Source organism: Plectropomus leopardus, chromosome 22 (assembly GCF_026936395.1).
Source record: "Plectropomus leopardus strain MGB_pleo_1.0 chromosome 22, ASM2693639v1, whole genome shotgun sequence".
NCBI lineage: Eukaryota > Metazoa > Chordata > Actinopteri > Perciformes > Serranidae > Plectropomus > Plectropomus leopardus.
The window spans coordinates 10,280,236-10,352,324 of record NC_142197.1 but is presented as its reverse complement, the minus strand read 5'-3'; the positions used below and the strand labels follow the sequence as shown (position 1 = coordinate 10,352,324).

The window sequence follows — 72,089 nt, the reverse complement described above, 5'->3', positions numbered from 1 at the left end:
AACCATAAATACTCATCAAAGGATTCCAAAATCCTTTAATAATTCTCTAAGGATCCCTAAATCCTAAATAATTCTATTTTTGTTTGGTGCATATTTTGTATTATTTATATGTAAAAATTTAAAAAACTACATTACAAACATTCCTTTAGTGAGGTGGAGAGCGGGATAAAGAAATGTCTGAAACAGAAGCAGTTTTTGACTTAAGTAAACTCAAATACTGATTCCAGTGAGACCATGGAAGAATTACTGAGAGGGACTACTGGGCACATGCCCAGGGGCCCATGGTGTAAGGGGCAGTATGTCACTCAAATGAACATGTACTGACTAGGAAGCGATTCGGAATAACCACAAAGACATTCACTGCAAAGAGACAGAAAAATGAGCACAAAAGAGGCTAAACAACTATAAAGAGTCACAAAACAGCCAAAAATGGCACATATTTTTAGCTTAAACAGAAAATCAAAAAAGATGCATTCCAATCTCAAAAAAGTGCAAAGCCACAATATCAACCAAAAAAGTCTGAGCAATTAAAAAGAGACACAAAACATTAAAAAAAGGGAACACTGTGACCGCAATCGAATGCAAAACAACAGAAAAAGATGTGAAACCACTACACAAAGACACAAAATTACACAAAAATACCCCAATGACAAAATGACCAAACCCCTTACAAAAAGATACACTACAACCCTAAAGAGATGCAAAACAAAGACACAAAAAGAACAACTATAAGTACACATAAAATGGCCAAAAAAGACTGAGAGAGTGATCTCAAAGAAAAATGGAATCACAAAAAGATGCATTATGAACTCAAAGAGATGCAAAACAACAACACAAAAAGTGGCTGAACAACTCTAAAGAGACACAAAAATACCTCAAAGTGACATGCATTACGACTGCAAAGTGATACAAAACAACAGCACAAAAAGAGGCTAATCAACTATAAAGAGACACAAAATGACCAAAAACGATGTGTTGTGACCAAAAAGAGATGCAAAACAACACAAACAAAGAAAATAAAAAGAAACAAAAAAAAAAACCTGCAAAGTGTGTGTGTCCAACTCCTTTGCAGGAGAAGTGGTGGGGCCCTCTTGCATATCTGTGCCCAGGGGCCCCATTCTCTGATAATCCGACCCTGAATAAGACCTAAAACAATCCAAATCTAATTATGTACTCATTAAAAACATTTGTTTTTCTCTCTGGCATCAGATTCAGTTTGCTGTTTTGTCACAGTGTGAATGTAGGACAAAACTTTTAATGAGCATGTGCCTCTGTGGGTCCAACAAAGAGACTAGGACATGGCGATCCAGTATTGTCTGCCTCGCCTGTTGTTCCTCGCTGATAAGATTCAGCCTTGTGTCCGCTCATCCATCTAATTATCTGTCTACCTGCCTGCCTCTGTCCATCGCCACCCTCCTCTATTGTTATTCACTCCAGGCAGGACAAACATGACTCGCTGACCTCTGGCCATTAGGGATCTTTCAAGCAAAAAGGAAACTGTGACCCTTTTTACCTGTAGCGCTCAGGGTCATTGAACGCCACTGTTTCAATGCAGCATGCCATTATATCATTTGTAAAGAGGATAACGGCTGCCAAGTTTCATACCCTCAACCTTAACAACAGCTTCCAAGAGGACAAAAGCAAGATAACCCCAACTGAAACCAATTGAAAACTTACCCTCATAACGACAGAGCTTCTCCTGCACTTGGGGGTTAATATATAATCACATGCTTAAGAGTTTCTTCCGAGATCTTAAAGACACAGAGGGGGCTTGACCTGGATTTCTGTAAAGCTTGAACGGCGGGCGACAGTTTTCAGGGATATCAAGTCTTATCATCTTTTTTTTTTTCTAAGTAGGATCACTTACTTTCGTGAAAGCTCCAGCTTGTAACAATGGGCCTTATTCTCTTGATGATTGAGGTGCGGCTTTATGCTATAGCCCTCGATGCATAGGAAGGTAATTTCATGGCTCCTTCCTGCAGACACAAATCAGACACAGCGCGTTATTATCAAGCCCTGGATATTAGGCTCGCAGGTAGGGGATGGAGGCAGAGGGGATATTAAGCCTCAGAGTGTGTGCATGTATGTGTGTGCATGAGAGACGAAGCCAGAGAGAACATGAGTATACGTGGTCTTCATGCGGGGGGTTTGAGCGGTCCTGTGCATGATGTATCACGTTGCCGACTGTGTGGCTGCTGCCATCACATCAAAGAACAAAGGGGTGTTTATGTCAAGCCTGACTGATTTGGTTTTTTATTAATGTCTTACCTCCCTTTTCTCCCCCACTACCGACCACACATCACTCCCCTTCCCCCATTATATTCACTCAAAACGGTGCTTTAGAAACCACACTGATTTCTTTAGCATTTGTCTCACACCCTTCAACCCACACACACACACACACACACACACAGTGCGAGTGTCTTGCCCGACTAAGCTGGGGCCTCCCTGAAACGTGCCATGTATTCCCCCAGAGTGGATGAAGCGCACAGGCAGACATTCATTCCCACTCGAGTTCCTCTTTCTCCCCCCCGAGCCATTTACACGGTGGAAAAGGTTAATTGCTTGAAACACCAGCGGTGTTATTTCAGCTGATTCCAGAAGCATTTGATATTAAACAGACAAGAGATTACTGTGATGATAACAAACTGTGTGCCAACACAGTATTTGCACATGCAAATGGGATATGCTCTAATTCTTTGTTCTGGAGATAAGTTTAAAAGAAAAGAAAAAATAAAGCTAATCCTCATGGATTTACTTTTTTAAATATGGCAGCCGTGGTACAGTAAATAGAAGAATTCAAAGCAGCTCTGAAGTTGTTAAATCATTTTCAGTCGAATCTGTCGTTACTCTCAGCTGTCCTCACCCGTGAGTGATGGGTCCATGTGTGGAGAGCTGGGCTAATCCCTTATGACCACAATGCGAACAGTATCGTCACCCCATGAAGACCATTAGCATCATAGCTGTGGGTGATCGGTTTCCGCAGCTCGGGGTCAGCGCTCCGTTTACTTTGAGGTGGCCCTGAGGAAAGAAAGATGTGGATCAAAGTGAGGATTTTAGGAAAGACAGACAGAACGGGGCAGAGGGGGATTAAATGAAAGATACATTTGACTTGACGAAGCGGAAAAATCTTGTGAAACAAAGACCCAACCTACTAATTAGTTTCTCCTCTTCCGATGGAAGGTGTGTCACTTAAATTTCCTGTGCTGCACTAATCCCTGGTGTGTGACTTAAACTTTGCAGGATTGGTGGTGAAAGCAAATAAATCTATCCACATACTATGAAATTCTCATTATTTCTTCAAAATTACCTTTTGACTAAGTTGGATCAACACTAGCCACAGCTAATCTAGACGTATGCCATGGAGGTATGTCTCACATTTTAGTTGACGTAATTTTAATACCTTCTTTTTAATTCTGTGTATGGGCGACAAACTTTTACAATTGGTGGATGTAATAATCACTTTAGTTCTACTGCAATGATGATTAAAAATTAATTTGTTAAAAAGATCATTTTTGTCAAAGCCACAGGGAGTCACTGGAGTGTGTGTAAATAATCAAAGAAAGTTAATCATCTAAGAAATTACCAAAAATTTGCAAGTTCTAACAAATATCTGTTGATATATCAAAAACAAACAAATAACATGAATGGAACTTCCTTTGGATTGTGGGATTTTGTGATGTACATTGTTTTTTACTAGTTTTGACATTTTATAGAAAGAATATTTTGCGAGAGAAAATGTGATTTTCTCAGATGTGTCTCCAGTCACAGGAATATGCTGACATGCTCCTCACACTGAAAGCTACGTGTTGTTGTTTTAGTTAAATGAACCGTACATCCTGCTGCATCACAAGCTGTTTCTGGCATACTCAAGTGTGATGAGACAAGACAAACAGATGTTGCTTTATTTGTAACATACAGAGAATTTTCTTCACTAAAAAATTCTTCTAATCTTTTACAAAAAAAACCCCTCAAATGTATCCACAATGAAAAAAAAAGCAGGCATATGTTATAGTGCAGTTTGTTGGATTTAATGGGATATATTGGCAGAAAAGGTATACAATATATATTTTCTTTTTTTCTTCTTTTTTTAATCACTTGTGCCAACAGTTATGCTAACCACTTTAACACTTTTTTGCTGACTTTTTTTGCTTTCACATTGACATTTAATGTTGTCGAGCTGCGTGAAAAATTTGGCACATTAGTGTTCATGTTAAATGCTAACACTAAACATGCTTACAAACAAAATGCTAACATGATAATGTTTACTAAATTCACCATCTGGTCACTTCTCATGTTTGCTAAGTAGCAGTAGAGTGCAGCTGAGGAGGATGGCAGAGTCACATTTTGATCTCATGGTGGCGCTAGAGGGAAAATCTGGGGATCACCAAAGTTAGTGATTTACCTGTTCTTGGAACCATGAATGTCTATATGAAATTTACCAAAAAAAAAAGTTTTGTATATCAGTGTTGTTAATGGGGGAGCACCCACAGACCAAAACTGCCATCCATACAGCCCTTCTGCTACCATGCCTAACAGTATAAATTAATCAAAAATCCATTATAGTCAACCTCAAAGACACAGAATCCGCAAAATGGGAGAATAATGTTTATTTATTTTCAATGCATTTTGTTCAGGCCTTTGAGTTTTTATCATAATGTTTAATTAAACCCCCGACTGCTGCTTCGCCTCATGAATTAGAGTTATTTTCTCTGCATTCGACTTGATCAGTTGTATGCTGAGGGTGAAAATGTCGTCTGTGTATATATATGTGTGTGTATGTACGTGAGGCTGAATGTGATTCTGTGAACGCTCAAACACATTAGGTGTAAGTGGCGTCGGAAAGGCTAGCATCGTCAAACAAATTACACAAAGAGAGAGCTAGCCTGCGCTCTCAAACACGTTACAGTGATTGAGCTTGAGAGGTAGAGTGTGGCATTCTTTAAACACACTGTGTTTGGGGAGAAGTGGCGTATTCAAACACACGGATAACAGAGATGGGGGTCGTGTAGCAAAATGCATTACGGAGTCGGGGAGGTTGAGGGAGTGCAACATTTCTAAACACATTATGCCGGAGCGGCGATGGCATGCTTAAACAGAGTGTTGATGGAGAGTGAGGGGGGGGGGTCAAGAGAGTTTCTGTTTTATTTCGGCGAGGTGTGTGTGCTTTGTCTGCCCATTGAGTGCTGACTGAGTTTTGACATCAACTCACCCTGGGTACACAAACTCTACCCGAGTGATTCGTCTCACCTCAAGCACACTTGAGGGTTTATTGGCACACATGTACTGACAAACATATATGCACATAGACATGCACATGTATGTGAATAAAGTCACAAACTGACACGCACACCCAGTCTGTCTTGTTTTTATAAACTTGAGGCATCCAATAAAATCAGCATGTAGAATCACTCCCAGAACACCACTCCTGACCCCGCCGATAAAGCCCGTCATGAAAGATTAAGCTCAGATCCAGCAAAACACTTCAAGACATGTTCCCCCATACTTTATCTTGGCACCGTGTCCAGCCCAATTAACCTTACAAGTAGGCCCTTTTTCACGTTGCCAACTCTGAATCAACGGGGGTGCCTCATCCCTGGCATTTTTCTGCGCCTGGCAACAGAACACCTTGCACAATGCAGAAAAAACGTAAAAAATGCTCTCCTCTGCTCCTGTGGCGGAACTCAGGTTGAATCTTTTCAATTAGCCAGGTTGACTTTGCAAGGCTAATTAAGTCCTCATCCTTGATGAGCTGTCTGACTTCTCCTCCAAGCCTCTTACAGGGGGGCTTACAGCCCCGCAGGGGCCACCGGCCAGACAGATTGTTGTCCAGCTGGAATGGGATTAGCAGCCCGCCAGGGGCCTGAGGCCCACAGTCCCCGTGCCTTTGTTTGAATCTGAAGTGTCGAGTTGGAAGGGGTGAAGCAGGCAGAGAGGATTGAGGTAATCCCCTCCTCTTCAGGACAGCTCCCCAGAGAAGCCAATCCCTAGTAAACCACTGAACACTGTAGACCACCAACCTCCATCGGAGTCACTGTTTACCCATCACACCCCAGCAGGTAGCGGGCCAAAGAGGAAGACTCCACCGCCCTGATTGGAATTAATGTATGTCCTGAAGGGTGATGTCCAATGACTGTAATCAAAACATGTTTTTCTGTGGCCAAGCGTAAAATATAGGAGTTGTCTGGCAGGATTAGAAGCTTCACACTGTGTAGCAGCAGGTTGTGAAACCCACCTCGTCCACTGGGATTTTGTTTGCTAGTACAACAAGATTATTTATGTAATCAACCAGCTGCCAATCTCAATGCTTTTAACAGAAAAAAATGGATGTTGGCATTAATTAGCACATACAAACAAGAAACAATAACAGTCCCTGGACACTGATGAATAAAAAAAGATTATGGCAGGGCTATACACTCGTTTTGCTTTTTAGACTTTATTTGAACAAGCATGTCAGACTGTGGCCAAAATTGAATGTTACATATGTATCAAATAATTCTTAGTAATAAATGACTAAATGTAAGAACTGATGCTGACTCAGTCACTCAAACACACCTGTGGTATGCAGGTGTTAACAGACATGTTCTTGCTGTAGAGTGTGTATAGTTTGATCATACAGCGTTGATGTATATAATAATAGATGATTCAAAAGGTAGGTACTTTTTGAAAAGACTTGTCTTGTTTTGTGATTTTGAGCCCACATTTTTGCCCTGACAACTGTTGTTTTAAGGTAATCCCGTGTATAGAAGATGAAGACATGTTAATCACAAATAGCTTAGCTGCGCAGGCTAAACTTGTCAGGTTTGCAAAATCCTGCAACAAAGAACACAGTGAGTGGTTTGTTCAAAAAAACTCCACCCTTTTTAAAGGATTAGGGGAGAGAAATTCTGTAAATTGTCACGTTAGTCACTTCACAAAATCAGATTTTACAAGTTCAAACTAGCATGTGTTTACTGCTGGAGGGTGAATGAGGTGTTTGCCAGTCGAAATCCCTGTGAATGTTCCTTGGATGAGCACCATTTGGATTTGTATTGTTTGCGTTTCTTGTGAATATTATTGGAGATGAAAATGCACCGTAAGGCTCAGTGTGACCTCTCTCATGGTGCACCTGTGCCAGTGAGTCAGCATCAGTGCCGAGCCAATACCAACAGGCTGTCTTTCATCGCAGCATGACAGAAGCACACGAGATTAGAACAAAATCCACCCAAAACAACCACACTGAGCTGAGCGATAATCCAGAGCCCAAACATCAGAGGGAAACAGGAGGACACTGCTTCATCTATCATCCAACAAGAATCCGCCCCCAAGACAAACACAGGGATGAGATGCGCCGCTATTGTCCGACCTCGCTGGCACAGGCATAACAGGATGCGTTGAGTTTCTGTGCCTGAGGTGACTGTTGAACCACTGTGCCACCAGCCTTGAATCATGTGACGTTATCAGAGAAAACAGTGGCTGCATTTATGTAAAAGCATGAAACAAGATTTTTGTTTTATGCTTCATTTGAAACAACTTATCTTCATACAGTTCATATAACGCCCCATGAACGATGCCACATACTTAATGTAAAGTCACATTCTTAATACAAAGTTACATCAGTTAGATTTCTGGAAAAAAAATATGGTTGAACATCTTAAGGTTCAGGTGGATTAAGTTTAGGCAAGTAAAGTTATGTGGATTAGGTCTGGGCCAAGAGGCAAACCCCAAGGCTAAAAAATGAAGCCAATGAGGAAAAAAAAACTGTTTACATTTTCTGAGGCCCAAAGTCACACATATTTAAGGGCGGGGTCACTTGAGTGACAGGCCGTCTGCGAGTCATCACGACCGGTTAAGGGCAGATCCACCTCTCACTCCTCTGCATCACCAACCTCTTGTTCATATATGGTCACTTCTGGATCAAAAAAAAAGAAAAAAGAAAACAGGTGGCAATGGCCAAAATGCCAAACTCACAAGCAGTCCACAAACCAATTGGTGACGCCATGGTAGCTATGTCCATTATTTATACAATCTATGGTTTGGGCAAGTAAATGTACCTGGGTTAGGTTTGGGCAAGTAAAATTGACGAGACAAGTAAAAACAAACTCTTTTTAGTAGAGTTGGCATTCTATACACAGTGCTATGTCCTCACCGCCGCGACCGCGGGTTCAACTCCAACCTGCGGCCCTTTGCTTCATGTCATCTCCTCTCTCTCCCTTTTTCATGCTTAGACTGTCCTATCCAAATAAAAGCAAAAGCCAAAAAGACAATCTTTTAAAATAAAACTTGACCCAGCGCTGTAGTGCAGGGTTCACGGTTTTCATGGGAGCACATAGATGCTTTCATGAAAAATAGGTTACAAAATGAAAGACAACACTAAAACATTTTGATGTTGCGAACGGTTAAGGTTTGCTTTCATCTCTCTTAGTGCTCTGCTGCTCTGTCTGTGCCCAGAGTATGCTCTGCCACGAGAGAAAGAGAAAAGCAGCTCCAGCAAAATCTAAATGTGCCGGCAGATGAAATAAATTGAGTGGGGAAACCCTGAAAGTATATTGGTCATGTAATTGCAACCTTCCAAAATACATCCATTTTACATGAATTACTGGCTTGTGATTAAGTAGGATGTATACAAATTTTGGTGCATACATATAAACAGTGCATGAGAACAACCTGTTTGAAAGCTGACACGTGTGTAAAAAAATTGGCCCAAAGGCAACTTTATCAAAGAGATGAGCATTCATATAAAGCTCTGCCTACACTTAAGGCTTCAGGGCCTTTTTTTTTAAAGTTCACCGTGGCTGTAGAAAAAGCTGTGCTAATTTCAACAGTGCACCATTATGCTCCATTCACTGCTCAGGTGACTGATGTGGTAGTACTCTACATCTTATTTTACAGTCATCACAAAGGCTTTAGTTCAGAGGCGTGAGACAATGCCAAAACATATGCAATACAGCTGTTTGAGACACTAAATACGTCGGGATCATCTTTTCTTTTTATCATCAACCACCACACACACACCACACAAACACACGCACACACACACACACACACACACACACAGCACCCCCCTCACTAATGTACAGTATCGCCTTGGCTCTCCCTATTGAAATGCAAGATGGCTGGAGTACAGTGAGCCTGTATGTCATTGCATGTTTGCCCGGTTCTCACCAGCAGGACCAGAGGCTTTTTTTGTAGCTGCATATCTTGCATCAGTTCTCTGAGATGTCAGGACTGACGGGTCAGAGAAAAGGAGCCTCCGACTGAAGAGGAATGAGACTGATCCTTTGCCAGACAGCCTCAGCTGGAGGCCACCATCCAGTTGACTTTTCCAGCAAGTCCCCGCCTCTCCACAAACCCTCCACTAGCGTCCACCCACTGTCCACCCTCCCTTCATTGCTTTCTGGACGTGCACTGATAACAGAATTTCCGGGGAACTGTCCAAACAGACTGCCCCGTGTTGCAATGAGCGCTGCGTGATACGTTTTGGACACAAATTGGGATTACTTCATTAGATGGGTATCGGTTGCTGCTGCTTTGTCAGCATGTTAACAGGGAAAAGAAAGTCCCCATTGGTGCCGTTGAGTCGTGGAACAAACCACAGCTCGATATTTGTCCTGTAAATTGATTGTGTTTCTATCTTGTCTCTTGAATTGCCAGATGCACGGCTCTTGAATCTTTATGCTTGAGCTCCAGATATTTTCTCTCAGGCCCCAGATGGAGTGTGTTGTCCCGGTCGAGCAGAGCATACAAATGACACACTGACTTATTTATTTTAACAAGGCTTGTTGTACAGACACAACATGCTGACATTTATATTCATTTCCTCCTCTTTCTCTCATTCCCGCTCATTTTCCCTGGTCAAAAGAAGAGTCCCCAAAAGTCTCTGGACAATCTTTTTTTTTTTCTCATGGCATTCTTTACAGACATTTATTATAAGACAGTAAAGAGTAATGGGGTGTTTCATTTGCCATAATGAAACCTAATCACCCTGTGGACAGTGCTTTGAATCCATCTGTCCAGTGGTTTAATAGTCTAAGTTGAGCCATGGAACAGAGCGATTCTCTGTCTGCAGGCCGTCACAAAAAGCAGTTGAAGGAAGAGATTCCTTTACATGTTAAAGCACTGAAGTGTCTGGATGATGATGAGATGAGTAGTTTAAAGTTCAGCTTTTTTTTCCCCCTTGGGAAAAGATGAATTCTGACAGATGCTGCTGGATCCCTCAAGAGAATTACAGTGGGATTTGTTTGGAGGAAATGAAACTGCAGCAGTTGTACTTCAGTGCACAACTGCAGTCCTGTGTATAGTTTTTAAGCCTGGTCACACCAGCGTTTAAAAAGGCAAAATCCTGTGGTGAAATCAATTCATTCCAATGGAAATACCAAGGAGTTCAACTTGTGTGAACCTTGACCTGTTGACCAATAGCAGGCTGTCTTGACAGGGCTGACGTTTGAAGGAACAGAGAGCGGGAAATAAATATATCACATCTAATGTAGCTTATTATATGTGTTTCACCTTTCACTTTTATTTTAGCCTCCTCTGTTGAGCGTAAACGTAAGAGGAATGGTCATGAGACAGGAGATGTTACAAATTCATCTTTGAACAAACTATTTGAACTAGCAAGCTTGCTAATACTTAGCAAGCCCATTAGCTCGGAAAGCTTCTTTTCTACCTTTGTAATCTTTATTGAGTAAACTCAGTTCAGAGAAAGAAGCTTGAGAGCTTTAATGACGATAAGCATTTGCATGTTCCCAGCTGGCTAATGTGTTAGCTGTTAACTTGCGAGCTACATTAGCTCATAAAGCTGTTCAACACTAAGCTTCTAGAGCCACAAATTTCACATGCAGATGAATTTTACTTATTCATCTGGAGTTTCTGAGCCTTTGGACTTAAGTCAAGCACAAACCAAAGACTCACAATGAGGTAAAACTGTTTTAAAACATGAGAGGAAAACATTGCAGTGGTATAAACTGGCCTGTCTCAAGCTGCCTGATGGGAGCCTGTCACCCGCAACTCAGCTTGTCAAGTCACTATTGGCTCGTTTGAGAACATGAAGCACGTCATCTTTTTAAACGGCCAGTCAGTTTGTAGCAAGGTCAGCTGGTCAACGAACTGACTGGATAATCCGCACTGTTTTTTAAATTATTGTAGAGTATTATGAATACAGTCCAGCTGAAGCAAAGATCTTTTTTTTAATGTTTTCAGCATTTCATCACTACCAGAAATGTATTTGTAGCAAGAATGCCATTATCTATGTCCTCATTCATGTTTGAAGATGTTCTAAATCATATCCAGCTACAAAAATAGACTGTAAAGCTGAAAGTTGAGCTGGAAGTACACAAGGATCCCATAGTCATGGGATTAGTAAAATCCTTGAAAGTCCGAACATTTTGTTGTGTGTAATGGAATTATATGTTACAGTTATCTTCCGGAGACAACCCTCCTTGTAATGTAACACAGTGGTGGATTTATTTGCTGTAGCTGTTGATATAATGTAGCTTATTGTGACAGTCTAATTTAACATGTTGTGCAGCAAATCATGAAGTTTTCATACCTGTGTTATGCCCTACTACTACTTTTATATTCTGCTGCTTTTTTGAGACAGACCAATGTTCATGCTATACTTTGTGAATAGTCATGGAATTTTTTTTAGATTTGCACCACATGATCAAGCAAAAAATCAGTTTCAAATGTTAGCTGCATTATCATTTCTTCTTTTCCAAACAGCACTTACTGTATATCTACAGTACATATAAGTAAAGGCAAAAGTTAGTAACTGCCTGGCAGTGCTATTTTCCAAGCAAGTGTGAAAGATAATTGGCCACCTAGGAGGTTTTAATGGAGCTGCTTTGATGGAGTCATTTAGTTGCACCGCTTTGCATTTCATCACTTCTGTCTGTCAATTATACTTGATTTACAAGGTGTCGAAGGGACAGCGAATGTGAAGCATCAATTTGTGAGTGGGTGATTGCACTAGAGTGAGAGGAGATGGCAGGATATATCATTCATTAACATGGCAGGATGTCCTTCAATTATCCCTTGTCGAATTGGAGTGAGTCATTTCAGTCATTACTCTTATGAGGAACGACCTCTCCCAGGTATACAGTGAAAGTGTGACTTGTATTAAAAAAATGGTATGTAACCACTTCAAAAGGAGACTTTTTCGGCGGTATTGTGTACAGGTGGGACTCATCGCTCACCATACCGGCCTGTCAGAAGTCTGTGTTTACACAGATGGTTTGTATTCACCCAGGGCCCTATATGAATGCTGTAAAGCTAGCAGCATACGAGGACTTTGTCTGCGTAGAGTAATGAATAGAGTACATGACAGTTTTGTTCTCAGGGTTACATGACAAGGGCGCTCATAAAAAGTAAAAGGCGACAGACATGAACCACTTCCCAGAGACAGACGGGGGCACAAAGGTTGTCTAAAGTTCCCCAAGGTTGCGTTATGAGCCCTGATACATTTGAACTGATAATATTGTGCTAATGGCTCCCAAAGAGGGCTGGGACAATAAATAAAAGAAGATAATTACGTTGTTAAAAATGAGGCCATAACTGTTAAGGAGTATGGTCTTTTATCTGGAGGAAAAACAGGGTTAAGTAATTCGAGGTGATGAAGTTTGGTGCCAGTCGAGCCTCGTATCTGCGATGAGTTTTCTCCTCCTGATAAAACACAGAAATGTTTTCCCTTGGCGGGGAAGTGTTAGCCTGTCCACACAGCTGGGGCAAATCACCGTGGAGAAATATGTGGCGGCTGAGTCACCCACATGCCACAACACATCGACTATATTAAAAGGAGACATTCACCAAGCAAGCTAAAATACATAATTTCACTCTCAGATAGCTTTCGCTGGGATCATATGGTAGTGATCAGTGTTGGGCTCTTGTCTCAAAATATATATTGTTCTCATTCATCATTTCGGAGAGAATATTATCACTTTACTTATTACTCCCTGGAAGCGGTGATTTATTGTACTTTTACATAACTTTTTTTGTTATACGCCATAAATTGGCAAGTGCTTCTTCTCCTACTCCTTAAAATGAGGACAGATCAGCTACCTCCCCTCCCTTTCCCTGTGAACGATCAGAAATAAAAATGAAATGTAATAGTGTAGAAATCCAATATCCCATTCATCCTAGAAATAGTCCCACAGTGAGAAGTATCTCTGCTCTCACTCATCTATGCACCATATGCAAGAGGAGCTAATGATAATCTGGAGGATGTGGTATCATGTTTTTTTCGTATTTCATATTCATTCATATATCTTAAGTGATAGTTAACAGGACTAACTTAACTAAATGAGACTTTGTAACTGTAGTGTAATTGCTGAAAATGAAATAACCATTTGTCATTCTGCTCAACACTGTGAGGGGTAATTAGATTATTAAGTAATTTGTCACTACCACCCCTAAAGGCCCAGACACACCAAACCCACATCAAAGAACTAGGGGAATTGAATGCTGACTGTTGTGTTGAATTACATCTGTCTAAGCCAAAAAGTTGCACTTGAACACATCGCAAAGACTACAGCCTACGGTTAACAAGCATGTACGTTCTGCACCTATGTAAAACGAGATTATTCTCCATACCAGCAGGTGGCAGTCTGTTTTCCTCTTTCGAAAGGGGAAACTGGAAGACCAACAGGATATATTTAAAGACACTATTTTGCGAGTTAGCACATTAACAGCACAACCTGATGTTGAAAGACCATAGAATTGTTTGCTAGCGAATAATAACACAAACAATTATGAACTGTTTCTGCCAAAGAGCTCAATGGCTAAAACAAATAAGAGTACCTTATATAGGAAGTCGGTTTCAATTTCACCCCCCACATATGCAGTGCATATATGCATAATTATACCCACATAGTATAGCTGATGGACTCCTTTTCTACTGTCAGTAGACCAAAGCTGTGAACACGGCTCTGTAGTCAATGACTATACCTTTCTGTGTTTGTTTTTTTCTTTTTTTATCTAGTGTGTTACATTCAACATCCGGAACATGTCAGAAAACAAGGTTATTAAACAGTAGAAAGCAGCATGGAGACCAGTGAAAATGTTGCGGTGTTTACTTATTTTTGTTTAATCTTTTACCTAATCAGTCTCTCTTTAAAACTCAATGCCGACAAACTTTTGGGGCACTTGCCGGAAGGTGATGGATGGAATTTGTGGCAGCGCACCATTGCATTGCTCTGGAAAAGGGGTGAACATTAGTGCATTCACCCTGGTGTCGTGTTTCCATCATTGCCAATCAGCTGCTTTGGTACAGACCCCAGCAAAAATCACATCATCATTATTATCATATGTTTTAAGTGAAAATGAAAGGCAAAAAATTACATTTAAACTAAAATTGTGACTCATTGCGATTGCAATATCTGTTTCTATATTGTGCATCCCCTATGGCAGAGTCATTTGTCGCTGGAATGAATTTTGATTATAACTTTTTCTATCAAGGACAAAAGCCAGATGTTGGTGGGTGTTAGTGGGTTTTTGTCCAGTGGGAATAGGAATTATAGTCATTGCATTTTGAATTATGTTTCAGTGCAAGAATAAAAAAAGCAGTACTCATGATGGTAGCAGAAATACTGTGGCAGCCAGAGTCCCTTGGCTAACTTTTCAGCTCATAATCTAATAAACCAGTCAGATATGTATTCAGTAAAATGGGTTGAGATGTTTTACAGGGAAAGATTACTACAGTTAATTTTCTCATGTTGGATTTTAGGCAGATGTTTGACTCAAATAACAAAACAAAACAAAAGATCTCAATTGAGCATGGGACAGTCGCTCAGCAGAATGAATGCAGTTGGACTCCATTTGTCTTTCTGTCTGTCTGTCTTTCTACCTCTCCTTATTTAACACACATATTCTTGGAAGCGAATGTGAGCCATATTAAATCTGACTCCTCTGCCGGAGCGGTAATGCGAGCGCCGGCGGTTAGTTTTATATGTTTCACAAGCGTGTAAATATTTAATAGAAGAGCGGGGCGGAGTGCTGTGTCACTGTTCCTGCCCCGTCAGCCATACAGACGCAGAGAGAGAGAGAGAAATACTGAGAGGATTTCCTCCTGACAGGAGAAATTTATGAAGCAGCCAGAAGATTCATATACAAGTCTTATTCTTATTTCAGCACAGTCGGATTCTCGGATCGTGTGACACAGACATGGATATACAAGCTGTTTATGGTCGCAGAAGATGTTAGTTGGTGTAGATGTTGATACCTAACTTGATATGTACGTTGGAACAGCATTCCAAACTTGGGCTGTGTGTTTGGTCTGTTTGGTATTTTGTTACTGTAAGCTTACAAAGGCTGGTGGGACTTCAGATGCATTTTTTTGTCCCATTGTATTTTCCATTCATATTTTTGCAACCCACAGGTCTTGCACACATTTCTTATTTTAGATGTTCAGCTTGAAATCATAATCAGCCAACAAGCAGAGTGAAAGAAGACTGTAAGAAACCTTTTTTGGTGGACAAAATTGTCAAAAACCCAGTGGTTCAAGCCTCTAAAGTTCTAAAGTTTTAAATTTGGGACAGGAGAAAAAAAGCAATACATTCAAACAGCACATTATATACATAAAAAAAGAAAAAGAAAAACCCTAGCAAACTTTAGGCCCTTACAAATATCACTAAGAAAGATTTCATAATTTACTATATTTGTTCATTCGTTGAGTAAAATACAGGTTTTGTTTTGCAGCAATGGTAGGGAAATCTGTCTTCTTTAGTTTATTAGTTTTGTCAGTCATGCAAATGGTATGTTATATGATGTTGATTATTTTGAGTTGCTGTTGTCACGAGACTGCAGGAATATAAAAAGTGAATTGCTTTATGGTTGTAAATTACCGTTGTTAACCAGGATTTCCAGGATTTCCCACTTGCTCCAGCTATTGGTTCAAGCTATGAAAGTTTCAATCCCTGCATTCTGAAATACAAAACAACATACTGTATATTGAGAGTTAAAGGCTGTAAAAGGCTGTAAGTGCTTGTTGTTGCCACTGACAGACTCAGATTGTTATCGTAAGTGCCTGACACCTTAAGGAAAGGATCCCGACAGCGACGGACCTCTTTGTTAAAGAGTAGTATCCTTTTTGTTTAATCAGAAACAGCCTTGAAATTACTTAGTTGAAGATATCATAGATAAATAGATATAGATATAAACTTCCCATTCAACAAAAACAGAACAATTCCTTATTTCGGGTGATTTTACACAAATGAAAACATAGCTTTGAATATTAAATATTATTTCTGACAATATATCTCCATAATCCTACACACTGGTACTTTAAAAGGGAGTCTGATGTGTTTGGCGAGTCTGATTTCGGGTCTGTTTATGTTTAAACAAAATGATCGTACTTTTGAACAAGAGGGTCGACCTCTGTTGGGATTCTTTCCATAAGCTGTCTTGCTCAACACTGGACCAGTTTCAAAGATTATTGTTCCGATAAGTCACCTAGACAAAAAAACATGGGAAAATAGAGTCCAGGTTTGAAAACACCAAAGTTATCTTTTAACCGTGACAGGATTGTAGTAATAATACAATGCCATTCAGGCTACAAAGCAGAGAAAGAAGAGCAGTGCTGTTTTATTGTGTGTGACTTTTAAAAAACATTTCCGAGAAATGAAAACTTAATTGGCATTTTCCAACTTCATCACAGCATAAAAAAAGGTCCCAACCTAAAGCTTTTAGTCCTGTTATTACTCCCCCATCTTAACAAATCCTCACCATGCAATTAGGTTACACTTAAATTTCAGCAACCAAGAAGCTAATGCTCTTAAAGAGCTCTCTCAGAGGCTCTATTCACATTGACTGTCTGGGAGGCAGGGGCGAGCTGGTTTCTCCGGGGCCTATAAGCTCCCTGATTTTGGCCATATAGAGGGAATAATGAGCTTGTGCACTGTTGTCTGAGCTTATACCAGGACTCAAGTCCTCCCCCAACAAGTTGCCAATAGTGTGTTTTTCATTTACATATACATACGACTTAAAGGAAGCCTTCAGGTCTTGGATTAGTCCACGCCCCCTTTACTTGAAGATTTCTATTGGTCCTTTCTGCATCAGCGGCTCCTCATGATGAGCTTCCTTTGGACTGAAACGACTCAGAAGTCTTTTATATCGGAGTTGGAAGTTGCTCAATCATTCATTTGTAACGTTGCACTTGTTAGTCAGCAGATTTAAATGTAATGCACGTTATCAAAATTGACTTTAGAGGAAGAGATTACACTTCTGCTCCGGACATGTTGTTGCACAACAAGTGCTAAGCAGCTGATGTCAGATAAAACAACTCCAACGTCCTCCTCCCCCACGCCAACGTCAGCAGGAAAAGCTCAGATTTTATGAATCAGTGTTACGTTTCAGTCAGATTTCCTTGCTTCCTGTAAACGGTTCCTGATCTGCCTTGTACCACCGTCATCGCATGAGTGGAGCGGACACATCTGTGCGAGGCAAAGCTCCACAGGAGACTTCCGTCACCAGATGATGGATGGAAATGTATCAGCAATGAATAAATACGCCCAACAACTTCCCCCTCATCCCTCCCTCATTGCAACAGATGTTACAGCTCGGTCGTGTTTTCTCTCCCATGGTGCAATGTGGTTCCACTTTTGTTTATTTATCCTCTCATTCCCGTACTTGTCTTGAGTGGATGCGGAAACTGAGTGAGCGTGCATTGGAACTGTATGTGTAGGTGGATGGCCCCGCTTTAAAGAGATTACCCAACTTCGTCATGCACACGATGGGGTTGCGTGACCCCATTGTAAACCTTGAGGCCAACCTTTGACCTTTTGAGAACCGATGAAATGGAGGGAAACCTCCCATTTCCCTCCGCCGGGGTCTGGAGGCTCTGCTGGTGTAGAGGGAGCTTTGTTAATGAGCTCTAGAATGGATTTTTAATGAAACCACCACTTTATTTGAAGCAGGTGAAAAAAGCATGCGAGAGCAGAAACAGGTGTCGGCACTTGACTGGACAGATGATGAAATAGAGGCGAGTTTAGATTTTTAGATTTAAAAATTTTTAGATTAGACTTTATTTAGAATGAGGTTAAAGTCGTCAACCACATAACATCCAGACCTTCTTTCTGTCACACTCCAGATGTCTTTTCTGTTAAAATTATCTCTGTCTGGATTTTCAGGAATATTAGACACCCTGAGTTGACACTTTCACATGCTAACGGAGACGTACTTTCAGGCTTCATATAGTGTGATATATGGCTCATTGTACAGCTCTCACAGACAAAGACAGGTTTACAGAGTTACAATAATGATGGCCTGCACAGATGTCTTTTTTCTTTTTTGTTCCCTTTCCATTTTTACAAAGGTGCAATGCACTCACTTGAGAAAAAAAATGTTTCTTATTTAGTATTTTTTTTTAATTAAAAAAAAAAATAAATAAAAACCCTTTGAAATCTGGACATCACTTTTATCGAGCTGCGTGTAGACACGTTTCGAAGCGTATTGAAACCTGAGCAGGTTTGATTTCTTCTTTGAAAACTCACACAGAGAGAGAGAGAGAGAAGAAAAGGCAATAAGTAACTTGGCAAGAAATTTCCTGCAAAGTTCAAGTTTTAGTGGATTTAGCAAGTTATCTTTAAAAATGTTAGGGAAATCTGGCCAAAAAAAATGTATTTATAATTATCAGTAATTACATATGTATATTATGTATTTCCTTGTTTTGTTTTTGCTTTCACTGAGAAAAAAAGCACATTTTTAGATACATTTTGTTAAGTTTTATATTATTTCTTGCTAAATATCAGGTTGTTTCTTTTTGAGTTGCTCATTGCCTTCTCACCATGTTCTTGAAAGAAATTAAGCCAATTTGCTCCAGTTTCAAAGGGTTAAAGGACCATAGAAACAGAATGAGATTACAAAGGACAAAGGGAAAAGGAGGATGAAACGTCTGCTCATAACGGGGTTATAAATTTGATCATTAATTCCACATTTGATTGAATTTATACTTTTGGATTATCAAAGAGTAAATCAACTTTTCTGAGAAAAGTTTTCATGGGAGAAAAATTCTTCTCTTATTTTTCTCATTTAAAGATATAAACTCTATTTTTTGTTCTTCTGAACATAATTTTCTATGCATGAAAACTGAATGAATTCTGAGATCATCTTGTTAATTCAGAAAAACAGAGCAGATTTTATGTGCCTTCACATTCAGGTAAATGTTAAATTGTGACATACTGCATGTGCATCTCCTGATATATTAGGTGATCTTCCTTTTTATAGCTAAACATGTGTAATGGAAAAGTACAGAGTTGCACAGTTGCCTCCTTAACTCATGTGCCCTCACTTTGCAATAAATGGCATGAATATAACTGGTGCTTGTGCTGACGTTTTACAGTTTCACTTTCCTCACATGTCATGTGTTACTGCATCTTTTATGGTGTCATATGATCGTGGATACCGCCCCCACCCCACACATGCGTACCTATTATTCACACAAATGCACACTCATGTCGTCTCTTTGCCTTAGCCTGTAAAATAAGCAGCTTTAAGGCCTTGGCTACGGAAACGGAAACGTTGCTCTGTCATAACACCCACTAGTTGCTACTGTTCTTCCGCTGTCCCTCCACCCATCTTTCCTGACTATCTCCAACCTTTTCCTCCATGTTTCGTGTTTCCTGGATGTGTGTTTCGCTGAGTAAGGGGTTGCTGTGTGACCTCCCGTAACACGGAGTAGGAGGTGGTGTTGAACAGGACGTGAATAGGAAGAGGAACTCCTGGAATAAAGGAAGTGATGACAGTTTGTACCTTGAACTTTGTGTATCATTTATCGAAACAGAGATTCTGTGCTCGCAGTGGCGATGGCCTCAGGGACGATGGGTTGGTTAGGATGTGCAGGGCGGCTAAAGGAGAAGAGAGGTTGAAGGGCAGTGTTTGTACAGGGTGGGACTTTTCCGATGTTCTCTGTAAAACTGACTTCTAGGGTCACGTTACCGTAATCATTTTCTCAAACACACACACATGCATACACAGAACATTAACAGCCCTTTCCAAACCACCGGATGAAGATACACCATCATATCAGTAACAGCACATTGACACTCGCCCCACACACACAGACCTGTTTGACGCCTCTCCCCTATCCGCTGTGTCCTCATAAGCAGGGTGTCTCGTGTCCTTTTCTATTTTTACCGGCAGGCGCTGAAAGCCTCTGGAAGCTCCTTGTCAATGGGCATCTCATTCCACCGCCAACGGCGTGTCACCATTTATTAAGTCGTCATTACTCAGGGCCACTCCGGCTGCTGCTAGTTTGCCGGGTGGGTGTTGCAAATAGGTCGGCAAGGATAGGTCGGGACTGTTGCTGCACTCCCTAAAGGGCAAGCCATAAAGGCGTGTTCCAGCACATCTCACTCCAACGATGTAGATCGATGCAGGTAGTCGAGCTGCCATTAGTTTGGCTAATGCGGATAAATGGGAGGGAGGTGGCTGATCGGGGCGGAGGAGAGAGGCAGAGGTCGATGGAGTCGGGCAGAGTGCGAGAAGAGGGTACTTTTCATGTGTCTGTCCTCACATCTTTTTGTTTGGGGTAAACAGCTAAAAAGGTTGTTTAGACTAAAGGGGTGGTGAAAGACGAGGACGTTGGGCGCCATGGTGGTGGAAGTGAGTGCACAATAGAAGACATGGATGCACGTAGGCACTCAAGATTCATTCACAACAACTTAAACAGACACAGGGTCAGCAAAACTTAATATTCCTGTGTATAACACATCAGGTGTTTTTTCATGTTTTTTATTCAGCAGTGCATAAAGTCAGTAACTGAGATCTGGGAACATACAGACACACGGAATGGTAGCACACAGTAAAGAACAGGGGAATTAGTTTATAAAGTGTGATGGATAATTTGGCGAAAACTTTTTTTCAGCAAGCACACCAGTAAAGTTGCTGCTTTTCAGCAATTAATTGCCATTTTAGTCACAACCAGGTCATTCTTGTGAATTAGAAAGAATGACTCCTTTTGTGAACGTATCCATCAAAACTTGATGCAAGTTTTTCTCTTTAACTTTACTTTCTTTATTTACGTTCTTGTGAGTTGCAGTACTTTTCCTTAATTTTGTTCCTCTTAATATGTTTCTTGTAAGTTTAATCTATGCATCAATAACCAAAGCAAATTCCTTGTAAGTGAAAACCTACTTGGTAACAAATCTTATTCTGATTCGGATATATGCAATAAATACGTCAAGAATTACAAAATAATAACAGTAATTAAAAAAAAAAAAACATTTACCAGCTGCAAGATTAAAGGAATGGAAACAAAACAAGAAGTTTTTTTGTTGTATTTTGATCTCAAAATGCTCTAAAAGACTTCTTTTGCATATTAAAAAAAGACCTAAGTTTCCTTCCGTTGAAACCCCCAAGCTCATTTTAGTTTTTTTTAGTTTTATATTTTTTCACTACTCTAGAGTTTACATGTCTGAGCAATTGCACTGTGTTTCCAGGTCTCAGAGAGTACTTTAATATTTTTATTAATAAGAATGATGGCCAGAACTACAAAAATCAAAGAAAACAATCCAAGTTGTAAAAACCTGGAACTAGTCTTTAAGGAGGCTGACATCTTGCATGCTTTGACATGCTAGCATTCTTTTAACTTTTACCAAAATTGATTTAGGCTATCAATAGCCCAGTCTAAATAAAGTTACACTGCAAACACAAACACACATACAATGCAGCAACAATAGTTTCAACACACAAAGCATATATGGAAGTGCTGGAATATGAGGGTGCCCTTATATCACAAGCACACACTCAATACACTCACTATACCAGCCCAGTTCTCAGGTTGTTTTCTTTTAGTGTCTTGAGGTGTGTGAGTTGACACATCAGCACCCCTGTTTATCAAAGCTTTTATCACCTCACCACGGCTATGTCACCTTCTGAGAGGAAGCAGGACGTGCCCACTCACACACACAAACACCTGCAGGGGCGAGCGGGGGTTGAGAGAGGAGGGGAGTGTTGTTGACCTGCCCTGCTGATGTGAATGACTTAACCAGATACAGGATCTGTCTCAGACTACACGGGTTAACTACCAGCATGTGTTCCTCTCGACTGGCAGATTTCATCTGGATAAGTCGAAAACACGCTCAAAGGCTAAATTCTCTGTGGGAAAATCGTGACTGGTAATTGATGTAGAATTTTCCTCATAACTCTCTGAATGTATGAAAATAAATATTCTGAGCTCAAAAGGAAACAAATGTGAGAAATTAATATGGAAGCTATTCTAACCGGAGAGACAGACCCTCCTTATGATCTGTTAAATAGAGGGCTTGGAGTGGACATGATATGGCCATTATAGAAACAGACACTCTTGATCAGTCTTGCCTGGTCCTGATTTTTGTCTCTTAACTTTTCCTGGGACTGAGACCATTTTCCTTCTATCCATGTCACGCAGTGCGATTCTTATTAACTCCCAAACCCACTTCAATCCCAAGTTTCAGACCAAAGATCCTGAAAAGAGTCTTAAATATGATGTGCTGTGGTTTTAAATCTATAGAGATCATGTAGAGGGTCATTTATTGGCCTCTGGCATTGGCATTGAACTCTTGTATGTGAAAACAGTAGATTTTCTGTATATTAAGTCAATGTCAGATGATGAAAAAGCTGTAACATATAAATTCCTCCAATATTCTCTTCTTGCTCTTGTATACACTCTGTAAAAAACACTCCTGTTTTTCCATATATTGTCAATTTCTACTGACCTTTTTCCAGCAAGGTACCCGTTATGGACCTTTATTTTTTTGAAAATAAAGGTCCATAACAGTCAGGTGAAGAGCACATTAGGACTTGTTTGGGACACAGAACTTAAAGTTTAGGGTTGGGGCTTGACTTGCAACTTGAGTGCAATGACTTGAGACTTACTGGTGACTTAGAAAACAATGACTTGGCACCATATCAGCTTTTGTCTAAAGTTTAGGACTTGGGACTTATCTGTCTTGACAGGTGACTTGAGTGAGTGCAAAATTTTGGTGCTTACTTGTGACAAAAAGCAATTACTATCTCTGCTTTATTCCCAATGTTTAAGACTTGGGAGTCAGTCTTAAATTGGGATTTTACTCGGGACTTGAGTGAAAATACTTGAAACTTATACTTGTGACTTACATAACAAAGACTTGATCCCACCTTTAGTTTTGTCTGAAAGTTTTGCACTTTCCTGACATAGGACTTGTCAGTCCTGATTTAGAACTTGACTCAAGACTTACCTATCTTGACTTGGGTCTTGACTCAAGACTTGAGTGCAAAGATTTTAAATTTACTTGTGACTTGCAAAATAATTACACCACTGCTTTTGTCTCAAAGTTTAGGACTTGGGTCTTGACTTGGGACTTGACTTGGGAGTTGTCAGTCTTGACTTGGAACTTGACTTGGGACCTGATTGCAAAAACTTAATTATGAATTGCAAAACAATTATTTGGTCCCACCTCTGCTTTTGTCTCAAAGTTTAGCACTTGGGACTTGACTTGTAACTTGTCCTGGTACTTCCTTGACTTGGGACAGGTCAGTCTTGACTCAGGACATGACTTGTGACTTGATTGCAAAGGCTTTAGATCTGTGACTTGCAAAACAATGATTTTGTCGTACCTTTGCTTTTGTCTGAAAGTTGACTTGAGAATTTGTCAAGACTTAATTGACTTGGGACTTGACTGCAAAGACTTGGGGCTTACAAAACTTGGACTTGCAAAACTTGGTCCCAACTCTGCTTTTGTCTGACTTCAGCCTCAGGACAAACAGGTGACCTGCATATCGACTGGCAGGGATAAAAAAAACCCAGCAAACGCCTTGTTTGAGGCTTTTCAAAGTAAGAGTTTTGGTGTAAGAGGCATTAGCATACAGGAAACTGAGAATTGATGACTAACACAAAATGAAATAAGTGCGGAAGAGGCACCACTATAAAAACCCAACCATCTACTACACTTCCTATCCAGTATACTGATTTAATCGTTGCTCTGGAGTCATCCCGCCCCCCGCTCTCTCTCTCTCTCTCTCACCAGCACTCCTCCTCTCTCAGCTGCTCTCCCTCCCCTCCCTTCTCTTCTGTGGATGGTGTAGCTCTCTCTCTCCTCCTCTCTCACTCTGGCAGTCTGGTGGAGCCGCACACAAGGATTAGAGGGTTGCTGTGAGTGTCTGCTCAAAGAGAAGAAGCCAGAAGACAGAAAGAGATAAAAAAAAAATCTCCAGGAAAGGATAGCCTTACTATTGTGGATAAGTGATCTGATTTACCTTCACACAGGCTCTACCTCTCATCTCAAGCCTTGCTGAGCCTTCACCTGAGAGGGAGAACAGATAGGGGGACTATAAAGCCTGGACCTCCACACGGGGAGCCATGTGAGCGGCACCCCCTCCACCCACTTCACACTACACAAGTCCCCCCACAGTCTGCTCTCTGAGCTGGGGAACCAGGATTTTTTGTACCCCCCTCCTCTCTCCCTGGAACCTCCACTTTCAGGGCTTGCGTGGAGGGACTCTCCAGGCTCGGCGGACCCCCAGCAGGAGACACTCATCTCTGGGCACTGGTCGGGGGTGTGAGTGGCCCCCTGGTCTGGAGGCCAGCCAGCAGCACTCCAGCACCATGGATTACCTGTTTGGGATTGTAGTGCTGCTGTGCGGGGCGGTGCAGCCGGGAAGAGGTGTAGAGCCCAAGCACAACGTACCCAGGCTAAAGCTGTCATACAAGGGTAAGCACCATTCTCCATTCTCCCCCCTGACTCCGGGGTATATGGTGCTTTTAGCTTGTCTCTTTTCTTGCCCTTGGGGTGCTCTTTTGTGCTCTTTCTTTCATGCATTCTTTCTTATGTTGAGTATCCCTTTTTTCTCTTCTATTTCTGTAAATCTATTTCTGTGTCTCTCTCATTCACTCTTTCTCCCTCTTGGTCAGCACATCTAACTCCCTCTCTCCCATTAACTCACTCCTTCCTTTTTGCTCGCTCTGTCTCTCAGAATTCACTATTCTTCTTGCAAATAGTCAGATTGGTTCCATATGCTGAGGAAGGGCTCTTGCCTGGAGTTAAATGTATATATTGGCCCCTGTACCAATTTTCCCCTTGTGCTGTCCCCTTCTGGTAGTACTGTACAGCCCTGTTAAGTGCTCCGAACAGGCAGTGGAGCCTCTGTTTTAATGGCTTCTGTCCCAAAAACTCGGTCATGACACAGAGCCTTTCTTTAAGGGGCTGTGCAGGTTCCCGACTTCTTGTTCCTAAATGGATCCAACAGTTGTAGAGTTTTGTTTAAATGGAAAACTATACATGCACATTGGTTTAATGTGCATGTATCAAATAATGCATTTGCAGGAGAACATATCAAGAGAGAATGAGAGGGAGTTTCGCATGTCTTTTTATATCGTGCACGTGTAAGTTTTTGACGTATACAAGCAAACATGTTATTCTCTCTTCTTCTGTGTTATTTTGAGGGGAGACTGCGGAGCGCCGGCTCTTCCTCTCCTCCTGCTCCTCCCTCCCTCTCTCTCTCTCTTTCTGTGTCTCGTCTCCTCTCTCACACCCTACACTAAATCAGGCTCTTTGTAATAGCAGACTTTTCATCTCAGCTCGAAATAACTGGCAACATTTTTGGCATATTTTAGGACGTTTTTTTTTGCTTTTTAATGTCAGTGAGGGAGGCTATTGTGGTTCTTTGTCCTAAAACATGACCGAAAGTATATGGCTGGGAGTGTGGTCTCCCGATTCCTTATTTTAGTCCCGTTTCTCTCATAAAACATGCCCTCTGAGAAGTTTATGAACGTGCTGATTTGCCGTCATTTAGCAGCATCCCCCTTGTGTGTCACCCAAGGCTTTGGTTCCCCGGATAATTTCGCTCTGTGTCGAGAGAAAATTTCAGTCTTGAAGGGGGCAAATGTGATGTTTGTCACTCTAATTCATTTTCTATCTTTAGCTGAGACGTTTGGTATAACTTATGTTTAGAGGCCTGCTATATGACATGCTTTATTCTTTAGATGCAATGCAAGTTGTAATTTTGGTATGGTATATTTTCCTTCATCACCCTTTCAGCTTCCAAGTGTATATGGCGATTGTTCGAATAAACAAGCATTTGACTTGAATGCATTTTAACAATTGTATTTTAGCACTTTGCATAGGTGATTTCGAGGGGGATGCCTCCTTCAGCATTTAGAATATGTGCATTTCTGCCTCCTAATAAAAACATGAAAGTAGCAGAGGACGTTTGATTTGAAAAAATTCAAGACATTCACATAAATTGATGCAGAAAAGGCACAGATTAGTGCTTAAAAAATTCACCAGAATTTAAGAAATTAAGTGCAAACCTTCCTTATTTTCCCCTTTTCTATCAGTGTCCCCTCTCTAAATTCTGAGGTTTTTGCATGTCTGTGAACACAACATAGACAGAATTCACTCTGTGTTTGTTTGTTTTTTTTCTCAAACTTTTGGACCCAGTGATATGAACCATTAGGTTTCACGTTCAATGCACCTGGCATTTCACTGCTCCACCTGTGCCAAGAGTACACTCTGCAGTCCAAGAATGTGGTGCAATGAATCACCTAAATAGTATATATATTATAACAGCACTTCTAATAAACAGTTCAGCTCAAAAATATAAAATCTACCTGTGGCAGCAGATGTTTTAATCGTGGCCAGCAGCCACAAATAAAAGTTTGTGGGAAACCATAAAATATTCTGGTGGCGGACCCCCAAATCCCTTGATCACATGAGTCCCCCCAATGTTGAAACAAAACATGAACCCCTGGTGGTTGTAGTCATTGGCATGTCACAATCTAAGATTTTAAAAGGGTGATGACATGCACTTACCACATGAACAAAATGAATCTGGAAAGAATCAGAGTTGAACTTACCTGCTGCAAGTCATACATCCCCAGGGCTCCATCATGTCAGTTCACACGAAGCCAAGCCTCTAGGCACGATGGGAAAATGTCATCCCTTCTTTACACAGCCATCTGTTTCAAGAATGCGAATATAGTTCCCTCCTGCCCCCTTTTGTGATCCTCTTCACTGTTCAGTCTGACAAGCGAACATGTTGCTGACAACAATACTAGACAAGAGATATGTCATCAAGCATCAAAGTGTGCACTGACTCACTGTACGAGTGATGGATGTGATGTCAGAGCGAGAGAGCAGGTCTGTGGGGAGAAAGAGTAGCCTGTCATGACAGATGTACTTTCATGGGTATTATTTTTGCTAAAAGTACATCAAAGCCTTGTTGTTTATGTGTATGTGTGTGTGAATGTTCTTGCCATGCTTGGTGAGAGGACTCAACACCCTCTCCTGCGATTTCCTCCATTTAGATTGCAAGTGGAGTCTCTGTGTGTTAGTTTGTGCGTGTTTTAGCAATGCAAAAAAAAATGTGTCAGGTCTGGCAGGCGCCCTTATAATTAGACACCTGGTTTTGTGCGTGTGCCCGCGCACGTATGCATGAGCTCACAAATCGGTATCTTTTATTGTGCCGTTGAATCTTCTGTAATTATGTGTGATTGCAAACTGCTGTTGTGTAAGTCATTGTGTGAAGGCATCAGAGTGTATCGTGTGCCGCCGTCTTTGTGTGTCACTGCTCGGGCCCACAGGTGTTTGATGGCCGCATTGATGCCTGTCAGGGGACGATTCTCAGTTGACACCCACACTGTGGTGTGTGGTGGGAGGATGAGGGGGATGGCGGGGGTGATGGTTGAGGGGAGGAGACTTGCTTTTAATGAAGGAAAAGCTGGCAGACATACAGTAGACGACACAGACGGAAGGGAGGCCTGGTCGTTAAGCGAAGTGTCACTCATCCCCTCTCCCTCCACAAAGCCAGCATAGTAATTAAGTCAAATAAACGACAAGGAGGAATCCTCCTGGGAAGGACAGTCAAACAAGCGCCGAGCAAAAGAGTACGCCAGGCCCTTGAGTGGGACGATCACGTGAGCAGAGAGTGAAAGAGAGACGCATGAAACAAGGAAGGGCCTGTGATTTGGGACGGTCAAATCAGCAGTGAGGCATGCGAGCAGGACCCCATGAAATCATTCTCAAATGAGCGCTGATGACACGCCTCCGGGGACCGATCATCTTCTGCTGGAAAGGACAGGCGAGCGACTGCAGAGTGAGCAGTTTGAGAGGTAGAAGGACTGAGAAATGGAGGCAGGTAGATAAAATTACCTCTCATGGGACGGCTGGCGCAGCAAGTGCAGAGTAAATGATTTCCCAATGGGGTCAGTTAGACATCTCTCTCAGCTGAAAGGATCCGGCTTCATGGGGACAGAACCATGATCACAGGAGTTAATGATTTTCTCTTCTCCTTGAGACTAGAATATCTTGCACTGTCCTTACCTTGACCAGGAATATAAAGAGACAGAATAAGGTGAAACTCAAGTCCAAGTTAACACTTAAAAACCTGGTTCGGCGTCATTTTGCATGTGTTGCGTTCACACGCTTCACAAAAGCTTTGAAAGCTGAACAAATTGGTTTGATTTCTTACAAAAATTTGGGGAAAAAGGCAATGACCAACTTAGCAAGAAATGTCTCACAGATTGCAAGAAATAAGTGAAAAGTGCTGAAGAAAATGACTGAAAAAATTAGTTTTACATTTTTAGAATTACTGGAAAATTATCAAAAAGTAGGGAGAAATGACCAGAAAAATATATTCATAATCATTATAATTATATGTTTAAAATTGTGTTACAGAAAAAATAAACATGATTTTTAAATAAATCAAACCAAAACCTGATTGCAAATAATTAAAATAAGTATGCTTAGCAAAGGTAATACACATACTGATATCATTTCATCAAAGGTTGACTGATAGAAACCAGTGTTGTTTTGTAATATTTAAAGAGAACAAATGGCAATCAATTTTCTACTAAAAGTGAGTCATCATAGTTGAGTTTCCCAGCAAAGCAGAAACTATCAACACAATGAAATCATCCTCTGAAACCACTTCTTTAGTTCCTCCAGGGTTTTGCAGGCTTTTTTGTGATTGTTGCAGCCGGAAAGCCTGATGTCATGGCAGTTTTTCTAAAAACACAAAATTTAGCAGGAAGTAACTTAGAACAAGTAAAAAATGCCCAAAAATGAAAAAAAAAGAGAAGAAAAAAGTAAAGAAGGAAACACTAAACTAGAAATTTACAACAAAACAACTAATTTTTTTTTTTTTCGCTTTTTAAAAAAAACAAATTTTCAGCCAATTTTCTTGTTACCTATTACTAATTTCTTGCAATTTACAGGACATTTCTTGTCAAGTTGCTCTTTGAAATCAAACAAATTTTCTCAGGTTTCTAGGTTTCAACGGCTTTTGAAACACATCTGAACACAGCACAGGAAAACTGATATCAATTCAGGTTTCAAGGGGTTAAATAGTAAAATTTGTGGTAAAGTTGTGATAATTGGACAAAATTGCAAGGTTGCGCAGATTTCATGGGGATTGGTTGAATTCTTGTTATTCGTTGCCTCCTGGAGTCACTGCTTTTCTTTTACTGCCAATTTAAAGCAACAGTGTGTAAAATTTAGTGGCATTAAATGGTGAGTTTGCAGAACTGAAACTTCTCATGTGCTAACATGGTTGTAGAAATACAGTGACAGAGGGGAATATGTGAATGTCCCCATACATATATACTGGTTGATTTTGTCAGTTCTGGGCTACTGTAGAACAACATGGTGGACTCTGTGGAAGCGGACCCACTCTGTATGTAGATATAAACAGCTCATTCTAAGGTAATAAAAACACAAGTCTTATTAGGTGATTATACACTCAAGAAAATACAGTTATTAATATTACATTCAGTTTCTGCCAATAGATGCCACTAAATCCTACACACTGGACCTTTAGTGTTGCACAACCAAGATTATTCAGTGCTGCTGCTCCTCTTCTGCAATACAGCAACCATACAAATTGCAAGAATAGAACAATGACACACGCCCACGAATCAATGCATACCTGCACACAATCACATTCCTGAACACAATTCATTTACAGCACCCTCCTGTACTGTAAGTAGCCATCAGGCGGAATACTGACCCCTAAAGGTCAATCAATGCTGTTACAGCACCCAGTGAATACAAACACATTACAACTGCAAAACTTGACCCTATTGTGATCCCTAAAAAAAGAGCCAGCAAGCGGCACTTTAATACTTAAAAGACCTCGTCAAGCAACCTGATAATTACACTCAGCGTGGGTAATTACGGAGCCTACTGCATGACCTCTTAATGCCATCGCTGCCGCCCCACGCTGGCTGGATGGGCGGAACTGAAGAGGCAAGACGGAGCGAGACTGAGAAAGAGACAGGGAATCTGGAATTGGCTTACAACCCCTTCAAAATAGACACTCGGTGTGGAACCGCACTCAACGCAGTCTGGACTCAGCCCCATAATAAGCCTGTCTGTGTGAGTGAGCGCGTCCGTGTGTGTTTGTGTGTGGGCGTGCCTGCCTATAAAAATATGGACTGTTTGTGGGTGTTTGCATGTGTGCTGGTTTATCAGTGGATCTTTATTCATTCTTTTATATGTGAATGAGAATCTATTTCTCTCTTGTATCTGTCCATTCTGCGGGCTCGGGCTGACAGAGCGGATGTAGATAATTATAAGGTGTTCTCCCAACGCGCCAACTTTGGAGATGCCTGCCTCCATCTCTCTTTCTCTCTCTTTCTCATCGCTCTTTTCTTCCTACCCCGTCCTCCCTCTCCTGCGGCTCGGTCGCCTCTCAAGGAACCACAACACCGCAGACCCTAAGTACAATCTTGAAGTAGGCTGTGTGTGTGTGTGTCTGTGTGTGTTTTTTTCTGGTCTCCTTTTCCTGTCTCTTTGATTGCAGCTTGCTTGATGCATATCTTTTGGCTATCCTTCCTTTCAACTCTATTTGCACACGCTGAACTACCCTCATCTTTGCTCCCACACGGCCACATTCCAACACTAGAAACCAATGTTTTGCAGTGGCTTGCTTTTCAAGTATGCCCCCATGTCACATCCGAATACATTTCCTCAAACTAACTCACACACCTGACCACAAGTCCACAAGTTGAAAGACAGTGTAATTAAGCGTGTGTGTGTGTGTGTGTATTTTTGTTGACACTCATTGCCCCACAGATAATTGTGCAATGACACACTTGCAAAACAAAAGAGCCATTCATCAAGTCGGTCGCTTGTTTTTGTCAGTGGTGGAGGAGGTATTTAGATTGTTTACTTAAGTAAAAGTATTAATACCACGCTGTAAAAATACTCTGTCACTAGTAAAAGTCTTGCATTGAAAACTTTACAATAGTAAAATATATATATATATATATATATATATATATATATATATATATATATATATATATATATATATATATATAGGTACAAGCAGGAAAATGTATTTAAGTATTAAAAGTAAAGATACTGTAGAGTTTTTAAATAAATTTAATTACAATTACAGGGTTCCAACAGTTACAGAAAAACTACAAAAGTCTTGGAATTTTCACATTTCCCTGACCTAAAAAGTCATGGAATTAGTAAAAATCATTTAAAGTTTTTGTCATTTAATTTTGCTGTGTAATGAAATCATTACAGTAAATGTAACATAATAGTAAATTTCTGCAACTGTCCAACATAACATAGCTCTGCTATGCAGTGATGTGTTTGTGTGAACTTTTTTAGTCACCATCATTTTGTTTTGCATTTTGGATCCTTGAAAAGTCATGAAAGAGTTTTGAAATTTTGTCCAGGAAAATATGTGGGACCCTTTAAATAATTTAAATAATTAAGAGTAAAAGCAGCAAATCAGCAAATGTGAAAACCATGAAATGCTTTTGCATGAAAAATAATTTAAACAATTGTCAAAATAATTAAATGAATTAATAAATTGAACTAATTAATTAAATTAAAGTTCTAATCGATCAGCTGGGCATTTCAGCAGTACCTGTATATTTTCATATGGTTTGTTTGCAAAAATCTCAATTTGTAAAGCAACCAGTAATTAAAGTCAGTAAATAGTTTAGTGGAGCAAAAAGTACAACATTTCTGTATACTTTTTTCTAAACCTTGAAATACTAGTTTTGCACATTGTAATGTATATTTCTTACACACTTTAAATACTGAGCATATTATACATATTTTATATTTTTAAATACAATATATACTGGTGTTAAAATTAAAACGTAGTACACTTTTTAAAAAAAACGTGTTTCTTACTTAAATACTTCTTTTTTTTACTCTCCATAATTCTCTGTGCTTTACATTAGAACAGCTGTAACGTATCACAAGTTCCCCCCGGGGTTTAATAAAGCATTCTGATTCTGATTCTTAAGTTTAGTAAAAGTAGAATGTTGCACGAAATTAAAATACTCAATTAAAGTAAATGCGCCTCAAACTTGAACTCAAGTTCAGTGCTTGAGTAAACATACTGGTTTTTGTTGCAGTTTTTATACAGGGAGAGTGTGATGTTGTTCACTATTTTAGATGTTTCATACGGTATCTCATTTATTTTATGTCATTAAGACTAATATAAAAAGGCGGTAGGAATGATTAGAGCATGTTATCTTTACCCCGTGTTGGAAAACAGGCTGGTGTAAACCGCAAGTTTTATGACCTTTTCGATTGCATGTGTCTGTAGTTTGTTTTCCAAGTTAGTGTGTTGGAATGTCGTGCATTTCCCCAACGATCATAAAACGTCCCATAATTACAGTGTTTTTCTCTTTAGAAATTTTTATTCAAACCGAAACGATTATCAAAAACAATCTGGATGCGTGCTCGTCGGCCACAATGGGATGTAGTGTCAGTGCTAAGCTAAAAGATTAATGAGTGTGCACACAGCGAATTGTGTGCGCTCAGTGTACATTTTCGTCTGTGTGTACATAAGCATTGCACGGACATGCACATGAAGAAAAATACCCAGCGCCTTTGCATCTGTGTTTGGGATGTAGGCTTGGGTTACAGCGCGGTGCAGATTGCTGAACCGCGGGTATGAATGGGTCCCGCCACCTGCTAAGTCTTGTCAGTCAGATGGAGAAAGGGTTGCACCATTCAATCTGAACAGAGTCGTGTTACAAATGAGGGGGACATCTCTGCAGGAAAGACAGGCTGAAGGACTGATAGACAACAGACGGATGCACAGACGGAGAGAGGGGAGTGGCAGAGAAAAGGAAATGTTGAATAAGTAGAGACAGCGGAGTCTCGAATGATTTAATAGCACAGATTTGATGTTACTAAGGATGTGCAGTGATTCATAATATTATAGACTCTAGTCCCTTAAAATCTCATTAATTAAAGATTCAGTTTGCAATTCAGTTCTTTTTTTCTCTTTTTCCCTTTGACTTATTATTTCTCTGTTTCTGGCTTACATAGTAGAAGCAGCATCAGACATAATGAGGAAGATTTTACATTATTCATTCACAGTGGGAAATGACAAACCTTGACTAAGGCCAGGCAATAAGGATAAAATCAAAATATTTTTGACCAAATACCTTGATATCGATATTGTGACAATATTGTGGGATTGACTATGGACAAAATCACAATTTTTATTTGCAATAAATCCCTACATGCAAAACGAAACCGCACTGTGCAATTGCTGCCTCATTTGGTTAGTTTTCAGCAGGGTTGAGCCAAATACTTGGATAAAGTATAATGTGTCAATATCCACGATAAAGGAAAATCTTTATTTGGATATCTGTGTTCACGCTCTTACTCTTGTAATAAAAAATGATCGGCAGCTCATTTCAGAGGCTTATCCATAAATAGTTTACTTTCAAATAATAAATATACCAACCTCTGTTCGACCCCTGTCAATTTTAGACTTAAAATAACAAATACTGGTTAGTTCCCACATAATGTTGCAAATACTTCAGGTTTAAACCCCGCCCACTCTGAGTAAATATATGGATGCAGGCAATTTAGTCGGTTAAGCAGATACAGATAATGGTGTACTTGATGATTTTTATCCACCTTCAAAAAACTCAACTTAAAAAAATCTTTTTTTTTTTTAAGCCGTTATCGCAATGCCTCCAGACTCCACTGACAAAAAATACTTTTACTTTGCAGAACACTGGAGTTGCTGATCTACCACTGCCTCAATTAATTTGTGTGTGAGGTGAAGCAGAGAAAATATACCAGATATAACGTGTAACACATAGAGACAACGCTTATGACGATATCCAAAATCTAAGAGGATATCTAGACTCGTATGTTATTGATATAATATTAATATATTGCCCAGTCCTAATCTTTGATTTGATTAAATTGGATTTGATTTCACTTTATTGTCAGAAAAAAAACTGAATTTTGGCCTGTGTCCTAGGATGTCAAATGTTTCATGTAAATGCACATAATACAAACAAAAAACATTTAACCAAAAGACAAGAAGTAAATGCTACCAATTACATCACATTACAAAATTAGATGCAGTGAAACAAATTGAAGCGCTATCTTGACTTAATATTAATTTAGTCATTTGGTTTTTTTCTCATTATCATTCTTCAGTGCAAATGCATTTCATAAAATACAGTTCAGACTCAGCTCTCATTTATGACACAAAGCCACATTTTGCTCCACCTTCAACAATGGTGTGTAGAGCTGAAAATGTGCATCTGTGCGCCTGTGGATTTGTGTTCCTGTCGCATCAACGTGTTTGCTGTCACAGTTTGCCCGGGACACATTCAGATCTGTAGCCTTGCCTCATTAATTTCTAATAAAATGGCAGAGCTGACATTCAGCTACACGGCACAGCTGACAGGCTGCACTAACAGGCAGTGGCTCCAGACATGACCACCCTAACCACAGCCTGGTTCCTCTCAAAGTCCATCCATCAAACTGCCTCACAACGGCACTATCTCCCTCTCTCTTTCTCTGCACAGTGATACAAAGGAGTGATTTGTGTGTGTGCGCGTGTGTGTGGCACATTTTACCCATTTGTATACATTTAAATAAGTTTATTTTGTTGGCTGCGTTTGCATGCAAAAGTCTATTTGCAAGTGTGTCTGTGTGTGTTTTCCTTAAGAGTAATAGGAACCAGAGAGCAGCCTGGTTATACAGTGAGCATTTAGTGGTGTGTGAGTGGGCTTTCTGTGGCCGGCATGGCCAGGCCTCGAGCCGTCTGTGGTCACAGCGCTGGTGGAAAACCGCTCTCTGTGGTCCAGCCGTCCAATGACAGGAGGAGACACACACAGTAATGAAATGGTTCCATATTCAACCGCTTTTGTTATGTATGCTTTTTTTTTTTTTAATCCTGCACTCATGTTTCTGCTTTCATTATCCCTGTCTCTACTGTATCATTCATTATGCTGTTCTCTCTGCTTTTTTCCTCCTGTCCACTCTTATACTATACTGTGCTCTTGTGTTCAGTATCCCTCCCAGTTCTCTCTTTTCCTCCTTCAATGCAGTGCGGTGACGAGAAAGTCTAGCATTCTGGTTTAGAGAGACGAACGTTGCTTTATGGTGAAATTCAACACATGCTCAGACTACTCATATAGATTCTTGTGGTTTGGGATGTGGTCGCGTTTCCTTGTTAGTCCCGCTGATACATATCCTATGGTTGAACACACTGTGAGTCACATTCACGGAACAGAATATGGTATTAAAATGTCCCATAAGATGCAGTGCTTGACTGTGAATTATGGCTGTGAGTCACTTTGGTTAAAAAATAGAAAATTTGCAAAAGTGGATCCAAAAAAACGCTCTTTTTTTTCTGAAAAGTAATTTCACCATGGCTTCAGTGGCAAACTTCTCACATATTTAGTGCAGCTGTAATGAATTATCAATCAACACACACTTTGTTCACGCACACAGTTTTTTTGGATTCAAACACAAGCTTCGCTTAATCGCAGAGTTCACAGCACCGTGTATAAGGCAGCACATTTCCTGTCACTCACCTGCACCTGAATGAGAAATCCAAAGGCCCAGGTTGTGTTATACAGATGGTCACCATAGCAACCAACCCACACCTGCTACTGCGCTTAGAACGAGAGAAAAAAGGGAGGGAGCGAGCATGAGCGGGGAGGTGAACTTTTGAGGCATGTGTGGATATCCTTGAGCTTAGGATAATATTTGAACACTTTGTTAAGCAAAGCTCTCAGCAAATTTCCATGGGGCGGCTGTCTCGTCTTTTTTTTTTCTTTTTTCTCTGACACCTGTGTTTTGTGGCTGAGGCCGTCATAAGAGCGGGGAAACGTACACCGCACCACACACGGAGAAAAAAGAAAGGCATTCGGAGGCAGGGTTGGAAAAGGACAGAGGGATTGACACGCCAAACCAAACCACTGGAGATTTTACAGTCCTGTGTGTCTTTGCTTTTCTGAAGCTAGCCTTGTATTTGAAAGATAAACATGTGTAATTCCCTGCGCCAGTTCCTTTTGAGCTGCCATTTTCTTTTCAAACTGTCTTTTTTTCCCCCCACCTGACAGAGATTTGCACACTCTGACAAACCACAGAAACACACCTTTTGGGTCGAAGTCACGCACCTTCTGCCAGCAGCAGAACAAAAAGGAAAGCTGTGTCAACGAACAGGAAATGAACATTGAAAATGTGTCATTCACAACACCTCTTTTTCTTTTTTTTTTACTCATCGAAAATCCCTCTCTTCTTCACTGTGTATATGCACAAGAGAAACACTTTGAAAAGTGTTGCATTAGTTTAATGGAATATTATCCATTTGTTGAATCTCAGTCAAGTGTTTTCCCCTGTCAGGCTTTTATGTTCCATGTCACTCAAACACACACTCACGCAGCGGCGCATACACACATTCAGATAAACATAATTTAATGCCCCGTCGCCTTTCTTTCATGCCGTTTCATTATTCCGCTATTGCGTGGCATGTAGGCGTCTAAAGCGCCTGCCTGTTTGGAGAATGGGGGAGTGAAGAGTACTCCACAGACAATTGCACTTGAATTTTGAATGTAGATTTTTTTTTCCTGGGGCTTTTTAAGACAAGAGCCAGGTTATTTTCCATAATGGAGTATGACAGAGCGACAAATTATTTATTTGAATGAATCGCTTGTATTTGCCAGTTTCAAGGGGTGTCCTTGAATATATAGCGTGTGTTTACGCATGGAGTGAATATGAAAATGAATAAAATCTCAGTCGAGTTACAATATAAAGCACATATATACAAATGTGTTGGTTAGCATACTAAACATAAGATAAAACTTCCATCTTTCATTCATATGTTGACATTATAGTCTAGTTTGAGCCAAGGCAACCATTTAGATGCATGCAGGCATGTTTGCTAGGGTTGCACTGGTATAAAAATGTTTAAACCGGTTTGATATTAGGTCAACCACTGGAGTGGTATACCGTATTTTACCACTAGGTGTCACACTTGACTCAGCAGCTGCTTGTGAGTAGAACATAATGACACCAAGTCCCAACAGCAACAGCATGGATTAGTACGTGGAATCACGTGACATCGGAGCACTCTGTTCACACCGAATCTGTTAAATATGCACTTCTACTATGTCATGTAAACAAACCACGTATCATACATTTATTCTTTTTAAGCAGAAAACACACTTTTCATATTGTTATATTTAATAGAAAGGAAACAATATAGCCAACAGCAAGTAGCTTAGCTTGTTATTAACGATGGTCATTCAGCTTCCCGTTGATCTCCCAGCTGCCAGTTGACATCTTATTTTGTATTTTGTAGTGAATAAAGAAGGTATGCTGTAGATCAGTGGTTCCCAACTGGTGGGTCCAAAAGAAGAACAGTAAAGTTCTGGCACAGAACTTTTATTTTGAAGTGGTGTTTCTGTTTATTTGTGCAATATATTTTATTTCTTTGTGAGCCAACATGTTTACATTTTGTGAAATAAAATTAAATATGTGATAATTTCTAATGTGTGGACCCTGAAATAGTGACTAAGTAGAAATCTCGACCCCATAACTGGACTAGTTGGGAACCACTGATGCAGATAATTCCTCATTTCAAATTAATGAATAAGCAGTTCCTCTTCCATTGTGGCGCCTTCAAAGTGAACATCAGGAGAAAATAGACACAGGGCGTCCAACAAAAGCTTATCTTAAAATGGCAGCTCTGACGCTTGTGGCCACTTAAGACAACTCTTTCATCAGCTTTAAATCCAATTGGCACAGTATTCTTGAGAGACTAACTCTGCCATGCCTCCTTTCGTCACCCCAAAAAACACCCACATTTTTTGGTAAACAAACACAACATGTGCCATGCTCATCTTCCCTCTTCCCAAATCTCATGAAGTTTGATCCTCTTCGTGTTGCCATGTTTGGCTCACGGCCTGTCCTTGGCTAGTGATTCCATTAGTTTGTAAAGGAAATACTATGTTGCTTATGTTGTCATATTATTAATTAATAATGCAATACAAGTTGGACTTGAATTTGTGACACCATCAGCACTGGTTGCTGATATAGGCTACTTTTTAAATTGCCAGAGCCTTAATGACAACTGCCTGTTCATCCAGTTTGCATAAAATCAAACCGGTCTAAGCTTGTTTACCAGAGCAGACCGACAAAACCGGAAATCGACCCAACCGTAGTTTCTACGCATTTGCATCTCTATGTTTGCATGTATGTCTGTGGCTATTTTTACACTGTGCCTGGAGGTGTGGTGTATAACTTCACTGTGTAAAAAAAAGAATGTGTGAGTGAAAAAGAGCAGACAGAGGATGTGTGTAACAAGAGAAAGTGTGATGGAAACGGACTGAACAGAGTGTGTATAACCATGTGTATATGAAGTGAGTGGAATGCACATCATGCGCACACGAGTATATGCGTTTAAATGTCTCTGTGTGTCCAGAGGCTAGTGTAAGCAGACTTTGTGTGATGAGGGGGGTGCGTTGCATGTGTGTGCACACATACATGAGAGAAGGTGTGTTTTAATGTGTGATCAGGGTGTGTGTGTGTGTGTTAGAGGTGGAAGCTGCTGAGTGCGCTCACTGTTCTACTGCTGCATAAGCAGAAATACTGATTGGATTACAACTTAGTCTGGGAAGTATGTGTGCGTGCATGTGTGTGTGTTCAGGGAGAATTGATGCGGTGTAAACATTTGGGTCAATATTAATATATGCATGTCACTTTAAAGCGCTGCATTTTAAAAGCAGAGCCCAGTGGATTCATGTCGGACCTGTTTTGCCCGTGCGTTACTCTACGCTTGTCTTCAGCTCGGTTACTGTATTTTGTATGAGCCGTGCAGCTCTGTGTGCTCTGTATCTGCCCGTGCTCCCATTTCTAAACGAGCGTGTCTGTGTTTAGGTTAGAGGTCCTTAGGTGCTCACGCCCAGTTCCTCCAATTCTCCAAACCACAGCAGATCCCAGCTCAGATAAAGCGTCTCTGTGTGTATTTGTGTGTGCAGGCCACCGTGTCTTTGTCAGAGATCGCCACGTGTTGAAATATGCGTGTGTGTTTTTTCTTTTCCGGGCCATCTGGGGGAAACCTTTCGTGACTGACCATATTGCACCACATTCCCGGCTCCTGGGTTCAGCTCCAGTCTCTCACTTTTCAGATGATACAGGTTGTCACTTCGAGCCAAGATGGCAGGAAAGAGGAGTTTAGAAAAGTCTCTCCTAAGGCTATTGGGCCTCATTCACCAGTGTCTTAAAAAAAAATTTCTTAAATATGTTCTTGAGAAAGGTCCTGTGTCAGATTCATGACGTTGTCTTAAACCACAGAATTGTTCACACCTGTGCTTAAATAATGATGAATTCCCTAGAGCTCAAAATGAAAAGCGCCTGTCAGTCGATCCTAATTAGCAAAGGTAAACGCCCTGCCAATTTCCATAAAAGGGCATGAGACTGTAGGGCTGCATGCTCACATAGAAACTGAAAAGAAAAGTTGAAAGACTTTAGTCAAGAATGCCCAAACAATAGTCTAAAGAGGCAGGAGTGCCAGACTCCAAACTTAAAAAAAAAGAAAACCTTTAGTAGTTCTAAAGGGGAGGTACTTCTGCAGAAAGTGAGCGCCAAGCCAGCTGTCATATTTAGTCAGTAGTGGATATAAAAAAACAATGCATGCAATACTATTACTCATTCAGGAAATGCTCAGTCCAGAGAAGGGTGCACAATTGAAATGAAGTACATAAAAAGGTTAAAAATACTACCAAACACAGAAGAGAGAAACGCTGACCACTGAAGGGGGACAAACTTGCCCTCCCTGCTAATAGAGCTACATGGTCCTGCAAGATGCGGTCCCTCCTCAGGGCACGATCTGCAGCGTCTTACAGCAGTAGACTTAGGGTGCAGAGATATTTAGGTGCACTTCGGGCCTGAAAATAGTGTGATCGATCAACATTTTTTTAGCCCTTCCTAAATCCTGTTGAGCAAGTTTGAAACCTGGTAGAACCTCGTTCAGCTTCCCCCTGTCCTGTTATACATACATATGCCATGTACTGGGCTCATCTATGACGAAAAAAAGAAGAGGTGAAGAGAGTTGGGGGACACATTACATTGTAAGCCTATTGTTGCATCATAAGTTAGTTAATGTCAGCAAAATGCTAGCTAAATAGCAAATGTAAAGCTGCATCAAGTTAGACCATATCACTAATGTCAGCCAGGTTTCCTTTTTGGATCAAACTTGTCCGATATAGCAACAGTGATAAGGGGGCGGGACTTATTATGATCAATTGTTTTAAATTGTCAGTGTAGTGTTTAATTTAAAAGATTATAATGTATGAGATACTGAAAATAAATGCTAAAAATATTACAATAGTACACTATATTATACCACTGAAGAATTGAATAAAGAAAAATAAACCAGTTACTTCACACAAACATGTTTGCACTCAAATGAGTGTAAGTGTGCTCTTTAGTGTGCTTATGGGCTCATTTAGGCTGATTGTTTGTCCTTTGTTTTGTTAGTCACTGTTTACTCTTGTGGCTCAATATCTGCCATTCTTTCCTTTCATTTCTGTTTTTTTTCTCATCGTTCAATAGCCTACAAATGTTTATTTTCCCATTCCATTCCCAGTTTTATGCCTACCTTGGCCTTCTGCCACATCCATTTCTTTTTCCGTTACTTCACAGTTGAAACATAAGAGGACCTCCACCGGCCTTCTGTCGACTGGAAATCACATTTCCTTACTTCCCTCCTCGAACTCATTTCCTGAGCCTGCGATGTCATGTCTGATTGGTAAACTGAGAATAAGAATCTGATTGGTTACCAAGTGATTCTGAAACGGCTCTGCCGACACTTCTTATCTTCAATATTTAATTCCTTGTCATGATGATTTGAGTGTTGCCTTCTTGTGGCAGCAGACTTACAAATGTATGTGGAAAAAAAGATACCTACACACACTCTGAAACCCACACACATACGCTCAACCCATCTGTGGTACACTACAAACACACATCCACAGACCTCCATTCATGCCCACACCCACCCACTCCATTTCCTCAGCCTCAAAATCCAACTGACGCAGATGAGCTGCAACCGTCTTTATTAGGTGACGACCACGCCCTCTCACGGTCCTCATCCACCCCACCGGTACTCGACACACAGACACGGTTGACACACCACTTCCTCCATCTCCCCTTCCATCAATCCCTTCTTTTATGTAGACACAGATGTCCAAGATCTTACACACTGTGAGTGGGCGCAGATGGCTCCTATAGCAGCCCGTCAATCAGAGCTTTGTGGAGAGAGCAGGGAGATCACAATCCACTGGACTGTGTGTGCATGTGTGTTTCTATAAATACATACATACAGTGTGTATACGTGTTTGTGTGCTCTGGTTTCTATATTGTGTGCCTGCGTGTGTCCATGCTGCACGGTGACACTGATGATGATGGATGATGTAGTGTGATAGTGAGGCTGATGTAGTAGAAGACTGTACCTGTGGTGAAAATATGAAGCACATGTTATGTATCCAGTGGAGCAACCAGAGACAGACGGTGAAGGGGTTAATTCAATTTCTGTTCATTTCATTTTTTTAAACAGCTGTTACTATTATTATGACAATATTTTAAAGAAACCTGTACTGCATGAGTGAAAACAGGCTTCTCTTGATTGACAGATTGCACATTAAGTGGAGGGCTGCCATTTAATTAGCTTAGATATTCCATTGTTTTATTCAGAAATTTAATTAAAGATATTTTTATTGGCCTTTAGTTAACTTCACAATAGAAATATGCAGTAATTAGAATGTTTTGGGAAAGAAAAGCAAATAAAGAAGTGTTTTTATTAGAGTCGTTTATTGGTAAGAATCTGGCAATATGACACTTCTCACAATACAGAAATTTCAATTTAATAGTATCACAAAATTTTGTCCAGCAATATTGCTTGGATACATGGGTGCCAAGTATGTATACATTATTATTATTTTTGCAAATACATAATTAACTTTTGGTAGACTACTAGAATAATACAGTCAATTGCCTTTTCAGCTCTCTACATACATTTTTCTGCAATTAAATAAAGTACTAAATCACAATATATGTTATTGCAATACTAAGTGTGCAACTTTTAAAAATGCAATAATATTGTATCGTGACTTACGTATCATGATAATATCCTATCATGGGTTCTCAGGTTATTCCCACTGCTAGTCAACATATTGTGAAAAATCTATAAAACTAAACTGATAAAGAAATTGAAGCATTTTAATCCATAAGCTTCAGGACGCTTCCTGTATGAAGTAACTCATCTCTCAAAATGTTGATGCGATTTTTGCCCATTCTTCTACATGTACAGTCTTCAAATCTTGATGACTTTTGGGGGGCCTGTTTGTGAATTTTGAGAAAGAATTTCACTTCAGTGTTTTAAAAAACAGTTTCCTCAGTTTCCAAATATTTACTGAATGTTGATAAAGGAAAAGATGATGTAATACAGTGGCAAACATGCTGCTGTCCTAGATTTTGTTGGCATGTGTTGCAGGCATCAAATTTAAAGTTATTCAGAAAGTCAAAAATCTACCATTTCTATTTTTAACCAACTATAGTTGTTAGAAAACTTTTTATGCAAATGCTAAAATACTAAGTATAAAACAACTGTTTTGTTGTATTTTTGGTGACACATGAGGTTCACAAACCAGATTCATTCAGGGGGTAAACTTGGTCTCAGGAAGGGAGTTTGGTTCTTTGTTAATGTAATAACAGAGTTGAAGGAACTCATCTTTGGTGGTTAAAAGTTAACTGACTGTCAGAGGTCTGGATAGACTTTGGCTCATACGTTACGTCTTGTGCTGGTTTTCCACTTAGCTTGCCTGCACATTGTTACTCTATACTTAAAGACGGTTTACACCTGAATGGAACACTGTGCAGTCACACACTCTTCAGTGTTGATTTACATAATAACCCATTTACAGCTACACGCCACACACACCCACACCTACTTACTTACACACAGCGTCTCCCCTGGCCCCGACTCCATATGAATTATTCAACCAATCACACGGCTGAACAGTCTGAACTGTGTCCCTGATTGGGGCATGCTGTGTTCACTTCAAATGTCTCACGCTATACCTGACTGACATGTGTCTGCATGTAAGTGTGTGCAAAGCAATTAAACAAACATGGAAAAATTGACTGATTTCATACAACAAGGCAGCTTGATTGCATGAGAACTGATATTTTTTTGCTCAAGGCAAAGGCAAACAATTTTTCTGCACTTAAACTATAAAATAGTGGGTGATTTTTCAGTGCAAATACATTTAAAGCTACTGACACACACCTATCACCACAGAGAGCAAAAAAAAGAGAAAATTTAAGTACTAAGTGCTGATTTTTAGATGTGAATAATTGTGCTCTCATACAATATTTAATCTTTTTTTAATACAATATCTTTGCGTCTATAGTCCACACTTTTAGTTTATTAACTTCACATTTATTTTTACAAGTGCTGTGGTGTTTGTACCGTATAAATGTGGGATTTCAATATTTTGTCAGCCAACATTGCCCCTTACATCATCAGCACCAACTTTTTCTTCTCCTTGTCTTCCAGAGATGTTAGAGTCCAGCAACCTCGTTACCTTCAATGGCTTGGCCAACAGCTCGAGCTACGACGCTTTCCTATTGGATGAGGAGCGAGGGAGACTATTGGTCGGAGCCGAGGACCACATCTTCTCATTCGACCTTGTCAACATCAACAGAGACCACAAAATGGTAAAATTCTCTTCTTTTCCTTTCTCTTCTCTTCTCCTACCTTCTCACCTCTCCTTTTCTACTCTCTTTTTCTATGCTCCCTTCTCTTCTCCCATTTTCGCTTTTCATATTTTCTCTTCTCTTCTCCCATTTTCGTTTTTCATATTTTCTCTTCTCTTCTCTTCTCTTCTCTTCTCTTCTCTTCTCTTCTCTTCTCTTCTCTTCTCTTCTCTTCTCTTCTCTTCTCTTCTCAATGCTCCCTCTGGAGTCCATTACACCTCCTTCCCTCCCTCCATCCCTCCCACTGTCTGTCTTGGTCCAGACAGGGCTGTCCATAATTCCATTACTCCACCTGGACTAGGTTAACAGTCTTTTTATCAGATTCGAGCTGCTATCATAGACACACAAGACTGACACAGACTTGCCTGCAGGCTGCACAGAGCTGAGCAGGGGAATGAAAGTGCTGAAAAATACATAGTCAATGCAGAGAGAGAGTATGTGTCTCAGAATTCTTTTTGCCCTTGGCTCGGATGTGTATTTTTTCTTTTTCCCTTTTTCACTCTTTTGTTCTGATCTTTGCATCATTATCAGATAAAGGCCAAAAAGCAGTGATTAAGCAAATCTAATGTAATTACCCTGAAATGTGCAGCGCAGATTCCCAAGAGAGGAAAACTCAGCTGATCTAGAGAGGAGATAAAGTGTAGGAATAGAATAAGGAATGCGTGTGTGTTGTATGGACATAATAATTTGTGTGCATGCATGTGCATACATTTTCTTTGTTCTTCCACATCTATGTGGCCACCAGCAAAAAAGGCTCATTCACACCCAATTTTTGAGTATTTAATCACTCCCTTACACATTTGCACTTGTACTCACCATGTGTGTTTATGATTCATGTGACACCAGGGGCCACAGACAGATTCGCCTTCAGGACAATACAAAACCTCTATTTCACAGTGACTCCTATCTTTTCCAAACCAAAGGAGCAAAAGCCTACTCTCTCTTCATATTTGAAGTGAAAACTACAACCATATGCTGAGGATTTGAACTGTGGAGAAGAGTTTAACTTTTAAAATGCTGTAATTTGAACCAGAACCCATATTTAGACTATATAAAATGTCTATATAGACACAGCAAGTGTAGAGGGTAATATTACCTGTGTTCTTATATACAGAATCTTATTTCATTATTCCATTAACACAAGGCATTATGTTTCCATACTGTCTGTCCCTCTGTTTGCACATCTATTCTCATGAAGGTAATAAATACACCATGAAGAGAATTTGGCACAAACATCCACATGGACTTGAGGATAAAGGAGGACTTTTGGTGTTCATAGGTCAAAGGTTAAGGTCACTGAGACCTTGTTTGTCTCATTCTTTTGAAGACAAAATCTCAAAAACACCTTGAGGGAATTCTTTCAATTTGGCAAAAACATCCTCTTTGAGTCAAGGATGGACTAAGCAAACTGACTGGTATGCGGAGGCATACAACCACAGTAATTTTAAATTCTCCTCATTTCTATTCATTAGTCACCTAAACCCCTCTCCTTCTCCACTCTCGTGCAGTCTATCATTATGCTGTTTAAAAAGCCATCCCTCATTGATCATGTGGATGCGCAACACTGATGGTATGACCAGGGATATAGAGGGGAATAAGGAAGTGAGCAAACTAGAAATTGTAAATATAAAACATGACAAATACAAAGTCATTCTTCTGGAATCACACAAACCTTGGTTTCCTCTGATTCACAGAATTGACTCACCGCCTTTTTCGTGAAACAACATGCAAATCTCTGCTCTCCACCTCCAGCACAGTATGACTTTGTCTGTCTCTCATTTGCACAGATCGCGTGGCCTGCCACCCCGTCGAAGAAGGATGAATGCAAATGGGCAGGGAAAGACCTTGGGGTAAGTCCACATTCACGATGGCATCATCGTTTGAGCTCTTCCCTGCAATTTTTGTTGCTATTGTTAAACAAATTATACGTCTGTCCTGGATCCATGTAAGTCTTCAAATTTCTCTGGAATGCATGTTTTGGTTCCAACATTACGGCATAGAAGAAGTTGACTAGATTAGAAAGTAGAGGAGACAAATTACTGCACACAAAAGAGATAGAACAGTGCTGCATTTCACCTCTGGCACACTGTACTCTCTGTAGGCCATCCCCCAGTGAAACCAACAACTAACACATTGTACGACAGATGTTCGGTCACATTAAGGTGTACAGAGTGTCTCAAAGGCACGGGAATGCATTACCACAGAGGTTATTTGCTACAGTTTAATGTTGGGTGTATGTTTATGTTTGTGCCTCAGAGTGTGCGCATGTGTGCATATTTATGTGGGAGTGTTTGAGTTCTCGTTATCTGGCACGACGTGTTAGCTCACATGTGCCATTCTGCCCAAGTTTGCTGAACACATACTATATGCCACCAGCTTTGCTTGTGTGCATGGCCGTGTTGGTGTGTGTTATCTCTGTGTTTGGATAGGCCCACTCTGTGTTGTATCTGATCTTAATTTCACGGCTGGATGAGTCTGGAGTGCGGCGGCTGCAGGGTTTTTAGGATTATCCAGAATTACGTAGCCCTTTTAAATCACAGAGGTTTTTACTGGGGTCTAACTCAGCCGCCAGCTTTCCGGGATTCTCGCGCAAACACAAAGTCGCAGCCACACAAGCAACACTACACCTTCTCGCCCTCGCACAGTGGAAAGAGAATATTTCTGGCAGCACCAAATCGCAGAAAACACAATGATGAGGTATTTGCAAGCTGTGAAAATGTTTACCCTTGAAAATGAGGCGGTGAGAGCAGAGACGGAGTGCAGCATGGAGAGGCCTTGATTAGGACATTACTAAAGCATTCAGAGCTCCCAAAGTGATGCATTTCTCCAAAACCACAATTTACAGCCGCAGAACAAATGTAACAGCTGCCCCTTTCCAAAATGCCTGATGGCTGTATCATTCTCTTTGGCAGGATGAGTGTGTAACATGGCCCAGGTTGTTGCGTTTGATTCAGCGAACAAAAGGTTCAGATACTGGAGTGTGGATTCACGATTTTGTCGAGCTGCCTGATGTCTTTCTGAACACTTTCCCAGATATTTCAGATATTAAAGGAAAAATAAAAATTTCCAATGCATTTTCCATATTCAATTAGAGACCTCAGCATAATCTCAAAATTCGCTCAACTCGTCCAAATATATACAAACCCACATTCAAATCTGTCCACCCATTTCTCTCATGGAAAATCATCAATACCCGGTCCGAAGAGAGTCATTAGTTTGATCCAATAATGACTCATTTATCCTCTGCGGGTGTTGTGGTTTGCACATAATGACATGGTTTGTGATCAGGGAGTCCATTTTTCACCTGGGGGCACAACAGAGCCGCATGTTTGAGTGACTCGCATAACTATCGTCTGTCAGTGTTTATGTGCAACCTACCTACCACATAGCTAATGAGTCAAACTCGAAGACAGCCATGTCAAATCCTAAACAGAGCTGACATTGGACAGGGATTATAGGAGTTGGTGAAATGCATATAATAAGGTCGTGAGAATGATGTGGGGGGGACATATGCACCCGCTGTGCAACAGTAGAAAACACAGAGGGTAAAGTCATTAAAGTTGCACAGTTGAATAGACGCAGAGACGTGCAGGATTGAGGTCAGCCACAAGGATTCATGCAAGTTGGGTCTTACTCTGTAAACTCAGCAATAGTCCTATGGCTGAAATGTGCAATCTTTGTTAGGATGGGTTAATGATAACATGCACAGTTTAAAGGTGTTGCATGCTTGAATGAAACCTGGTCAGTGAGAAACTACTAGAAACTAGTTTTGTATTACAACAGGGTAAAGGTAAACTATGTGGGATTTTCCTAAAAAACAAAGCATCAATTAAATGTATAAAGGAAGTAATCCCTCTCAATCATCACTTACGACTTGCGAGAAGTATGATGGTGTGTTTATCTGCAGATTCTCTGTCCTCTGCAGTGTTTGAATGTAACTAGGTACATTTACTCAAGTACTGTACTTAAGTACAAATTTTAGGTATTTGTACTCGAGTATTTTCTTTTCATGTCACTTTATACTGTTACTCCAATATATTTAAGAGGGAAATATTGAATTTTTTTTAACTTCTCGAGTGGCACAAACATCACTGGAAATGCAAAGATGTATTACTTAGAATTACCTTAGTTCAGTGGCACAAACACTGCTGGAAAATCAGCCAACGGTTGCTAAAAAGAAACCACTTTCAGTGGCACAAAGGTTGCGGGAAACGCAGATTTGGACTGCTAAAAAGAAAACACCAAAATTCGGTGGCACCAATGCTGCTGGAAACATGGCCAGCAGTCTCTAAAAAACATCCAGTTTTGTTGTTTGTTGGTCTTGATCAGCAATCTGCAGTATTTCACAGCAGAGCATGCTTAACTTGGTGCCACTTATATACTACATCACTCTAGAAACACCGTTATGATGCGTATGAAATGTACAAATATACATGTTTTGCAGAAATGTACAATGCAAATATTTTCTATATAGACTGGGCTATATATTGCTGGGTTTTATGTGCGGGACTATTTCTTGGCTGGGTGCAGTGACTTGCCAGCTCACTGTTTCTACCTCATTTCATTCTTTATGTTGAGGTAAGTTAACAGGCTGCTAGCTGAAGCAATGACTAAGCATCATTTTCAAAATGTCAAACTCTACCTTTAAGCAAATTTCTGAGGAGGCGAAAGAGTCAGAGTTTAAACATGAATTTCTGCCTTTCTGAATAAAAGCCAGAAATTCTGTTTGCTGGAGAAGCTTTGCACTGTGTGATCCCAGAATCAATTTGGTGTTGCACTGGAAAATGTCATCACTCAAACCTGAACTCAGTGGAAGCCTCGAATCCATTTATGTCTCATATGAGGGACATCATCAAATCATCATACTGAAATGTCTGTGAGGTTTGGAAGCCTGAGGAGATACATGTGTTAAAGGGGAGAAAGACTGAAGGGTAATTTGGCTGTCTGCATGTGATGTGATGTGTGCGCTGCGTTTCCAAATCCCCAAGCAAATGTCTACTTATTTGTTAGGTGGATATTCAGCGTGTATGTTTAATAAGGCAAACCCCAGCCTAATCTCTTAAACACATGTGCCCAAATCAACTCCTCGAGGCTGCTAATAACCCTCCTACATTAACCAATCCCATTGATTAGCACTCTAATAAACAGTCTCACACCACTGGGACTATCAGCATGTGCTGGCCAGCCAACCCAAACACCCCCGGTAAATTCAAACATATGGATCATTAAAGATCTGAGATAGATTTGACTTACAGGTGGGATTTCCTTGAAGGAGACTTTTATAAGTCTTTTCCAATCCAACTGGAAAGTCCCCGCTTTAAAGGGAATTCCAACAGAGCTTTTCTATATTCTCCATTATTCTCTGCTTCCTATTAGTCTCTAGTTTCAACTCAATCACAGCAGTGCTTTTCTCTATTAAAAGTGTCAACGTTATTTTCATAAAGGATAAAACTTAATTCAAACTGTATGATACGGAGGAGGCTTTCTGGAGGTTAACGCTAACATATGCAATCGCTTTCATAAAATTCCACATGCTTTGCAAGGCTATATAATATACTATCCTGGTAGGATTACTACACAAACAGAGAAAGGTATTGCCTACAAAATATCTCTTTGCCAGATGTATGTCTCACTGTATGATATTATACATTGGCAATAGTTTTTAATGTTCCATGTCTTATTTCTTTTCCAGAAAGAGTGTTCTAACTTCATCCGGGTCCTCCAACCCTACAACCAGACCCACCTGTACATCTGTGGCACAGGAGCCTTCCACCCCATCTGTTCTTTCCTGGAAATGGGCAAGAGGGCAGAGGTAATACATCGGATGCATTAATGTTGGTTCAAAAAATATTTCACATGGTAAATCAGTTACATATAAAGGCAAAGCTAATCTTGATCACAATTGAGCGTTCATTAATGAGTCCTGAAATTTGACACCAGTGCTTAAGTTAAGTAACGACAGAGTACTTTATTGTTTTTTAAAAGAATTTGTGCTCATACACAAACACACACGGCCCTGTTTACATCACTTCAGAGGACATTACACTGATTTTTTTTTTAGTCATTTCCTGACATCTCCTAACCAAAACTACTACTTGCCTAACCCTTAACTTAACGCTAAGCTTAACCCAAGTCCTCTCTAAAATTTAACAGTATACCTTATGAGGACTTGCCAACTCAACACACCAAGACGACGGCCATTGGAGAGCATCCGTCTCCCTATTTTTTGCAGTGTATCCCACACTGTTGGCTCTCTTTTTAAGGCTGATTTAGCATGTTGAATCTGTGTCAGAGACACTAGAGTCCGTCAGTAGATGAAATTACTCTGACAAACAGTAACCAGACAAGAGATGGAAGTCAAGGATGTGAGATTGAAATAAACTTTTTATATGGGTTAAAATTATGTTTTGTGGGCATGGAGCTCTTTGGTTGAAAGGGTGTGTAATCTTTGGGTTATTGCTTGTTCGCACACAGTAAATATCTTTTGTTTTTTAACATCAGGTTGTTTTGTTGATGTGCTAACTGGCTAAAAAGCACCTTGAATCCATCCTGTAGGTCTCCCAGTTTCCCCTTTTGTATGATAAATACAAACTACTGCCACCTGCTGGTATGGAGAGTTTTTCTCTATTTACGCAGGTGCAAAAAACATGCTAGTTGGCTATTTGCTGTAGTCTTTGTGGTGTGTTCAAAGCAACATTTTGGCTGAGACAAAAGCAACGTGAGACAATGCAACAGTTGGCCTTCCTCACCCCTAGATCTTTGATGTGGGTATGGTGTGTCTGGGCCTTAAAGGCAGGTGGGTCCCCACAATGTGATTGTGTTCCAGTGTCTCCACAACATGACTAATGCATGTTTTCACACACACACACACACACACACACACACACACACATTTTTCTGTCAAGCACAGCAGTAACCATTCCCTTCATTGATTATTTTCTCGTCAATGTTTTCTTTTGTGTGAGGAAGTAGAGTAAAAAAGTGGTCACTACATGGTTCGACTTCAGCCGATGGAAATTAAACAACCTCTCTCCTACATAAAGGTTTAATCAGTCATCTTGATAAAGGTCTACAGGTTAATCAATGCACCAGTGTGGGTTCTGCAGATCAACAATGGGGAGGGGAGTGACTGTTAGCACCATGCAGGTTTTGAGTATAGAAGACCCTGCATGCATTCACTTGCATTTAAAGTAGTGTTGTCAGTAACTGATTTAAAGAAAAGTGAGTCTGGTCCCTCTTTTGAGACTTTTGTTTTGAGTCGGAGTGTGAGCTGTGCTTTTGCTGCCTGATTCCACTGTATACCCAGTTATTCCTTCTTGTTACAGAAATTATCGTTGATCTATGACCAAAGCAGAACAAATCTGGCTGCCTACCCCAAAAGCAGCTCACTATAATGAGAATTTGGTGTAATTTGAAACACAGGCTATTTATGCACCTTTAGCCAGGCTCAATGTGGTTTTCACTGGCCTCGTGCTGAACTTCGATCCTTTCCACTACAGGACAACATCTTTCGACTGGCCTCCCATTTTGAGAACGGCCGCGGGAAAAGCCCTTACGACCCCAAAATGCTGTCAGCCTCACTCCTGATCGGTGAGTTTGATCTCTTGCCTTGATTAGTTCCAGGAAATACACATATTCACTGCAGAATGAACTGGTCATTTGTTCCTAACTACACTTTTCTCACTGGCAGATGGAGAGCTGTACTCTGGCACATCTGCTGATTTCATGGGAAGGGACTTTGCTATTTTCCGTACCCTGGGAGATCATCATCCAATCAGAACAGAGCAGCATGATTCAAGATGGCTGAATGGTAAAAGAAAAAAGTTTTGATTCGCAACAGCGGTCGAAAAAACTGAATTTCATGCATTTTCCTTAAAAAAAGTTAATCTATGTTTTTTACAATCTAGTTTTTGAAGAGTTATTTTGTGTCATTTGACATTGCAGTTTATCTTTTTGGGTTTTGTCATTGTAGTCTCCCCAAATACGTTGCCTTTTTTTCCAATTTTTATTTCTATTTTAAAGCTTACTGTGGAGGCTAATAGTGTTCAGACTGCCAAAACTTGATAACATACATTTCAAACCTCCCAAACTCTATCAAACTTTACTATTAAAGTAAAATTGGACACTTGTGGCACACATAAACCTCAACTACTCCGTACAAGGTGGAAGTAAACCCTTATCATTGGCCAGTTTTGAAGACGACCACAGAGGTTTTCAACGGACTTTGAAGCATTAAATTCTCCCACAAGCCTCGAGTCTCCGATCATTTCCATTCATGTGCAGACATCAGATATCAGAGCCCATTCACAAAGTCACTGGATTTGCCTGTGCTAGTAAGATTAGCGCGGCAGCGGGGGTTATTGACTGTTCAGTCTGTCTGGCTATCTTTCGGCACCGCGGAGGACTTAGGGAGCCACAAAAGGTCAGTTTGAACCTTTCCCTCAAGCTGTGCCATCCCTTTTTCCCCCCTCTTTCCCACAGAACTAATCCGCTCTCAGCTGTTTTCCTGTAGTGGAGTCAAATTCCTCCACCCTCAACCACCCTCTCTCCCTCCCCCAGCACCATCAAAAATCACAAACACTGCTCTCTGCTGTGCTGATTACTGTGACATATTAATAAAGAGCGACTTAAAAGGGAGAAGCCATTGTTACAGCGTTAATCCCCATCGATCTTTCACCTTGTTCAAACAAATACGCCGGGGACTGCATCCATTTGGCAAAATCCAACTCCTTCTCCACAAAGGAGGGATTGTAATTGCATGGATTACTGGGATGGGGATATTCTATTGAGCCTTTATCAACAAGGTTACATGGTACTCAAATGTAACAAGAAACTCGGGGATGAATCTTTAATAGCAGTTGGGTCTAAAAAAGGATTTAGGGTTAAATGAGGGCTTTGCCGGTCTTTATTCATGCAGTTTCTTTACGCATCTCTTCACAGTTCAACCTTTTGAAACCTGAGCACACTTATTTGATTTTTTTCAAAAACTATGGGAAGAAGGCAACAAGCAAACAAACAAAACATGGCCCAAAAATAAGCAATAAAAAATGTTGAAAAATGTTTTACTCTTTTTTCTTAATAAGAAAAAAGAGGGAAAAAACAAACAAACAAGAAAATGACCTAAAAATAAGTGCTGAAAATATTTGTATTTATTTATTTAATATATTCTATTATGTTTTTTTCTGTAACATAATTTTTAAAAATAAATTTATTTTAAATGTTAAAAAAAATTGGTTCGTTTCCCAATAATCTTTCCCTCTTTTTTAAAACTAATTTTTAGGTCGTTTTCTTGTCACCCTGTACTTATTTCTTGCAATTTGTGGGACATTTCTTGCCAACTTTGATACTGTCTTTTACTCTCATTTTTAAGGAAGAAGTAAAACCAAATTGCTCAGATTTCGAAGTGTTAGATAGCTTGTGAAAAGTGTCTGAATGCAGCATCAGAAAACCGATGTCAGTCGGGGTTTCAAAGGGTTAATGCCCTCTCAATCAACATCGAGGTTGGATTGAACTTCAGTGGCCTTTTGTTGGAATTAAATGTAATGAGTTGTACGACCTCAATGGTTGGCGACACCGTCAGAAGCCTGTTTTTGTATGCAAGGGCACACAAGGCAGAATTTATGAATGTGTAGATTTAATGGCACATATTCACATAGTGGAGCTATGAGGCGTGTGTGGGGTACGCATGATTCATACCAGAGGTCTCGCACCCGCACAGCACTTATAAATCTGCTCCCCACTTTGGCCACACTCGTCTTTTTCACAGCTACTCTATATCCTAAACGGCCATGGAGGCGTAACATGGCACTGCTTGTTTCTCTCCGGCTAACCCCGGAGATTTCAGACACAGGCTCGTTTTACGCGTGACGACGCCTCAGTGACCATGGCCACCTTTCCTCAGTCGCCTCAAGTTAAGAGATATCCCCGGCCCCGAGGCCTCGCTTTGCCCTGTTTAGCTTTGATTTCCTCTCGCGCTTAAAATCGAGATAAATTTATTCAAGTGTTTCGGGGACAATCAGAGCCATGTGTGTTTGTGAGGATGTGGCCTACAGAAGGGGTTATGTGGGATTTGGACTTGGAGGGCTCACTTGGGGTAAAGTCAGATACTGTAACACAAGGGTGTAAAGTGAATGGCTGTTATTACTGAGCCGTGACTGGAGAATATCACGGGGGATTTGGTTTCGGAGGTGTAAAATAGGGGTGAGAGGATTGTCATTGGGGCAGAGGTTGGATTGTAAAATTTATGTGTGTATGAACACATCTTACAGCAGACAATGCTTCTGTGCTTCATGTATATTCTGTTTCCCTCCAGACCCAAGGTTTATAGGTGTTCACTTGATCCCGGAAAGCGACAACCCTGAAGACGATAAGATCTTCCTGTTTTTCAAAGAGAATGCCATGGACGGAGAGCACACTGGCAAAGCTACCATCGCCAGGATAGGACAACTGTGTAAGGTAACAACACACACACAAACAAAATCTTCATCACAGTTTACACTGAAGCAATGAAAATATTCATAATTAGGGATGTAACGATACATAACATCATGTAACAGTGTCAATATCTGCAAAGATATTACACAGTGCATTCAACTATCACTCCTTGTCGGAAATTGTCACAGCTCGATGACATTAACAAATGCCCATTGAGCAAGTAAATTTGTGTTCAGGCAAATGAATACCTCATGCATTTCCTGATTGGGCAAGTGTACAATAAATGGTGACAGAACTAATGAGAAAAATCTAACATCCTGGACACTATAGAAGTTACCTCTGGGATCAATAATGTTGTAAATGACATAATGTTACTAACAGTAAATATCTCTAGAACGTTGCATAGATTTTGTCCAGAAGCTAACATTAGCTGTTGTGCTGTTCCAATTCGAGCTTTGCCCATTTTTCCGTGCTGATAACTGTGCTGTGGCTGCACATTTGTTTCCAGCCTTGGCCCTTAGCTGCATGTCATCCTCTCTCTGTCTCTCCCACTTTCTTGCTTGAACTGTGCTATCAAATAAAAAGTAAAAAAGCCCCCCAAAATAATCTTTACAAAAAACTCCCCCCGGCCACCTTAAACTGGCCAAAAAACGATGTTTACATTAGAATCTTGTCATTGTTACCTGTTAGTGTTATGCTTTATACATTAATAAATCATAAAATTGTCCTGATCTTTGTTGATTTTATTTATTTTACAAAAACAAGCTTAATGTAAAGCCCTGATGGCATGATTTTTGTTTAAACAGAAGAGGGCGCAATCATACAAAGCTCACTCACTCACAGATACCCCTTTTCCACCAACATGTAACAGGTTCCCTTCTGCTTTTTGACCAGAAATAAATTGTTTTGGAACCAAAAAAGTTTCTCGCCAGTTGGAACCTAAAAATTTCAGGTTTTCCTTAGCGTGAAGAATAACACCAGTGGGCATGTTACACTCTACAGGTTGGAAAGAGAGATTGGAGAAGGCAACAATAGAGACCTTTACTAAGAAATTTCTGAAAATGAAGAGTGTGCAGTGGTCATATTAGTAGCTGGTCCATGCTTGTTTTTGGATAAAAACAAATATTTGTAATAACAGAACAAAAGTTTGACGGTAATCAATGCATTTTGCCATCTTGCTGCTACTGTTTACCTCCAATGTACATTATGCAACGCTCTTTGTTGATGGCACATGCTCGATGGTTGTGGTTTTGATTCTACTTAAAACCGGTGTAAATGAGAGCTGGTTCACCAGATAGAACCAGGGTTCCAAGAGTCCTAAATGGAACCAGTTCAAGAAAACATCAGCTTTGTTTTTTTCCTTTTTTAAATTTTGTGATCAATATTGTATCGTGGACTTTTTACTGTGATATACCATGAATTTCTGGTATCGTTACATCCCTATTTATCATACTTCTTAAGTTTCTCCACAGGTTTCACAAAAAAACAACATATTTTTGTCAGAGTCTGCAGAGATAATATTGAGGTTATTATGTGTTTGCAATACAGAATGACATGGGAGGTCACAGGAGTCTGGTGAACAAGTGGACCACTTTCCTCAAGGCCCGGCTAATGTGTTCAGTGCCCGGGGTCAACGGCATTGATACACACTTTGATGAGCTGCGTAAGTGTGTGTTCTTTATTTGGATTTGAAGTTAACCTCACAGACTCTCCTTCAAAAGCCATTGAAAAGCTTCACCTTCACCTTTTTTCGCTTTACAGAGGATGTGTTTCTCATGAGCTCCAAGGACCCAAAGAATCCAGTTATCTACGCAATATTCACCACATCCAGGTATAAACCCATCCAGAACTTTTCACGATGACCTCCAAAAAATGTGCACGCAAAGGCTCAAACAGCTTGTCAGACGCTGGTAGTATAATTTTTGTTTTGTTGATTTGTTGCTAGGAGATCAGAGGGAGATGAAATAAATTCAGCGGGCAACTGTCCTGGACAAGTTATTTCCTCTGTATCTGAAAAACACACGCTTCATATTTCCCTTCAAGAATTCTTCCTTTATCTGTAATTTCCTAACCATTTCAAATGACACGGCAAGATGCGAGCGACCAAGCGTGCCCCCGTCAAATTCCCAGACAGCGCTCCCCGTCCCGTAATCCACTTACAGGTGTCTCATGGCTGCTTTCTCCACATATGGTTCCCCTCCCCTCGTCTCAGAATTGCTTTTAGCCGATTCCCAGCTACCTGTCCCCCCTTTTTTCTTTACAGCGAAACCTTGGCAGGGGCTTATAGGGAAATCAGATTATGGAGCAGGAAAGGAGCGAGAGAAACACGATATTCACTCAGCAGGAACGCGCGTCTCTGCCCTGGCTGCCGCCCCAGCCTTGAATGGGGTTTTCAGAGGGCCGGGTGGGGCTCTATTGAAGCACGCAGAGAGGTGAAGGCATGGGGCGAGGCAGATAAGTGAGTTAAAATGGCACAGATGGTGGCACTTATCATGATGATGAATTTGCATTTTGGGATGGAGGAGGGGGTGTCCAGTAGTGTCTTTTTGAAAGGAGGACAAACACTTCATCATCAATCACCACTATGATAAGACAGGCTGAAAAGAACAGCGGCGCAAGCATACCGACGCATCGCTTGGCCCAATTCTGGAAATGCTTTCAAAGCAAGAGGTCGGATCTGCGGTGGTGGGCGTACACCTACGTTCTCACATGTGCGCCTGTGCTCACACACAAACACACGCACACTTTAAAATTCAATTACGGGGCATTGAGGAATTAGAGTGGTTTAATTGGTTTTCTAAGTGGCCGGTTTTCAGAGATGAATAGAGCCGAGATTCAGAGGGACCGGCTTTTAATATCACTGCTTAATGAGGCACAAAGAAGCCGCCACTGACAGATCAATGTTTGATTGTGCCGCTGTTTGTGTGCAATTTTGGCGGGGTCGACAGAATTCCTGCGCCTGTGTGTATCTGCACAAACACATGTTCGACCCTCTTCTTAAGCACAGATATTGGAGTGTCTTTTTTTTTTTTTGCCCTCAGAGTTAATTGAATTTCTCTGTAATTAACATTTTCAAATGCTAATCCATTCATCTTCCACGCTTTGGTGAGGACTGTCGGCTGTGTGTATGCCAGCCACATCTCTAATTAGTCTGATACAACTTCCCAGTGCAGTCAGCAAGACAAAGGACGTCCCGAAATCTTATTGAAGCGTTTGGTTCCTGCAAATGCAAGACGCTGCCTGTCCAAATTAAAATCTGCCATCTGTAAAAAGTGACAAAAAGCTGATGAATGACGTTGATTTCTGGAGCAAATAACGACATGAAATCGTGAGACTAATCCCTCTTATGTGTGTCAGAGGTTAATAGACTTCATGGTGCGCAGAGATTTAAACATCCAGCTTATTTGTCACAATCTCCACAGGAATATTTTAATAACTCTTGGAATATTCCTCAGAAACTCCCAAATTTTCCACTTTAATGAGTCACAGCTCAAATTGCTGTCTTCTGGACGACCTGAGACCGAGAATGTTTTGAAATAAAATCCACAAAATTTCCCTTTTTTTCGTATGATTGATTGACCTGCCTGATTTGGACCTTGTCTGGCAAGCGAAAGCAAAATCCACCCATCTGGCTTGTGCGAGCAAAAATATTGGAGGGGATTTCAAATGCTCTCTGAACCAGGTCTCCCGTTTTGTTGGTGGCGTGCCCAAATTCCTGTCTGTTCTCAAGAGGCTGGAAGCAATCAGAGAGAAGTTCCAATCTGTCATTCCTATACTTAGGTAATGACAACCTTGCTCCCCTCTGTCTTTGTGCGATGAAGGGTCATTTTGTTGTCTTTCTTCAGTATTTCACGAGCTCCTAATCCCTGTCTTGTGACCTATCGTTTGTGAATCCCTTTTGTTTGTCTCTGTCATCTTTCGTTCTTTCACCGCACTCTCACTCCCTCCCTCTCTTCATCCTTTAACTTTTTTTTGTCTACGTTTCTCTCTTTTTCTCTGCAGTAACATCTTTAAAGGCTCAGCAGTGTGTATGTACAACATGGCAGACATCCGAAGGGTCTTCCTGGGTCCTTACGCCCACAGAGATGGACCCAACTACCAGTGGGTGCCTTTCCAAGGGAGGGTGCCATACCCTCGCCCCGGCACTGTGAGTCTCCACATAAGCAAATCTCCAAAAATGCAGTGATTATAAAAGCATCAAAAGTCAAATTAGCATACAGAAATTAAATAAATAAACATTAATCGTCTGTCAGTCATTAAAACTTACTTTTACATGTCTGATTCTCAGTGCCCCAGTAAGACATTCGGAGGATTCGACTCCACCAAGGACCTTCCTGATGATGTCATCACCTTCGCCAGGGGTCACCCAGCCATGTACAACCCAGTGCACCCGATAGGCGGGCGTCCTATCATGGTGCGGACGGACGTGGAATACCAGTTCTCCCAGCTGGTGGTGGACAGAGTGGAGGCAGAGGACGGACAGTATGATGTCATGTTCATCGGGACAGGTACACAGCTTGTCTCTGTGCTTTAACATGTCTTTTACACAGCTGCACCGAATAGTTTTAAGCTTTGAAGCTTCTTTCGTGATGTTGGCATTTGAATTCTAAATCAACAATCAAATTTGAGCGCCGTGTCTCCGAGATAGCGGCTGCTGTTTTATAAAGTCTTGACCTTACCTGAGGTACACAGCACAAAGAATAAGACGAAAATAAGAGAATAAGAGTCTCTGCATAATATATAACTTCTAGTGGGTCATAAATGGTGATTGAGAGGGATAACTTCTGTATGAGTCTACATGTTTTGTTTTTTTGTCGTAAAGTCCAGCATATTATATCGTTTACTTGAATTATATGTCCCGATGCACTCATAAGGTGTTTTGTTTCCTGCTGCAAAAAGACTCTGAATCCCACACAGTAAACCAAGTCCTCTTGGTGCAGTTTGAACACAGTTCAGAAATGTGAAGAGAAAAATGGGGAGAAAATGAGCTCTGATGATGCATCACAATCCAACTCTAACTTTCTTTTTTTTCTTATGAAAGAAATTTTTGGTTTGATGGCAGACTCTTTTTCTTTCGAATTTTTTGTATTTTTATTTTTTTTAAATCAGAAAAATATTGACTCATAGATTTTCATATTTTTTTATATTGTATTTATTTTTTATTAACCTGAAAATTATTGCTGTTTTCCTCTCCTTTTGAAAAAAAAGAAATTCATGCATTTGTTTGGAATATATATATATATATAACATTTTCTTTTTAAAAAGCATCTAGAATCTATAAATTAAAAACTAAAAGTAAAAGCTGTATTCAGAGAAATCTTCATTTATTCACAGTAAACATAAAGAAATTGCACATATTCCAACACAGAGAGGCAGCTGCAGATTTAGACTTTAAAATTTGAATTTCATTACTAGTAAACATGATCTCAACATACTTTTGTTCACATATACTGTATCTAAGTGTCTTTTTTTCTTTCAGACATGGGCACGGTGCTGAAGGTGGTGACGATCCCCAGAGAGAGCTGGCACGACCTGGAAGAGGTGGTGCTGGAGGAGATGACTGTCTTCAGGGTACGACATTGAAAATTGAGTGTTAACAACAATTTATGCACCTGATGTCTATAAATATAGACACAATGTCCATAGATAGTAAAGCAGCTGTTTGTTTTGTGCAGGAGCCGACTCCCATTACTGCTATGGAGCTGTCCACCAAGCAGGTAAAGACTTGTTTTCACACATAATAATTTATCCAAAAGTTGTTGACAGAACCGAAACTAAAAAGTGAGAGCTTCTGGGCCCTTAAGCAAACACTGATATACAAAGAAATTCAATGTGCCTACTGAGAGCCAAACCCACAGCCACCTTCATTTACGAGAACATTTCCAAGTGAGCCTCACAGGAATACTCAACTTTTACTTCTTCGCTCTTTCTTTCGCTCCCACAGCAACAGCTGTACCTTGGCTCGGGCCTGGGTGTATCGCAGATGTCTTTGCACCGTTGCGAGGTGTATGGGAAAGCTTGCGCTGAGTGCTGCCTGGCCAGAGACCCTTATTGCGCCTGGGACGGCACCGAGTGCTCGAGATACTTTCCTACCGCCAAGAGGTAGGGAGCGCGCATGCAGCAAACAAATCTTTGACCTTTATTTATCCTCGGAGGGTTTGCTGAGCATGCATGCTTCTTTTCAGCAACATCCTGCCTTTGTATTAATGTCGTCACAACACCTGGGAGTTATCAGTGCACCTGCAGCCTGCTGTTACAATGGGCTTTAAATGCTTTGCTCAAGGGCATCTCAGCCTTGTTTCTGTAACGTCAGATTTTCGTTGGCCTATTAGCAAGTGCTTTGAGTCCAAAAAAAAAAAAAATGGTTACATGGTACATGCCAAAACATCTAAACATGGAAGTAATCCGGAGACAAAATACTGCACGGGCACAAAATACAGTCATTAAATACACGCATGCATTCCAAGAGGTACAACCTGGGTTATAACTTCTGCCAACAACAGTTGTTCTGAGTTGCGATCCCGTCACCCAACAGCCCAAAAAATACACACACACAGAGTCATAAAGACACACACGAATATACATCTCTGCAAGCACTCACACACTAAATTATAGCCAACGGGAGCCGTCTGACCGCCTCACCCTGCAGCCAGGAGGTATGAACATACACACCCTCAAATTACCCTCTGCTGTATCCAGCGGGATTAGACTGACCACCGCAGCCCTCACACACACGTCGCACTACACCCCTGCATCTCATTCATCCAGAACTTCTCACACCAGCACAAGTAGGCCAGTGGGTATACTCCAGCCTGGCAGGGTTACAGAGGAGGTGGCACACCCCGTGGTTAAGGCCAGGACCGGCTCCTCTCAGCTCTCCTCTCAACACTGCAAATATTTTCCCTCCCCGAATGAGAACCAGACACCCGGCCCCGCACGTGCTGAGACAGCCAAAAAAGACAGGAATGTTAGTCCATTCAAAGGAGGGATGTGTGAGAGAACGAGGCAGAAAGACGAGCATCTAAAACATGTATGACACACAGAAATTAAGATTTTTGTGTGCAGAATTCACCCTAACCCGCCCAGCACCAAACTGACCATTTTTCTCCATCTGTTTCTTTTTTTTTTACCTCTCCCCTTATTTTCCTCTACCTTTACTTCCTTCTTTCCATTCCTCGCCTCACCTTTGGCTTACCCCACCTCTCCTCCCGGCTTTGATTTTTACAGCTAGATTTTAAACCATGGCAACTAGAACCAGAGGAGACAAAGTCAGTCAGTAAAGCCAGGATATGAAAACGTCGCACCATCGCAGTAAAAATAAAAAGCTGAATGACATAGTGGACTTTCTTATGGAGAGGACAAAGAGTGGGGCTGCTTTTACAAGGTTTTTCAAGGGTGAAACAATGCTGTATGTGTTTCATAATAACGGCTCATCAGAAGGCAATGAAGCACGCTGTTTCATTGCTCGGCAGGTTTATGTTTCTTACGTTTTGCCAGCTTTTTTTACTCACAGTGGAATAAAGGTTCAACAAATATCCACTCTCCAGTCCTTAAGAAGCTGAGTGTGGAATAGTGTTGGGTAACATTGCCCCCTAGTGGTTAAAATGAGACAGTACAGTGAGCAGGACATGTGATAAGTGCATTATTGCTTTATTCTTTGTTGCTTAAATTATCAGTACACCCACTTCCACCATTAACTGTCTTTGTGTTTTCTTTCCAGGCGAACCAGACGGCAGGACATCAGAAACGGAGACCCTCTCTCGCAGTGCTCAGATCTTCAGCATCATGGTACTTTAATGACCACACACAAACACACACACCCTCTTTCTGACTCACATGAATGTGTGTAATTCCAATGGAACGAATGTGAGGTCTGCTGAAGCAAGTAAAAGATTGTGTATACAGACTTTCAGCTACCTTTGATCGGCCCAAAAATCTTGATCCTCCACGAAACCACAGTTTCTGTCCAAGCCCAATGAGCCCGAACCACAGAGGCAGTTTTGGGACCGAGCCCGATTAAAAAACAGAGTTTTCCTGCTGCAAGAACACTCACAATAAACACAGTGCTTGTGAAGAGAAAAATGTTAGGAAAATTATTATGATAATGCACCAGAATCCAACTTTTACTTTATCAGTATTATGAAAGATGTTTTCTGTTTGCTATGTTTTGTGTATTTTTTCTATACAAAATTAACAGATAAATTCCTATTTTATTTTAATGTCAGACCAAAAATAATCATTTATTACTTTACAAGGGCTGACGTGTTTCCGCGCTGCATTTCTCCTTCTTGTCTTCCTCCACTAGTCTGTTTTCGGCTGTATGTCTCACGCTCAACAGGTTTGGCAGAACCTGAGTGCGTACAGCGTACGCTGTATCATAAAGACGATGCTCAACACTCTCCGCTGTATGTTACACACATCTCTCCCTCTGCTGGGGAGGCAGAGGCAAACACTGCTGGCCAAGTCGCCTTGCAGCCTCTCTTTCTTTGCACACGCTCTATCTCTCTCCCCCAGCTCTCCACTCTTATTTCTTCATTGTCCTTCAGCTCTATTTATGCAAGAGAACTGCCAGTTTCATAAAAAATAAACCAATGAAAAACGCCAGTCAACTGGCAAGAATAATCTCAGTCAGCTCAGGCAGAGAATCAAAGCTCTATCTCTCCTTTTCTTGCCACATGTCTCATTGCCCTCGCCTGTGTGTGTGTTTCGGTTTGAGTAGATGACGTGGACGGCTTTGGAGGCAGCGTGGAGGACAGGAGTGTGTACGGTGTGGAGAACAGCAGCATGTTCCTGGAGTGCAGCCCCAAGTCTCAGAGAGCGCTCATTTACTGGCAGCTGCAGAAGCCCAACGACGACCGCAAGCACGAGGTGCGTATGTTTCTCACATCATTGCTGATTTTTGTCAAATGCAGCTGCGTGATTGTAAAAGCCACACATCCTTTTTTGGATGAGCTCGATTTCACGCTAATTTAATTGCTGCAAAGAAAACATCATCTCTGCACCTTTTTGTCTCTGTGTTATCATGTAATGACCCATTTGACCTTTAAGCCCCGAGGGTGCTAGCCTTGGGGTGTGGATGTTTAGATTGACTTTTAACCCAATGATGTAACTAATTACTTTTGCCTGACTTTCTTCTGTGGCTGTATTTGTCTAACCGGGCCTTCAGGGCGTGTGGTTTTAAATACTGATAACAAGAAGAAATACAATACAAAAAGTTTAATCCGAGTCGCAGATCCGAGAGTTTTAGGGGAATACTTCACCCACAGAATGATCATTTGTGTATTAGTTACTCATCCCATGAAGGTAGGCAATAAAAACAAAGTATTCCTCCAGAATTCAACATAACATTGAGGGAGTAATCAATATACAAATGATGATTTTGTGGGTGAAGTTCTTTTTTAAGGTTCATTAGAAACAGACCACAGCACAGCAGGTAGAAATATTAAGAGGAAGGATTTTACTTCTTTGGGAAGTTATCACAGCAGCAATCATGATATCTTCTATAAGCATAATCTATTATTTATTTTCATGACAGATCAAAAATGCGGGAGCCTTTTTAACACAGTGCTTTTGTCTGTATGAACGTGGCCTCAGGTTGTACTGAAACTGTATTGTTGAGGTTCACTCAGCATGAAGTGTGTTTTGAGTTTGATACTAAAAGGCTGCTTTCATATTCATGTGCTGTCGGAGGAAAATGTATTTGTTTTGTTCCCACCTTAAATCTAAATTATTTCCCAAAAATAATGAATGTTTGTCCCAATATTTGCTCTTTATTTATCATTGTCTTTCTCTCTGCTACTTCTTTCAGATCAAGCTCGATGACAGGGTGCTCCGTACAGACCAGGGTCTGCTCATACGCAGTCTGGCCCAGTCTGACTCGGGGGTCTACCACTGCCAGGCCGTCGAACACGGCTTCATCCAGCCCCTGCTGCGCCTCAACCTCCAGGTCATCCCCGCCCAGAGACTGGGTGACATCCTGCCTGGATTATCTGGAGGCGGCGGAGGTCACTCTCCCAAGCACAGGCTGTGGTATCGAGACTTCCTGTCTCTCCTGGACCACCCAGACCTCAACAGCGTGGAGGAGTTCTGCGATCGAGTTTGGAAGAAAGAACGCAAACAGAAGAGGGTGAAAACGCCAAGCGGCAGCAGTCAGAGTAAACCTGAAAGCACCGGCGCTTCCAACCTCGCGTTACGGCCTAAAGCTTTGCCTCCAAACGCCCAGAGGCAGCAAGCCAGTCCACCACAGAGCCGACCATGGCCTCAGGCTGGCGCTCCGACAGCGGACGGGCCGGCACGGAGCCAGACTACCCAGAAAGCTCAACCAAATCTGGGTACCTTCAGCGGCCAGGCGCCAAAGAACAATCAGAAGACGCAAAACAACCAGAAGGGGCAGGGCGGCCTGGCTGGCTCTCAGGTCGTCGGGGGTTCTCGGGCAAGCAGCAGCCAGCATGCGGCCAAGTGGAGACGGATGCAGGAAAACAAGAAGGGCCGCAACAGGAGGACCCATGAGCTCCAAAGACCCCCGCGTAGCGTTTGAGAAAAAAAAACAGCACACACATGCAGCCAGATGTACACACACAAGCACAAAACCATGCATCCACACATAAACACACAAACACATTCTGTAGATTGTGTGTCCAATGTATGATTCAGTGACCTCGCCATGATAACAGCAGAACCATAAAAAAAAACAACACTTATAGGTAGCTGCACTCGACAATAGAGCTCTCATTCAAAGACACAAACGCACATAAACCTGTGAAGAGGACAAAGAGGACTGAAAAACTGGAATGCATACTGTAAATGTGTGAGGATAAGGCCTGGCAGACACTTCAACCTCCTGTACATAAGCTACTAAAATCAAACTGGGACAAAAAGTGAGGTGTTTGTTTGCGAGCAGACGGACTCTTTATGCCGAGAGGACGGTTAATAGATACATTTACGGAAGCAGAAATGATGCCGCCCTCTGCGACCTGAGCATGTGAACTGCAAGATACATGGAATGGATTAAAAACTCTTATTTTAAAAGAACTATTTCAAGCAAAGACAGACAACAGCACCCTTAAATGAGGAATTGGAAAAGCATTATTACATGCAAAAACTGCAAAGTCATGCCGCGGTGCAGAGAAAGTGCTTCATCATAACCTTCTCCACCCTAGGCTGAGAATTGTGCATGTTGTTGTCAATCAATGTTTTAATAAGCTAGTTATTTTATGGAATTCTAGAGGCTTTTTTTTTTTTTTTTACACCCTACCTTAAAAAAAATGTTACATTTTTTTCTTTTATATTTCCTTTCTTTTCCAGACCACTGCTTCTATTTTTGGGGGCGAAAATTACAAGCAACATAGTCATTGTGCATTATCCCGTCTGCTCTTCGAGGATTCTGTGTAAGTTATTATGTTGTTGCTTTTTCTGGGATTTATAGACTCAAATTCCAGTCGTAGGCTGTGTGCTTAAAAAAAAAAAAAAGCCAGTCTGAAAGTTGTTTTGTGTACATATATACAACAAACTTAACTCTCTGTGTATATACAGTACATATACAGTACAAGAACACCACTTGATTATTATTTATTGCTCATTGTTTTGTGAAAGGGTTGCATTTATTTTTGATATTATGGTATTTTTGGCTCATCGATATATTGGAGAAACAACGGCGACAGCAACTAAGGAAACTTTGATGGACCAACTGGCTGGAATCATGTCAAGGAATCCCTTTTTGGGGACGTTTAGGAGTTCAGGGGTTTGTGTCAAATGTTTGACAGAGATCCCGCTAATGATAAGCACAATTTTGTCTCTTTTTCATAACATGTCATTCTCCTAAATCCATCCGACATGTCTTTATTCATCCAGTATCCATTATGTGTAAGATAATTCCCCAAACTGATAAAACATTAGCTGTGAATCTCTGTAAGAAATAGTGGAGAAAAATGTTAAATCTAGTCTGAAGGAGAAGACACGTTATACTGCATGTGAATGCTACCTACAGTAAGTGCATCTTTTTTATCGTCTCTTTACGTGTTTTGTGTGAGAGGTAAAGTTCCCTTAATGCAAGGTGTCTATTACTTTCGTCCTTTTGCCAAAACAGTGATATTAAAAACTCTCAACTCTGGCCAAAGCTCCCTAAACGTTCAACAAAGGTACCCCCCCAATCCCTGTAACACATGACAACAGTAATGTGTCAATGCAATAAATTAGAGCTGATAGTGTTCTCGACCCAAACTTCAAACTTTGGTGTGTCCCTGATTCGGGTCTCTCCCTCAGAGTTAGAAAAAGTGAGAGGACTGAAAGTTACCGCTGCTGTAACACAGTTCTTTCTGGCATGCATTCAGTTGTCTAAATAAACATCTCTGTTACAAAAAAAAAGAAAAATCTCTTTTTTTCTGTTTTCAGTTATTCTGCACACAGTGTCCTCTGCTGCACTCTGTTTTATCTAAGGTAACACTTATGTCTGCCAGTCTAGTGACAAAACACAGCTGCACATACACAATGATAAGGTCTGCAGAAGAAAATCATTTCACCCAAATCACACAAAAAACAGACCAAGAGTTTAAAGCCGTGCTTAACCTGATCGCCAGAATAAATGTTGGCATTGTGCACTTCTGCAAACCACGAATATGTAACTTTTGTTCATTATTACGCAGCAGGTATGTTGAAACTTTTTGTTTCTGTATATTCAATAAAGCTGTGGTGAATGTGTGCATGTTTAGGCATAAAGAACACTTGGTTATGGACAGGAAAAGATCAAGTTTTGCTGGAAATGCAGGAATATCTCACTAAAAAACAACCAGCTTTATTGTTACAAGAAAATTACCTGAAAATAAACAAAAAATAAAAAATAATAGACACGAAAAAGACGTATTAAGTGATTAAGTGTTACAAAAAATATAGTTATCTGGACAGTTTTTCCTTTTTGTGGATAATAATTTATAATCTCTTTATTTTTTTTGTTTCTTTTTTCTTTTTTTTTCAGACATTACTTGCCGAGTTGCTCATGACTGCCCTAATTACCATGAATAATCCAAAGAGCAACAACAGTTTTTATGGCAATTACATATTTGAATATAGAGCCAAGCAAGCTCTTTGGTTTATCGAGACTAATCACAACTAATCATGACAAATGGGAATTTCTTTTCCCCACGGCAGAAATGTTGGCATGTCACAGCAGGAGAAGCACATGTTATTGATAACTTTAAAACTGACTGCATCCCATTTAGGTGAGCTTATTCCCGAATCCTTGTATTGTTCACGCTGGCTCACTGACAGGCTTTTACTGAGACACTTGATGGAATTGAGCCATGGTTAACTAAATGAGTTCCACCTGCGCTTTTCCTGCTGTGAAAAAAAAAGGCTTGGAGAAAGCTGAAAAGCTCAGTGTTGCTCTGATTTTTTTTAAGTAATCTCTGTCATGCTGCAAAAATGGATTTTCTTTTATTTATGGGTTGGAGCCAGAAAGTTCAGCAAACAAAATAAACTCCACAGCTCAATACCAATAACAGGTAAGTGAGATTTGCTGTTTGTAATGTCAGTGAACCAAAGTTTTTACAGCCATAGCACAAAAAAACAACAAAAAACACCACACTTAAACAGTATTTACAGTTTACTTTATTTTAGTATTTTTAACTCTAATTTTAACTTTAACTCCATAACACTGAGAAGGGAAATATTGTCCTTTTCACTTTACTACATTTATTTGACTGCTTTAGTTACTTTATCAATTAAAAAAAAAAAAAAAAAACACGAAGAGTTCATGAAATATGATGTTTGTTATGAATAAAATGACCAAACATGTTACACAAGTACAGCTGAAATTAGCTGATTAAATAATTAGCCAGTTGACAGAAAATTAATTGTAAGCAATTTTGCCAAACATTTGAGTTATTATTATTGTTATTATTATTATTATTATTATTATTATCATTATTATTATTACTACTACTTTTACTTTTATACTTAGTTCTATAGTAAAATGCTATACTATAATACTGTACTACATTTTCCCAATTACACATACATACTTTTACTTAAGTAATGTTTTCAATGCAGGATTTGTAACAGCATATTTTCACAGTGTGGTGTTAGCACTTTTACTTAACTCTTTGACACCCGGAGCGACAACACTTTTCTTCTCTCAGCACCTTTCACGTGTATTTAAACCTTTGAACTCTAAGCAAATTGGTGCAATTCCTCTTATAAACATTGTGAAAAAAGCAATGAGCAACTTGATAATACATGTTCCATGAATTGCATGCAATTATTAGATTTATATATGCTTGGGAAAAATGTCCTGTGGAAAAAAAAAAAGAGAAAATCTAGGGAAAATGCTTTATTTACATAGATCAAAATTACATATTAAACGTTGTGTTAGAGAAGTATTATATCTTTCCCCAAGTCTTGTTTGCTTTGATTTTATTTTTAAATTTACTTATTTCATTTATTTATCTTTTCATTTTTTTATCATTTTTGGGTCATTTCTTGGGGGTTTGTGGCCTGGAGACAATATGGTAATTCTCATAAAGAACCAACAGAGGTCGCTGTTGCCTTTGCAGCCTGCTTATTGGCCTAACAGAGTCTTATGATGATGTCTTAGTGGAGGCATTTTAACATCTTAACATGCAATATTTTTACAAAAATGTCCTCCACAGTCAGACACAATCACCCGTGCTCGGAAACTGTGTGTTTCAGCTGCAGTGATCAGAGAGCTGCAATCATGTCCACTGTCCTCTTAAGTTTCACACACGTGTTGAGAATTTGCTGCTCCTGTTACCATGGTGACTGTCCTTGAATGTCCCCTGTGTCTGTCTGGGTCTTAAAAATACACTTCTTCAGCTGAAGAGAGGAGTTGTCTTGACCATTATGTCGGAGGGTTTTATTGCCGTCCTTCGCTTCAGGGGAGCCTCTTGAGTCTGGAGCGTTTTTTCTCCTCATGTCTCCTTACAGCTGCAATTCTGTTTGGTACAACATTTTGTTTTGACAGCATCTTAACAACATCAGCTCCTAATAGCTCACACAGGGTATATGCATGTTCAGCATTTTAAAGGCATTATTATAATAGCAACAGTAAATTAAATATTCACTTGAGTCCAAATCAGATGTTTGTTTTTTTTTATTGTTTTTGATTATTTCCCTTTTCTTCCAAATGTGAAATGTATGACTTAGTATTTGAGCCATTCTTAAAGATCCAGTGTGTAGGATTGATGGGTTTCTATCGGCATAAATCATATATAATGTTCAAGACTATGTTTTTGTTGGTGTTTAATCCTGAAAATAAGTATTTTGTGTTTTTGTGTTTGCCTTTTGTGTAAGGCCTGGGTCCTCTTCCACAGAGTCCACCATGTTGCTCTACAGTAGCGCAAGCCAGAAAAACCAAACACTGGGTCCAGGTAAGGCCATTTTTTGTTTTTGTTTTTGTTTTTGTGTGTGTGTGTGTTTCCATGTTGGTTCCTCCCATTTGCTTGGTACACAGGAGAAATTTATGTTCTGTAATCATCTGTAATCTCACCACCGGATGCTACTTAATCCCACACACTGGACCCTTGAAGCAACAGTGAACTCTGATTTAATGTGATTTTAGCCCCCGTGGAAAAAAACTCCATAGTGTTTCCATAAGCACCGCCACCTCGCTGTGTAAAGATCTCGACCTGGCTAGTGTGTGCATATGTTTTTGAAACACTGTTGTTTGCAGGATGCATGGTAATTATTAATGTATCTATTTGTGGAAATATAAGATTAATAATTGTAATATGACAATGGTGAAACAAATCAAACTATTTATCTATCTGTAAAACTACACAGTGTTTTACATAAAAAAGAGATCTATTACATATCTGAGGAAGAGGGCCAATCCAGGATCAGTTTTGAATCCTTTCAAATCCCTTAGTTCTCTTCTGTGGAGCGACGGACTCGTATTCTGTCCTGTTTATCTGTTTAGTTTTCTTTGGCCATACCAGCCATTACCACAAAATCTAATGTCAAAAATAAAATCTCCTAAAGAAAAATCTCTTTCTGCTTTTTTTATTTAATTTGCTGTTTATTTATTTATTTATTTATTTATTACCTTTTTCACATATTTTCTCCAACTGAAAAAAAACCCCAACTGATTTTGATCCAGGTTTCAAAGGGTTAACTGACTAATGTACCACTTGTGTTTTTTTCTTGTGTTTTTTTTCACTTATGTTTTTTCCTCCTATTTTGTGGGGAATCAGACCTGGGGATGTCCATTAAAAAAGGACGATATAAAAAATAGCCAATATTCTGGCCAGTTAAAAACTCAGTAGTTGCTGTATGCATAAAATAAATTTGATATTTTGACAACAAAGTGAGAATACTATGAGAAATAAAACAGAAGATTAAAACCCAAAATTACACCATATCTAATCAGGTTGTCAGAATATTAGGACTTTATTTTGCCACCTTATTATTATGCCTTTGTCTTTTTTTTCTCTATATAATACTGAAGCTTTTTCTCAAAATAATAAGTTTTCATTTTTATTTCTCCTCACAAATATTGCCACAAAATACTGATATAGGTGTGCCATTTGCAGTAAAACGTGTCTGTGCCTGATACAAAAATTGATTTTCATGAAGGAAAAGGCATAATGACAACAAAGTACAGGAAATTTTCATTTTAAGTTTAATGGGTAATATTAAACCTAAACTTAAAATAAAATAAAAAGCAAATTGGTCTTTTGAATGAAAATTTCATCAATATTTAAGCTCATGTTAAATTGCAATTTGATGGAAATTCCAGTTCACAGCTTCATTTGATTAACTGCAAAGTTCTCTCAGGTTTTTTTTAGTTTTTGAAATTTGTGAAAACCAGTGAGCAACGTGCAGCATCATAACACCCTAATCAGACAACATGAGTCCATAATATATTTATATATATTACACTTGTACATATATATATATATATATATATATATATATATATATATATATATATATATATATATATATATATATATATATATGTGTGTGTGTGTGTGTGTGTGTGTGTGTGTGTGTGTGTGTGTGTGTGTGTGTGTGTGCATGCGCAGTTGGATGTACAAGGCAGCAGAGACAAAAGAAGGAAATTGATATTGAACACATCTTTGTGTGTGTGTGTGTGTGTGTGTGTGTGTGTGTGTGTGTGTATCCAAAGCTCCTCACGACTCTTGAAAGTCGGCTCTATTCAGAAGCTCTGACTCACTCCTTCTTGCCCAGGAGCTAGCCCAGGGGATTGTGGGAAATCAAATCTGTAGGCAAGCAGAGAGGAGGAGATTTAGGCCAACAGCAGGCCAACACCGAACTCACTGTCCCCTCCGCACCCTAACACTACAGTACACAACAAATTAATAATACAAGATATACTGCTACTGCTATTCAGTCTGGACAGAGAGTTGCATAATTTCTCTATTCAACTCTGATTTTTTTTTATCACTTTCCATCTTTTTTTGTTTCCCTGTCTTGCTTCATGGAGCTGATGATAAAACATCTGTAAAACCTGCAGGTTAGTTGAGTAAACTGCTGTGAAAACCATGAGCTGTATTTTGTTTTCATACATATGCAGAGGTTTACAGCTGTATGCTTTGTTAGAGTGCTGCACTGTACTGCAACCAACTGTAATGTGCAATGTGCTCATCCCATAATTAGGAACCCAGCAGGTGAGTGGCAGCTGCCGCAGAAACCATG

The 72,089-nt window shown here is 40.3% G+C and overlaps 1 protein-coding gene across 1 annotated transcript; it reads left to right on the top strand.

Annotated features, from left to right (window-relative positions):
• The first annotated feature begins 23,906 nt into the window (after nt 1-23,906).
• sema3aa (sema domain, immunoglobulin domain (Ig), short basic domain, secreted, (semaphorin) 3Aa) lies at nt 23,907-66,788 on the top strand. Its single transcript, XM_042510947.2, has 17 exons — nt 23,907-24,638; nt 43,786-43,946; nt 45,773-45,835; nt 49,678-49,797; nt 51,485-51,575; nt 51,676-51,795; nt 54,298-54,440; nt 55,968-56,082; nt 56,181-56,250; nt 58,422-58,566; nt 58,708-58,927; nt 59,899-59,990; nt 60,095-60,136; nt 60,364-60,521; nt 62,140-62,207; nt 63,139-63,287; nt 64,228-66,788. Exons 1-17 carry the CDS (start codon nt 24,533-24,535, stop codon nt 64,954-64,956), a joined length of 2,592 nt encoding a protein of 863 aa, XP_042366881.2. The 5' UTR covers nt 23,907-24,532; the 3' UTR covers nt 64,957-66,788.
• Nucleotides 66,789-72,089: the final 5,301 nt, after the last annotated feature.

Excerpts from the sequence above, each read along its gene's own strand:
- sema3aa (XM_042510947.2), top strand. The coding sequence starts at position 24,533 with ATGGATTACCTGTTTGGGATTGTAGTGCTGCTGTGCGGGGCGGTGCAG. Across the intron at positions 58,567-58,707 it reads CATACCCTCGCCCCGGCACT|TGCCCCAGTAAGACATTCGG; the intron begins GTGAGTCTCCAC and ends TCTGATTCTCAG. Across the intron at positions 63,288-64,227 it reads ACGACGACCGCAAGCACGAG|ATCAAGCTCGATGACAGGGT; the intron begins GTGCGTATGTTT and ends TACTTCTTTCAG.